The 72,089-nt window shown below is 35.6% G+C and overlaps 4 protein-coding genes across 8 annotated transcripts in view; 1 reads left to right on the top strand and 3 right to left on the bottom strand.

Annotated features, from left to right (window-relative positions):
- LOC121328851 (forkhead box protein P1-like) overlaps positions 1–16,642 on the bottom strand; it is a 169,245-nt gene extending 152,603 nt beyond the window's left edge. For 2 of the 5 annotated variants that reach the window (XM_041273962.1, XM_041273964.1), the window contains exon 1: positions 15,968–16,550. The gene's annotated coding sequence lies outside the window, so the exon portion shown is untranslated. Of the gene's footprint in view, positions 1–15,967 lie in introns of all 5 variants that reach the window. The other 3 variants (XM_041273972.1, XM_041273969.1, XM_041273967.1) reach the window with 3 other exon arrangements.
- Positions 16,643–22,631: 5,989 nt separating this feature from the next.
- On the bottom strand, positions 22,632–34,506 carry LOC121328942 (eukaryotic translation initiation factor 4E type 3). The gene is made up of 7 exons (XM_041274090.1): positions 34,195–34,506; positions 29,331–29,403; positions 27,027–27,121; positions 26,862–26,922; positions 26,280–26,346; positions 25,514–25,669; positions 22,632–24,671 (listed from the first exon to the last, which is right to left on the bottom strand). Exons 1-7 carry the CDS (start codon positions 34,368–34,370, stop codon positions 24,625–24,627), a joined length of 675 nt encoding a protein of 224 aa, XP_041130024.1. The 5' UTR covers positions 34,371–34,506; the 3' UTR covers positions 22,632–24,624.
- A 1,116-nt stretch (positions 34,507–35,622) lies between these two features.
- On the top strand, positions 35,623–38,114 carry LOC121328501 (probable G-protein coupled receptor 173). Its single transcript, XM_041273185.1, has 2 exons — positions 35,623–36,029; positions 36,274–38,114. The coding sequence occupies exon 2, from the start codon at positions 36,650–36,652 to the stop codon at positions 37,763–37,765; it is 1,116 nt and encodes a 371-aa protein (XP_041129119.1). The 5' UTR covers positions 35,623–36,029; positions 36,274–36,649; the 3' UTR covers positions 37,766–38,114.
- A 3,913-nt stretch (positions 38,115–42,027) lies between these two features.
- Positions 42,028–44,391, bottom strand: LOC121329378 (toxin MIT1-like). Its single transcript, XM_041274957.1, has 3 exons — positions 44,109–44,391; positions 42,988–43,113; positions 42,028–42,227 (listed from the first exon to the last, which is right to left on the bottom strand). Exons 1-3 carry the CDS (start codon positions 44,178–44,180, stop codon positions 42,084–42,086), a joined length of 342 nt encoding a protein of 113 aa, XP_041130891.1. The 5' UTR covers positions 44,181–44,391; the 3' UTR covers positions 42,028–42,083.
- Positions 44,392–72,089: the final 27,698 nt, after the last annotated feature.

Genomic DNA, 72,089 nt, shown 5'->3' with positions numbered 1-72,089 from the left:
TTTATAATTAATATTATATTTGATAATAACACACAGTTTACATTAATCCACAATATTACAAAAGGATGCTGTTCTATGGTAAGGACCTCGTGAGTATTCACTATAGTGTAGACAATCTCCCATACTAAGAATGAAATCCATAATATCATTTGATTCAAGTGGTTAACTATTCATAATGCTAAAACCTTGCAGACCACTGAAGCAGGGCACCACACATCCTTTGCAAAAACAATATTTTTGAAGTGGGTTTTTCTTAGTGTCAAGTTGTATTAAAACATGTCTACTCAGGTTACCAACACTTCACCTATCCACTTACAAACAGACTACTATATTGCTTTAGAACCACAGTCTTGTGTGTGGTCCATATGTGAAAGCACATCAAATGAATTGGATTGTCAAATGACTAGATAAAAAAAAGAACAAACATGTCTTCATCTCCTCTAACAGCCTATCTACAGAATTGGTTGATTTTCTTGATTTGAAGTTAATAATATGATCTTAATAGTTGCATATTGAAATACTGACTCCTTAACACACACACACAGCCCCACCCCACCCGTTGATTTATTGACCCACTTACTAACATTACTGAATACAAAAAATACAGTGAAATGAGATCATTGAGGGAAAAAAAAAACAACAAAAAAAACAGGCTTATTCAATTCAGGGTGGCAGTACTTAGATGCACCCCTGTTTAGATCATTAGCATGGACCCCTGAACTCATCTGAAAGATTAACTTGAGAATTTCAAAGCAGGAATTATTTCAACTTTGCCAGAGGCAATAACATTTGGGTAAAACAGTAGCCTATCAAGTTATGCCTGTCATGTAAAATAACAGAGACATACAACAATAAACCAGGCATTAGATAAAAAAAAAAAAACACCTGCCATTAAAGCTTAAAAATAAAAACGGTAAAAATATGTATTAAATGCTTTCACTTTAACAGGGGCAATCAACAATAAAAGCAGATATGTTGAGAGGAGGCTAACTCTACATTACACAGTAGTATTTGCCCGACTCAGACCAACGGTTTATTTCAAGTGTAAAAAGAAAGTGGAGACCGCTATTAATCTTTTCAGCTCACCACAAAACTTGATTTCGATGCCAGCTGTAGTGTGCGATGCACGTGTAACATGAACAATGCACCACATGCCATATTATCAGTAGGTGATAACTGTATAGGGTACCCTGCTTGGCATGGCTTGCATAGTAATCCCTGAGGGCATCTCAAGTTTAATTTCCTTTTACTTACAAAGTGCACCTGCGCATATCTTAAAAAGCAATAAAATACACAACACCCAACCAGAGTACTAAAATAATAAAAGAAGTCAATAGGAGAATTTGCTATTAAGATTGTTTTATAAATGTGAGATAGAATAAAAACAGTGTGTGAAAAGCTGCAATGCTTAAATCAATTCCAGCCCTAATACATTTAATACTAGCTTTACTGAGAACATTCTGGTTTGACAGTGGTCCTGTATACCGTCTTCCTTAATTGGCAAAACCGATACTTGAAAAGCATTAGCAACATGCCCCAAAGGAGTCTGAAAAAGAGCCACGTTGGCCCACTTGCAGAAAGAAAATGCAAGGCATTGTCAAAACGTGATTCTCCAAAGAGAAGCAAAGCAGTCTGATGACTTCTTAAACTTGCATATGACCAACTTTATTACAATTAATCTTTTGGTACAGTGGGTCAAGCAGTTTGCATTCACTACTGAAAACTAGGCTTCCAGAAATGACAGCACCCTGACAGTATCCGAGACATTTCTGCAGTGCTAACTGGCTGTTTTCCTGCTCATCTGATGATTTCACAGCACACTAATGAATAAAGGTGTGCCCTCTCCCATTTGAGGGATATAACTTGGGCCTGGAAAGCACACACAAGTCAACACAGGAATAAGGGTGGGGATAAATAAACAAACAAGAATGATTTATTGCAGCACCCAAGACTATTTTGAGTGCAATATAACAAGGTAGGAGTCGCTTGGATGATCTTCAGGTTTTGTTGGCTGTATTAAATGTCCCTGCCCTCATCCTGTGTTGTGAGGGTATGATAATGGGGAAAGTCCATGCATCATTTCCACAGTGGATCAAGATGGTGTCCTCCTGCAGGAACGATACATCTGACACAAAAATAAGAACAGCATTAATAAAGATACAGAGGTTATTCTGCCTTTTGAATGATTCCACTGGCAGCTCTCATCTTATTATCACTAGCTTGTTTTAATAAATATTATTAATAATAATAATAATAATAATAATAATAAATAATAATAATAGGATCTATAGGGCAAGCACTGTATTGGTACTTTGATCTTGGTCTGTTAATTTCTGTCACTTGGTAGCGACCCCTAGACAGTTTTGTATGTGTGTTCAGGAGATTTTATATAAAAACCTCTCATAACATTTTATTGCCACACTAGACAAAAACAGAACTAGTGTCATTGCCAGTTGTGGATGGCTGTCTTTGTGACATTCTAAAAATCTCTCATTAAGTCCTCAAACAAATCATAAATAATTAAATTAGTAACTCTAAAAATAATCTCGCTATTTGTAGCATCACAGAAACCCCTCTGACTTGAGGACTGACCTCCACAAGTTAATCTGCAGTAAAAGCAGCACACCAAACAGTCGTCAATAATTAAGTGTGCAATGATAATCAGATTTCAGGCTCTGAAGAAAGACATACCATGTAACCACCACTACCGTGTCCAGGTTAATTTGTTTGTGAGTTTATTTAAAATATAACAATAAACTGGAAGCTATGTAAAGTACTGAAATATAGTACAATGACAGCATACCGATTTGCTGAAGTTTCCTCAAATAAGGGGTTCGGTGTAACATACAGAAAGACACACTGTTGAACATTCCAATCATCCAAGATTATTATATAATGAAATATCTTTACTAAAAAAAAAAAAAAAGTGCTTAGCAAGCTTCATCACAGTAGGACGATTGGCCCTCTAGATATAGCCAAGTGTATGCTAAATTCTAGTGACAGGATGACGCTAAGTGGTGACGTCAGTCCAGAAGCAGGAACTTAAAACACACAGGCAATTACTGCAGTTCAAAAAGACATGTGATGTGCCGTTTATTAAAGAACAAAAAATAAATGAAAAGGTTTAAACAAAAATAAACACTTGCTCATAGAGCACAGAAAAGAAAACTGTGAACAACCCTTATGGTCCGGCTGGGCAGTAGCCTTCATGGAACCTCTAAGCTCCCTCTTCCGGGGCTCCCACCACACACTGTCCGGCAGCGAAAATGCTGCGGGGGAGCTGGTCTCCTGACCTCTCCCCCTTTCTTTGTAGCCAGCAGCCCACTTTTCTGAGGCGTCAGCCCCGGTGCTTCCTGTTGTCCTGCAGAACTAGCAGCAACCCCAAGGCCAAGCAGAGCCCGCAACGAGCCCAAGGCCAAGCAGAGCCCGCAACGAGCCCAAGGCCAAGCAGAGCCCGCAACGAGCCCAAGGCCAAGCAGAGCCCGCAACGAGCCCAAGGCCAAGCAGAGCCCGCAACGAGCCCAAGGCCAAGCAGAGCCCGCAACGACCCCAAGGCCAAGCAGCCCGCAGAGGTGGTGGAGATTGAGGCAGCTCCTGCTCTCCCTCTGATGGTGGTGGAGGCAGAGGCAGCTTCTGCTCCTCCCATTCTGGCTGCGAAGGCAGCAGGGGCTCCTCCCCTTCTGGCTGCAGTGGGGGGACCAGCAGGCATGCTAGTGGAGGTGAGAGCGGCAAGCAGTCCTCCCATATTGGCGAAGGCGGAACCAGCAGGTATTCTCCCTCTGCTGGTGGAGGTGGGAGCGGCTCACAGAGCAGAAAAACACTTGTTCACAGAGCACAGAAAAGAAAACGATGAACAAAAATAATCACAAATACAAAACACGAATCAACCCTTACGGTCTGGCTAGGCAGTAGCCTTCACGGAACCTGTACGTATTTTTTTTTTTAACTCCTCTCTCGCTTCTCCCTCCTCTGAACACTCACCTTGAGAGGAGATAGCTGCAGGCTTTTATGCAGGTGACCATCTCCCAAATTAGCAACAAATTAATCATTTAATTAATTTAGGAGATGGCCACCTTCTGCACAAGGTTTTTAATCATTCCTGGCATAACACGTTTCAAAATAAAAACAAAACAATAACAAAACAAAAATGCACCTACGCTGTCATTTAAACAAATACAATACAATACAATGAATCAGAATAGACAAACAGAAAATAACAAAGGGGCGGAGGAGGAGACCCCATAAACATTTAAATAGCAGGGCTTTCCTATCGCCCAGCTACAGTAACATATGTACTGTACACCCACCTTCCCTACACCCTGTAGCGGTGAAATGGATCCCGCTGAGAATGGATAACAAAAAACACATTTGGTGTCCACTGCATTGATTAACTATTATCTAAACCTCCATGCTAGTAAGCATCAATACCCTTTACTTTGAAATCTTAAAGGTTCGCATTTTCTACAATGCCTTCAGGCTAAGGGGCTTTGTACAGGTTTGTACATGTCACAGACCCCCTGCTGTAAAAGTAATTTTACCCACAATAGTTGGGTCAGGACAGCACAGGCATCAAGCTCTATCAACCCCTGTCTTTCCAGAAGCATTGTAAAGATTTGGGGGGCCACCTGTCTACTCATTCCTTCACAGTTTTTCCACTAGACAAAATATAATGTGGTCTATGTAGCAGCAAAAGAGCATTGTGAACATATGGAACAACATCTGTTGGAGGCAGGATTGCTTTTCAGACCAAATTAAATATAGGAAAATGCTGGAATGATTACATTTAGTAAGTAGCTGGAAGAAGATTTACTTAAAATATTCTATAAACTTCATTCTTTGCATTAACTTGTTTTTGAGAAGACAAATTTATCCTTTGTTGCAGTCACCACTTATTTGCTTCTATACTATGTTTGCACGTTTGTAATATAGTTCCCCTGCCACACAAAAGGAGACAGGACAGGTTCCTCCCAATATCCCCAGATTTGCATATTCTAAATATCCTAACAATGTTCCATTTCATTTAGATAAAGTGGTTATCTACCAGATGTAAAACCATGTACTGCATGCAATATATGTACACATGGGCACCGGCTGCATCCCTTTCTGGTTGGGCTATGCAACCCCTGAAGGGGATAGCAATTCTGTTACTACCAGAAGTCAACACTCAGTCTAGAAAGTGGTGCCCCTGCTAAAACACAGGCAGTGAAATACTAAGACTAAGAGATACCACACATCACGTTTCTTTTTTCAGTTCCTGACTGACAGGAGTGTGCAAGTAACCACATCAGCCAACATAATCACATAATCACGTTTCCACCTACCCAAGAAAGACCTCTAGTCTCATCGTCCCTGCTAAATCAAGGTTCATTAGCACCAACATGTTTTTGTGTGTGTGTGTGTGTGTGTGTGTGTGTGTGTGTGTGTGTGTGTGTGTGTGTATATATATATATATATATATATATATATATATATATATATATATATAATCCCACACACACACTTTTAGGTGTAAATGATTAAAATAATTTATTTCATGACTTTTTGGACAAAAGCCCTTTTACTTCTTTGTTTACTTTCTACATAGCTGAAGAAGGTCTTTTTTTTCATTTTTGTACATTGCAGTTTTACCTGTTTTCAAACTTGCTGTGGGTTTCGCTCATGACTTTCTCAGCAAACATTATGAAAAGGTGTTTTCAGTAGAGTAGTTTCAACATACTGGAGATTGCAGCTTCAAAACTTTGTGATTCTATGACCAAATAAAAATGTCCCACATAATCAGCCATATTCGTTTTTATTAGATAATATTAGTTGCCCGGCTGACACCAGATCTCTTTGTGCTTCACCCAGTATATTTCACAAGCTATGAAACTGTAACACACCTACAACTTCCTGCAGTGGTCCACATCACTGGAAAAGCTGCCAATCACACAAAGCACGTTATTATTAGTACAGTACGAAGACCATATTATGCATTTTTGTTTCTGCAAGATAAACAAGTTAAAACGGTTTCTGAGCAAGATATCTCTTTTGATAGAGTCAAACAATTTTGCACTTACTCACTTCCTATGGTAAGAAATGTGCATAGTTTGTATCACAAAACAAATGTTATATTGCAATTGAATCACCGTTTGCCAAGTGACTAATAATGCCTATGAAAATGTTACTTTCATATATGACATTTGTTAAAATCTCAGGTCACAAATGAATAATGCTTAGATGCATGCATAGTAATAATGATACTGTTTTAAAATATAACCTCAAAGTCTTCCCAAAGTAGCTTAGATTTCATACTGGTACTGAACTGTATCAGACAAAACAAAAGAACATCTTCACAACAGAAACATGTAGAGTAATCAATGTTCCTTTCTGCTGAAATCCAGTGTTAAACATTTTCACTCCTGTTCTCTAAAATTCAGAATGTAGTAATAGGTAATGCTGATGATCTTTTTTTGCCCAAGATAGTCACTCACACACACACACAGGTGTATAATTATATATATATCTATAATACTGATATGGACCTCTATATATATCTCCATAATAGTATTATGGAAAGTGCACACCACTTATTTGTAGGCTTGTTATCAATATTTTTGTACCTAATGATTCATCAGTCAGACACTGCAAAATATAAAACATGTGTATACATGGGATGATCATTTTAAAAGACAAGGTTACACCTAGCATCACTCGTCTCTCCGAGGTACACCCATAAAATATAAAGCTCTAGGATATTGCACTGTGGTGAAACTGGTTGATCATCTCGCACAATACTGAACAGTTGGAATGTGCAGAATTAAGAGTACATCACAGTATGCGGTTTCATGATTACCAGCTGAATACACAGCTGCGACACATGGCAGAGCAGAGCCTGTTAACGAAATGCATTTGTTATTACAGGCAAGTGTGCAAATAAAGTAATAAAACAAAGAAACAACAAAAGTAAACAGAGCACAGAAGCGGGGAAGCACTTCGGTTTAAGTGCACAGTCCAAGCCACCATGGGACGAAAATTCCTTAGCCTGAGAAAATGTCATTTGAGAAACAGTATTGATCCGCAGAGCAAAATCATACATCTCTGTCCCGACGACATCTATAATTAGGACCGTCAGCGCTCTTAATGTACTCTTCCCAGAAACCTTAAGTTCATTGGCATCTAATGCAGCCTCATGTATTATCAGTTTACCGCCCTGTGAAAAACACAGGTCTGCGTAGAAGATAAGCAGATATTTTTCTCTTGGTCGCTGTGGACAACTGCAGTATTTCGACTCATTGAAACTCAGGGCTTTCAAATGGGGTCTTATCCTTTGTGCTTTGTGATGCCTGCGCATGAAAGGCACTATTAAATCCAGTTTCTATTGCAATGTTAACCTCTCTCTTCAGTGTGGATTGCTGTACTGTGCCCGTTTTCAGAAGAACATTCATCTCATGCTTACAACGGAATATATATTAACCCCCTTTTCACACTGGGAACACTTGTATTTGTACCAAGTGTGCTCGGCGCTTTTCAGTGGAAACCTCCTTGGATCGTTTCTCTTTCAGACTGGATGTGTGCGGAGTACACTTGGAAATGCACCGAGTTCACTTCCATCTTTTCAAGTGTACCGAGAACACTTCCCTTTCACATTACACATCTGCAGTTGTACTGAGAACACAAAAAAAACCAGCCAACAGCTAATAAATAGCAAATAAAACATAATTCGGTACACTTTGATATATGACACGCAAACACATATGAATTTAACAACTGGCAGCCTTAATTTAATATAATAAAACGTTTTGCACTTACTGTTCATAACCCACTATCGCATGCATTTTTTTTTTTTAAGCATATTCTATTCTGTGGTAGAAAGGTCCTCATGCAGCTGATTTATATGATGCAAAAGCAATATTATGATCTTGGCAAAACCAAACACAACGCAATTGTTTTCTTTATAGCACTGGAACAAATATGCATCTTAATTAAAATGTATTCACATCACAGAATTTACAAATTAAAGTAAAACTACCATTCAAAAGAAACCAGTGCATGAGAGAAGCGTGAATGAAATAAAGCCCTGTATTATTATTTTAGCTTTATTATTATTTTAACTTCGTGTTCAGAATATTTTCTTGTGGGATCTGCTGTTTGCACAAAATCTCACCCGGAGTTTGTAGTCTCTCAGCTAATGGCACTACTACGAAAACAAACCTCAAGTTATCATTTCTTTATTATACAGGCCTGCCTAATATAACATATATGACATAGTTAAATATTCTTAATTCTCGGTTGTTTTAAATGTGGCAGGTTTTTTTTGTTTGTTTTTTTTTTTTTTAAATCTTTTAAAAAAAATAACTTTTAAAGTTACAGTTAGCTAAAGCATAAGTACAATATCAGCTGCAGAAGAGGCAATGAAATGCTTTTCTTCATCTCCATGAAGTGTCGTCTTCAATTTCAAATGCTAACGATGGCAGTAATGCTATTGTATACAAGATTCTTCTGGTTTTAGTTCCAACTGAGTTACATCAGTGAGAACATTTTTCTTTCACACTGAAGCAAAAATAAGCAAACTGTCCCCAGAACGGATACAACCATACTGAGACCACCTCCTTAATGTGGTCTCAGGAAGGTTCATTTTAATCGTTCTAGAGAATGTTTGGAGCTTTCACACTTAAGGGCAAACGTTCCGAACTCAAATGAACCGTACCGGGAAACGGAATATCAGCCAAGTGTGAATTCCCCCTTATTCTACCTAATTGCACACTTGACAATTGCATCTGTTAATAAGACGCATTGTTAAAAGTACCTGATCTTTATAAATCTCCAAATTTCACCCATTCAATTCCTCATTTTAATCTGATGTACATCCTTCTGGGCTAGATTACTAGCGCGATCACGTACTCTTATCTGCTGCCAGCTGTTAGCCACACAGTTGGTGGTAAAGGATCTAAATCTAATCTAATCACCAAATGTCCACTGTGTGTAGTCAAGATCTGGAAAGTGGACCCATCCTACAGTATGAAAACTGAATTGAGACAAATATCCAAAAAAAATAATTGCATTATCTGATAGGAAAGTAACTATTTATTAAATCTTTATATAATACAATAAAAAACCAAATGGTCCATTTCCTACCACGTTCCTACCACATTGTGGTGCCACAAAGCTCATTGTTAATGACGACTGTGCTCCTTTCAGGCAGACGGTGTTAAAGTCAGGTTTAGGTGAAGAAAAAATTTAACAAGGAATCGAAAAATCCAATGGAAAACTATTCGAAGTACTGGAGAAGTTTCAACGTTTACAGTAATTAGTTGAGGCTGTAAAATCATCTAAATACATCAATTTTGAGCAATGCCAACCACCCATCCCTTGCACAGGAGTAGGAGTGCAACAATTAATCAATGCATCAATTACTGATCCTCTGTCCTTAACTCTTTGCAGTCTTTTGTCGGACAAGGTCCGACATTACAATTTTCCCTTTCCAATCCGATGTCCGACATCAAAAAGACGGAAAGCACAGATATCTAGTCGTTTTTTTCTTCTCTACTTTTTCCGAAAACCTTTCAATGGCTGATTGAGACTGACAGGAGTCGAATGAATCCTAAAAAACGGCATATCTCATAGCCCCATGCACCACAGATATTACACGGACATACCAAAGGAGGCAGCTGCTCCTGCATCCAGCGCTCAAAGAATATCACAGACATTTGCACAGCTTTTTGAGATATTGTAGTAATAAAATAATAACCTTGATCGCATTATTGAGGAGTTTGGTGATAAAATGAGCCACCAGGAGAGGATTTATCAGTATGCACGTCTATAAAGAGGTATGTGAAAAATACATCAAACACTGGGTGGGGCTTGGCTGTAGATACAGTACTGAGTGTCCTTTTGTGAGTCAATGCCTTTTAAACCTGTTTTACTCTGAAAAAATTAAAATAAACAGTGCGTGTAAAATAAACAGCGCGTGTGAAAATAAATTGGACCTGACAAGCGCTGAATAAATGGACTGCAAAGAGTTAAATTTCCCACGCTTTGACTGCATATTGGTGAATCGATGCATCAAATTAGAACCCGGGTGTGCATTAAAACCTTGAGTGTGTGAGTGTGCTTCTTTTAGTGCTAGTACGGTAGATTACAGCGTTGCTAGGATACACACTTTAGGCGTCTACATTTGCCTTGGACAAGCCAAATCAGAAGTAGACTTATTGTATTCACATTTTCTTTATTTAGAAATGAAGGCAATATGTGCTTTTTTGTTTTGTTTTGTTTTAAAGTCTATTAAATCTACCGACTGTTTCAAAGCATGCGTTTGGATTATGTGCCAATATTATATGAAAAGAAGCTGAATTTAATATGATTACTTCTATTAAAGTATAGCATTTTTACTATTATTTTAATGTTAAAGGGACATCCCAGTACTGAGATTTATCAGTGGTCTTTGTGGTCAATATGTGATTTAATCCATCTGTTATAATTATCATTGTTCATTATCTCATTTAACCGAAAAACTGACAAACTGGTTAGATAACAAAACAAACAAAAAAAAAACCCTCAAAAAGTTAATATTCCACCACAAGAGTCCTCATTTTAATCTGCTAATATAATCACAATAACACACCCAAAATCAGGAATCTCCTGAATTTCGCACTAGTTTGGCAAGTCATAACTGACAGATATATCCTTTAATTTCCTCTTTTTTTGGCTTTAGTGGTATTGCTTCATTATTAGTGAGTGATGCCCAATGATAACAGTAACGGAAAATCATACTTATCTGAAAACGTTTGCCTAACTGACCTATCAACAATGGCGGTCTTCCTTTTATATTGAGTACTACACATCGGTTTAATCTTCTGGAGTTTTACAATACCGTATTAAACACTAGTGACCACAAGAGGGCATTCAATAGGTTGTATAGAACCTGTGCTATGTCAAAACTTAAAAAAACAAAACAAATATTTAGATGGGCATACTTCACAAAACAAGGAGATATACTTATTTTATATAGAGAGAGAACAAAAAACAACATGGGGAAGGCCTAATATGAGCTTGCACAAATAAGTATTGTAGCAACTTTTAAATTCAGAAATGACCTGGGTTGAGTTTACAGTGGAGGTTTTGACATGTAAAGATTTTAAATGTTAGTTCATCCAGATTAATCTCACCAACCCAAGAAGCATGAATATGCCAACGGTTGCTGAAACACGTCATTAATTAATACCACTTGTCTTGGCAAGGTGTCAGATTTGCTTAAAAAAAATAATAATAATCTATGACACAAAAATCTACAAATATGTTTCAGTGACAAAGACGTTTTGTAATTCACTGGCCAATGCCCAATCAAAACACCACCACAACAGTGACAATATAACGTTTCATAAACATGACGCAATAAAGAAGTAAAAAAGACTCCAGGTTTTTGTGGGAGTATTAAATGAAGACACAGTATTTTTTGTTGGTCACTGGAATTTTTTTTTTCATCCAATAGGCTATGTAATAAAACATGACATGGTTCTCAGGTCAGTTATACATAGCTTTGTACCACTGACAAAAAAATTTAAATAAAGCCTGTATTCATTCGACCAATCAGGAGACAACTCATTAAAATAACTAGATTTTGGAATCCTGACTATTCCACATTTCAGAACAATTGGATAAGATTAGCAAAAAAACTTAAGTGTGGCACACAAAGCACACCCCCTCTATATCCCTGTAACAAGCGAACTGTAAGCCAGGTGCACAAACGCCGAGGAGGCCATTCAGCCCATCTTGCTCGTTTGGTTGTTAGTAGCTTATTGATCCTAGAATCTCATCAAGCAGCTTCTTGAAGAATCCCAGGGTGTCAGCTTCAACAACATTACTGAAGAGTTGGTTCCAGACTCCCACAATTCTCTGTGTAAAAAAAAAAAGTGCCTCCTACACTGTTCTGAATGCCCCTTTATCTAATCTTCATTTGTGACCCCTGGTCCTTGTTTCTTTTTTCAGGTTGAAAAAGTCCCTTGAGTCAACACTGTCAATACCTTTTAGAATTGCTTGAATGCTTGAATCAGATTGCCGCGTAGTCTTCTTTGTTCAAGACTGAATAGATTCAATTCTTTTAGCCTGTCTGCATATGACATGCCTTTTAAACCAAGAATAATTCTGGTCGCTCTTCTTTGCACTCATTCTACAGCAGCAATATCCTTTTTGTAGCGAGGTGACCAGAACTGATGTAATGTTGTGAATCATAATTGATATTTAGGGAACCTGGAAAACATGCAGAAACACGAAATTATAATTGTTACCATTTTTCAATAGCACATGCCTTCAATTCAAAAGGGCTGAGTAGGATTGAAGAATGAATTGCAGGGCAAACTTGGGGCAAGGAGGGAAACAATCCAGCAACTTACTGAAAGCTTTGGTATTTGTCTCAGCAGGTAAAATACCTGAAGATGTGTGTTCTTGAAGTGAAATGCCGCCTCTACACATGCTTTTTAACACAGTCACGCTGTCCTTCAATTGAATAGTTGGCCAATAGCAACCAGAATATTCTGCTTAGAAATATAAATTTACCCTGTGTACCTGCTTTACATTTACACCCCCCATCCCCATAATAAACTACAATTGTCTATCTGGTCTACAGCATGAAATGTAAAGTCAAGCAGACGGATTTATATTATCAGTTTACTGTGAATGCAGAAATGATTGTTTAATGACAGTATGTAAAAATGTAGCCTACACTAATTGAACAAAGTGCATTTGCTCACCAAAGCTTTGTGCTTAAATGCAGCAGCGGCTGATTTAAAGGTGAAAGCTGGAAAGTTTTACACAGAGTTCACCCTTGCTCAATTTTAAACATGGATCAGCATTTGCGAAGGTCCATTTCTGCATAAGTGAGCACACAAACCCACTGCCTGTTCAAATAGTCTCCAGCTTTCAGAAAGACAGCTCATGACAACAGCCCAGCAGCAGCTTTGTTTGATCTCCACTGTTTTCCTTAATCTGAGTTGTCAAGGTTCGCTTGTGGAGGCTGTTTACTTTACTTCTCCTAAAAAAAGTGATTTCTCAGACAATGACTAATCCAAAGGAAAAGGGATTTCTTCCAAGGCAAGATGTTAAAGCTGCAGTTGCTTTTTTTTTTTTTTTTTTTTTTTTTTTTTTTTTTTTTTTTCATTTTAAAACCAGCACTGCTACTATTCTTTTCAGTTGTATTATGTATTTGGTATATTGAAAAATAAAAGTACTTCTTAACTATATTTACTTCATCTGTATTTAAAACTTGCAGAGCTGATATGTTTTAAATACTTGCCACAGCATAATGTAGTGAAAACGCGTTAACATAATTTGATTCTGAATTACATTTTTTTGCTTAAAAGGGGCTGCTGACTTACAGTTCTTGATAACCCTATTTCTAACTGGTGTTTGTAAAGATTAAGATTGCACATCACATTCGCCAGACTGTCAAATTATTGTCACAATTGTAGTATATATTACAATACCTATAGCTTATATATGAAACCCATACATATAAAAAGAACAAGATCTGTTAAAGCCCTTTGAAAAACGTCTTGAGCAGTTTATAAGGTTTAACACAATACGGCTGGATAAACAGTCTATACCAGTCCATACACATTAACCTGGATTTACTTCTTTAAAACAAACAGAGAAAATAACTTTGTGAATAGGGCCTATTAACGGCTAATGTGTCAGTGCCTATCTGAGAAAATAAAAGTGATGCAATTTAGGGGCAAAAAGGTTTGTAAATCTAGTCTTATACATTGCTTTAAAAAACAAAAATGTGTAAAGGTACTAGGGAATTCTTTACAGGCAGTATGCCAACACAGACCCATTGGTTCTATTTATTTTCACAAAACGTAATGCCTTGCCTTGATAATAAAAGCATCAAGGTAGAGCTTGACCTGCACTTTACCGACCAACAGGAGCCACCCTAGAACCTACAGTACTTGCACAAAAGCACCAATAACGTCCCTAATAAAACGTGAGGGTTAGACAACAATGAGCCATTGCTCCTTTTGATTAACAAAGTATTTGCTTTAAAAGATTTGCATCGTTAAGCGTTTCCCACCATGTTATGTGTGCACATTTAAAATCTTACCAATAGAATTGTGGTTGAGTTTTCAACACAATCCACGGTTCAAACCTGTCAGGCAAGAAATCTCACATTTCAAAAATTCAGAGTCCAACGTCATCAATGCAGGACTTGTCAAAATAAAAATGTGCTCTTTCAGTACTCCACCCTGAAGTGTGTTTTTCTCTTAGATGAGCAAAGTTGCCACCCCTGCACTTTTTTTTTTTAAGTTTGCATATTGTACATTTTTTCCAACAATTAATAAGTGTAATATGCAAATGTTAGCATTAATGGCACGACCAATCTCATTATGACAGGCATGCACAAGAAATCAATTATTGGGTTTCCTCATTTTAAGGCTGTGAAAGTCTCTTCTGCTGCAGCACTTGCTATTCTTTAAGTGGTCCTCACTTTTGAAAAGCAAGCTACCGCAAAAGTCTGTCTATAAACACAGATGGAAAAGAACATAGGCGTGGTAGAACTCAAATAATGAATATTTATAATGTTTTATACACACACACCAAAATCTAATAAAATATTCTTCATTCACTTTTGTTTTCACAAAAATATTTATGCCTAAGCGAAAAAGAAAAGGCATCAGTATGTTCTATGTAATGTCTTGTTATTTTTCATCCAAAACACATTTATATTTGTACATTATTATTACTAGCAAAGATCAGAAATAAACTGATATTTTAAAAAAATCTACGCAAATAACGCTCTTTTCATTGGACAGTTTGTCTATATATATATATATATATAACACATACATATATATATATATATATATATATATATATACACACACACACACACACACACACACACAAATAACAATCTTTTCATTGGCCAATTTGCATAGATAAATAAATAGAGAACATGTACATATTATAAATCAATCCATAAATAAATAATGCAGAGGAGTGAGACAGTCCTCTGTTTTTGTCTCTTAGAAGATGTTTTCTCTTCAGTTAAAACAATAACTTGAGAAACAATAATCAAATAAATCAAGCTTGGGTTTATTTTAAAACATTGCTCGTTAAACTGTTACGTTGTATACATTCACCAACAGGGTATATTTTTTTTGTCAAACTATAGCGAAATGTAACGTCTGCAAAATGAATTGCTTATAAACTTTGATACATACAGTGAAACAAAGATCAGACAGTGTTAATAATGTATACTTGCAACTATTTCTGAAGCGCTGCGCTATGAATTAACTGCATAGGGTTACCACAACTGATCTGGATTTCCTCATGCAACCGTATCTTGATACTGAAAAAAACAAACAAAACCTAACCATAATAAATAACTGTTTATAAAGTTACTTTGCGAGATGAAATGTACCCGATTTGCTTTACAAATTGTTATTTATTGATTTAATCATGTTGCATGTGAGGAATAAGTGTGTGAATTCAACTTCGCGTATCACACATACACTGAATCTCGGCACTGCATATTCCCCAGCTCTTTCATGCAAAATGAGCATGCTGTTGATAACAAACACTACGGTAGCCTGTGCAAGGACTCCACAAGTTTAAAAGTTTGAACGCACTCTGCGCCCATAACGTGATTTTTCACAAGTGTCAATTTCATTTTCTTTATGAAGTTTGTTTGCCTGGCTGTTACTGTTTCAGAAGAATCCACGTCTGTTTCAATCTGAAAAAGACATTCCTGAGTGAGAATTTGAAAACTTCGCAAAGTAGTAACCATACCCATATTACCATCATAAGGGCAAACTGAAAAGCTCCTATTGCTGAGCCGGCATCAAGCATATTCTAACAACAACAACAACAACAACAACAAAAAGAAGAAGAAGAAGAAGAAAAACAAAGATACTAACTACATGTGGCTTTCTAAGACAAAGCTGGAGAAGTATGCATAAAATAATGAAACGGAAGGAAATTATTACCAACTTACCGAGTGCGAAAATGGTTGATCAACGCTGAAGATAAATATCTGGGCTTGCTTGTAACAATCAACTCACATGCGATCTTGTGTACCAAGAAAGCATGCAATAACCACACAGTAAATAACAATATATTACTCCGCTTGGGGGACTAACTTCAACTGGCAACAAGGAATCTCCGGCAGGATACACAGAAAGCACTGTTTCTGATCAGGAATCTACATAGTTTCACCCCACCTTCCCTCTCAAATATGAAGCAGAGCTGCTTGCGGTGATTCTACATTTTAATGCGCCTTGAAAGACAAGGGGAATCGCGGATTTGGATGTTGTTATTTTTTGATGTTCCAAGTCCTTGACGTCACATCCACCTGCTGGGTAAACAACATTCATTGCAGTTCTTCATTGAACAACTAGAGAACAAACACAATATAATTTAAATAAGCGCAAAATAATACTTAGAAAGCGAAACCGTTCACTTATTTCTTATATTGGTCATGGAAACGGTATGCTTTTGTGAAAGGGGATTGTTTAAAAATAAGTAAAAGTGTCTTAAAGCCAATTACAACTGAAGCCACACAGAGAAAAAAAACAAAACAAAAACCTTTCATTCCTTTTTTCTGCACTTTGTCCAATGAAAGAAGGCAAGTTTGGGAGGTGAAAGTTCACCAGAAGGGCAAGCCCATATGCAAGGAAGTACAAGGAAATGGTCAATCCTGGGTGTTGTTAAACTGTGGAGAAAGGTAGAAATGCCATTTCTTTCAGCTGAGGTCATTGGTTTCAGAAGAATAAGTTGTGCATGTAGGGTATTTCTAAATGCCTAACCACATTGGTTTCTTTTTAATCAGTTTTCCGGGTCCTCTTCTACTGTATAAAATCTAACCTTCACACGGGCGTCAAAATGTTGAGTTCCAAATGCAAACTACAACTACTAGTAAAATATACTTTTCTAAAGAGAAACAAAAAGCAATGTTTCAGTAAGAACATTTTATTTTAAAAGCACCCCCCCCCCCCACCCCCCCCCCCCCCCCCCAAAAAAAAACAAAAAAAAAAAACAAAAACACAATTAAATAAATGCATTATTACGCAACACTTGAGTAATAACAAAATCCTGCTCGTGTTTATTTAGTATACAGTACCTATGCTGTAAAGCCGATATGGTAGGAAGGTTTTTTTTTAACCACTTGTGATAATGTTGCTGATATTTTACGAAAAATGAGTTTTGTTTTCACTCTTTTTGTAGAACTCACACTTTTTTGTGTAAAATCTCAGCAATTTATATTCACATGACATACCTAAAATGATCATATTATTTTTAATGATCATATTGCATTATCCCTATTAACCAGTGCGTTAATACAATGTAATGGTTTTGCAGCAGAGAAATTGTGTGAGGCTGTAATTAAAACTACACTGTACAGTAAGGCTACACGTTTCAAATCTGCATGATCAACTGGCAAACTAGAAAACAAAATCAAACACAAGAATACGCTTTCTACTTGTAGATCTGTGATAACACATTCATTGTAAATCCACTTAACACATTTGTATCACAAGCAGGGCATGATTGTGGGGCGGTTCAGTAGCCCGGTTAACGCTTGTTAAATGTAGCATTAATCTAAAGCTATTCTAATTCTTACCGTCCTTGAGCAAGGACTGAAAAGCAGAGTTCATTTAATTATACTCGACGGTAAATTTATTATGGGGCTACTTTAGCCTTACGTAGCATCCCCCCCACCCCCATAACTTGCTTTGATAATTAGTTTTTATTTGAAGGGTTTTGAGCGCCACCTTTTGACCACTAGGGGGTAAACATCAGATCATTCAATCATAAGGGATTGTAAAGTACAGTATTAGAATTACATATTTTAATTAAAGAGAAAATGATTACTCCAAATACAGTATAATAATAATAATAGTATCAGTATTGTGGTCTGAAAAGTGTGACGTGAACAACCGAGAAGAGAACGTTGATCCCAGGCTAGCGGAGTCCCTCTAGGACAGCATTCTAGCGTTCCACCATCTCCAGATCTGATTTGTGCTTTTGATTGTTGGAGCCTGGTGTGACTCCTGGAAAACCAGCCGAGCCGCTCAGCAACAGAACGTGTCACCTGGTGTCTGGTGTCTCTCTGTTTGACAGGACCTGCAGATCAGTATTCCATCAAATACAAATCCTAACTGGAGTATTGGGTATAGTGCTTCCGACATACTGTAGACTAGACTGTCTTTTAAGACAAAACAGGTTTTCATTTAGATCAAACAAGCCCATTTAAACCCAGTGTGTAAGTTACTCAATAGTCTTAGTGGGGATCGCTTGCATTGATTAGCACTCGATTTAGTCATGCTTGAACTGCTGGGCCACACCAAGTATTCCAGGTAATCAGACTTTGTTCCAAGCTGGATACCAAAGGAAAATCCCATGGAATTGTACTCTAGTCCTGGTGGTTACTCACAAAATGTAATCTCACACACAAATAGAAGCTTGAAGCAATGTGTGTTACATAATTACAGAGCAAGGTAATTATATTTAAGCTTACCCTACAGTATGGGTGAAAAGTGAATAGTAAACACCACTGTGGCAAACAACAATAAAACTATACAAAGACTCCTTGGCATGTCTCAGCTTGTTCTGCTGTTCATTCTGTTGAGCTGAAGCGTGTTCCTGCATGTTTGTGTTTATTGACTGGCATGAGCATCACCCTAGCTCTTGTCCCATGTGTGGCTGGGGCTGTATCATGCTGTTGTGGTAAACTACACAGCAATGCAATATGTTGTACCTGGCAATCACGACACAATGTACAAGAGATAGTGTGCTCATGTCTTGACTTCATGATGCCTCTCACACTGTTGCACAGCTGTCACATACTAACTTACAATAGCCATCGGCACCACAATTTAAAACTTTGATCTTAAATGCTCAAAAGAAAAATATATATTTTAATACATTATTCATTAAAACTTACAATTTTTACCTGAACAGTATTAAAACTGTCAAATAAATACAATGTCCATTGTTTCAGGTGGTGTATCAATTTCAATAGCTCTCTTCTATCTCATAGGAATATTCATATTTATTTATCATTTGCCCTACATTTCAGAATTACCCTGTGTGACATAAATTCAGCTTAAATCAGCTAAAGATAATGTTTAACTGGTGAATGTTAGGATTGATTGTGTTTACAAAACTGAAAATGTATTATTATATTGCACTCGCTTGGTCCTTTAATCTGGAGTGATACTCCACCTTTATGTGGAGTGATTGAAAATCACCCTCTCAGTAGAGAACTGTAATGAAAAAGAGGCAGCAGCTGTACGCTGAAAATAACACACTACTTTGAAATGAGAAAGAATGCAATTGAATACTACTCTCAATTTAAAGAGGCTTACAAAATAGACAGAAGTACTGATGTATTGTTACATTTTGTTTATGCATTTTTTAAATGGGATAAGGAGAAGATACTTACAGCTAGGGCCAAAAGTTTTGCATCACCCTATAGATAAAAAAAAAAATTGGCATCATAAAGTCTAATGAAACCTGTTGAATAATGTTGTGTTAACATACAGTGCTGAGAAAGATTTTGTGAACCCCTTAGAATTTTCAAGTATTTCAAACCTAAAATGTCTTAATCTAAGTCCTAATAATAGATAAAGATAACCTGATTAAACAAATGATACAAAAACATATTACTTTTTCAACATTTATTTATCCACAATTAATTCAACATTCAATATCCATGTAACTGGTGGCACCCCCTTGAGCAGCAATGACTTCAACTGGCAAGCCGTCCAGGTCCTGAGGTAACAAAGCAGCCCCAAACCATCACACTCCCACTCTCTTGATGGTTGGGATGAGGTTCTTCTGTTCGAACGCAGTGTTTGGTTTTCGCCAAATATAACGCTTCTCATTGAGGCCAAAAATTTCTACCTTTGACTCATCTGTCCAGAGTACACTGTTCCAGAAGTCTTGTGGATCATCTACGTGCTCTTTGATGAACTTCAGACGGGCAGCAATGTTCTTTTTAGAGAGAAGTGGTTTCCCCCTGGCTATCCTTCTATGAACACCATTCTTGTGCAGTCTTTTTCTGATAGTTGAGTCATGAACACTCACATTAGCCAAGGCGAGAGTGGCCTGCAGATCCTTGGATGTTACTCTGGGGTTCTTTGTGACTTCCCTAATGATTTTCCGGTTTGTTCTTGAAGAGATTTTGGTAGGATGACTGCTCCTGGGTAGAGTGACTGTGGTCTTGAACTTTCTCCATTTGTAGACTATCTGTCTGACAGTGGATTGGTGTGACTGGTTTTATAGAGTGCAAAAATCTGTACAAAACTGTGCATTTGAACTGGTCAGAATATGTGCTTTCACTACCTCCAGTATGCAGCAGTAGCTTAGCATTATGGAGAATGAAAACATAAAACCTGTCAAGTGTGTTGTGAACACTAGAACATGTTTGATTGTGCACTTACCAGGACTCCCTTGTAAACGAGGCTTGGTATCAACAAGTACTAAAGAAAAAATGGGAAATTATGATTTTTATAAGTAGAATACTACAGAATATAAATAAATGTGTTTATTCAAATGAATATTTAGGACAGTTTTGGACTTACAGTAAGTCCAAAATGCACTCTTAATATTGGTTTGTACAAACTGCTGCACATTTTTGAATACTGGGATTACAAATCTCCAAAAACATAACTAAGATTTTGCCATCTGGTGCAACTAAGCAGAACTGCAGTTTTATCTCTTGTGTTCACATCATAAAAAAAATTCACGATAAATAGTGCGTGAGGCTTTCTGCCTAGGGGAAAATGCATTAGCACACCGTAACTCCAACTCTGTTGGATTATTATGCGTGCATTTACTGGCGAGATGTGTGTGCATCTGTAATGTCCATTTTATTTATTATAGATTTTATGGTGAGACAATGTTTCTTAGCAACCTTCTCACAATTGTGCTGCAGCGTAAAAGCTTTACAAGAACTTGTCAATATTCAGTGTACTATGTATTATGCTACTATCATGTATTATGTACTTTCCACTGTATATCATGTATTATGCATTTCTCTATTTGAAGTATTGTGGATTTTCTTGATTTATTGCATCTTGTATTTATTGCATCTTGTAAAGCGCTTTGTGATGGTGTTCCACTATGAAAGGCGCTATATAAAATAGATTGATTATTATCATCAGTTAAAACGTTCTAAATAAAAACATCCTAAAAACATTTTAGTATTTCTTTGTCGTCTTATTCTTACAGGTTATATATTTGGGTAGAGTGTATTGATTTTAAAAAATAAAATCAAACCATTTATATTGCTGTATATTTATTCCCAAACAGATTTATATAACACAAAAAATACAATTTTCATTGAATTCTACCATACCAAATTACTGCCATTTGCTCAGACTCATCTTGACAGCAGTTTCCTTACATATCATTACTGGTTTGGATACACATTGGTTAAACTGTGGCACCCCAATCAAATATGCTTCCTTTTAAAGAAAACTAATTGAGGATTATGTAACCCCCTCTTATGCATTCATGCACACAACAAAGTAATTAGCTCTCTGTTAATTAGGTAATTAAGCAAACGAAGGGAATCAACCCTGGAATTCCAATGGGATAGATTTCAGTCCACCACTGCAGCTTCAGGCATACCAAAGTATGTTAGTACAATGCAAATATATTCCTTGTATTTACTCAGTAAAATGACCTTGCTATTGCAAAGGTTCTACACATAAACACGTAGTAAATGAGAGGTGAAAAGAGAATATATAGTAATGTGGTATTCATTAAAAGTAAAAATGACTATCAACAAACATACTTACAACTCAGAAATCCATATTAATTTCTTAATATACAGGACCAGGTTTACATTCCATACACTTCACTAGTCTAAATATTGGTGTTTTTTTAAAGATATAAAAACTACTGCATTTGCAAACTGCAAAACTAAAGAGGGGGAAATGTAGTCTAATATTTTATTGAGACAACATTAGATATACAGCTGAACCAAGCCAAAGCATGTAACTACTTACTGTGCAGTATTCCCTCCCTCCAATGTATATTCCCCAAAGTGTCCACTAGGGGGGAAACTTTTACAAAAGTAAAATATCAATGTTCTAAAATTGTTCACCTTCATAGGGAGTAGCATCAATTCTCATATGTAATGTCTATTTATTGCCTGTAAAAGCGATGCATCGATTCTGACAATTGTACAACAGCCAGTGTTAGTAATATTTACTATTCATCCTCAAACTTTTTTTTTTTTTTTTTAGGAATTCAACCCACGATGTAGATTTAAGTGAAATAACATTCTTTGTTAACATTGAAATACACGTATCTAAACAAATACTAGAAGTTAAGTAACTTTTTAAAAATAACATTTAACAACTTATACAAACACAATAACAACCTGTAAAACCTGAACTTGTAATGTGAACACTTGTGTATATATTGCTTCCAACAATTTGTTTGCTGAGAGGACCCTTTTATTACTTAGATTTCAATTTTGCAGTTTAATATACTGTTTTGCTTCATTTCAGGAGTCAATAAAAAGTGAATCAGTCATGGTCTTGAAGGGCAGTCACCCTACCATGGTAATAGTGTAAAAAAAAAAGTTTTTCCTAAAAAATAACCAACCCCGTAATAAAACAAACTAAATACGTTTGTACATTTTATTTGAATTGTTTTTTTTCAACCTAGAAGCAAAAAAATATTTCATATACAGAAGAACTATTAAAAAGAAGTTCAAATAAACATCACATTCTATAAATGTTTAAACCCTGGGAGAACACAAGGCACATTCTGTAAATTATGAACATTATTAGCTTTCACAAGGTCTCATATCTGACAACTATCTTTACATATTTATATATACTTATTAAAAAACATCTAATTCTATACTTTAAAGGATGCTTCATACAACTGCTGTATTAAAAAAAAGAAATCTGGATTACATTGATGTGCCTAATGTATGTTTACTAAAATATAACTTTAAACTCAAAGTTTAACATTTTTGTGCTTTAGTGCATTTTCACATTGATAGACCCAAGTGATAAAAAAGCTGGCCACCCATAACTCACCTTAATCTATGTTGACAATGTATTTGAAACACTTATGGGCATTTTAATATTTTTGAAGATTCAAAGTTTATAAAACGAAATCTAAAATAATGAATGTCTTGAACTCCTTGGTGTTTTAGCAACTCTATAGCAAAAAATTCCAAACTAGATGTTATCTGGGAATAATGATGGTAGGGCAAGTGTACATTCATAGCTTTTCAGTGTTGTACTCTACACCATGTAACAATTTAAAATATTAATTTTTGGGTTACATAGCAATGATATGTACAAACAGCTCCCAATCCAAGGTGACAATACAGGCATTTGGATGTACACCACTGTTCAATATAAACTTGTACTGTGACAGTATAAATCTGGCCAATTGTTTTTCCCCCAATACAAGCAAGGCCCATTCAAACTGTTTTAATTTGGTGACAAAACAAAGAGAGCTACAATCTTGACATGGTATTATTACATAAAATACAGTACACATAATATACTGACTCTTTGTGCTAAGGATTTTCACATCAAACCTACTTTGTCTACTCTGAAACATTTGACATTTCATGCAGGGGAATACAGTGCACCTTGTATTGAGATGTTACATTGCACAGTGGAATCTGTGAAAGTCACTGTTTTAAATCAGTCAATTTATGTGAAATGACTGGCACAAGTGTGAAAGTATGTATATCTGCAATTTAAAAAAGTGACTATCACACTAAGTAATATGTATTAAAGAAAGTTGCTGTAAAACAGGTTACATGGAGACCACACTTATAACCTTTGTCTAATAGTCATTTAAATCAAATCATAGATTCCACTGCACAATAGACAGACACACTGGGGTTATATTTAAGCACTGGCAATGTTATTACTGTATCTTCAAAAAATACTGTGCAGATGCCAGTTGAAATACTTAAATTGTTTGGCACACACAAAGAATAAACTAAATCACCATATTGTAAACACAGCAGAGAAACAAGAGCAAACCAGCAACTACCACTACAGTATTTATGTGCTACTGATATTGTGAAAAATCAGTGCAATACTTTTACAAAAAAACTTAAAATTTATACACCTGTGAGCTAAAAAAAAACTGCAGTGCATTACTTCTTCCCATGGGACAAAGACAGTATTCGTTTACCACTAGGAATGGATCAAGATTATGATTTAAAACAGCCGTCATTTAAAAGTTATACAAGCGAGTATGCACACTTGTACAAAAACATTAGAATGAGCTGCTTGTTACCCATGTGCTCTACTTAAAGTTGTTTACAAAATCAACGTATTTGAACAAAACCACTTGGAAGAGCAGGAACGACCCCAAAAAGTTCATGGTTAGGAAAAATGGCAAACATGAGGGAATGGTTAAAAGAAAAAAAAAAAATCTCTTTAGCACTTAAAATATAACATACACAGCAATTTATAAATTGTAACATTATGCCAAACTTTACAAATTGAGATGGTTGCTTTTGATGTTTTACCACAAATTATGTAGAGTTTCAATTTAAGAAACCAATTTAAGTACTGTTTCAGCAAGGGTGAAATCCAGTACACTATGTTCAACTGAAGAGACACAACAGAAGTGTAAATTTTGGACAAGGTACGGCTAGTGTCTTGAACGGCCTCCTTCAAAAGCATGATGTTCCTCGTGAGCTGGAAAGGGAAAAATAAAAAATATATATGTTATAATTGACATATGCTGAACATAAATAAAGCATCACCAGAAGGAACACTACAAGTGGGGTGGTGCCTCTGATCGAGTGGTTTGTAAGCACAAGGAAAAATAAATGTGAAAAGAGATCTGCTATTGAACACCTGTATAGAAAGGTAATTGAGAATTAAGAATTCAGCTGTGTACCCATTGTGAAACCACTTGAAGTGGTTTGCATCATTGACATTGCCAAATGTGGCAGTGAAATGCTTATTCTACTAGACAACATTGGTCGTGGAACATTAAGAAAAATAAATACACCAATTTATAAGACATTAATTCAAAGTGTATTAAACAGTCACATGACCTCATTCTAGCAGCCATATTAGGTCAAAGTCAAAAACATTTACATGCAGGGTTTACTGAACCCAGATCAGTACCCCAATAATAATGAGCCTTCTAACATTGCTGCCAGAAAATGGTCAATTTGAGATTCATAGAATACATTTGTGTACTGTATTACAGCAATCACATTACCATAATATGGCAGCCATATTAGGACACGGGTCAAAGGGAAATGTACTGTAGGATTATGCCGGAGCAGTTATAATAACATTGGACACCTGAAAATGTCACCTAAAATAGTTTTTGATATTAGCCTTTGAAAATCAAACTTACAAAACCATATAAAATCAACCCCCCCCCCCCCCCCCCCAAAAAAAAAAATAACCCCTACAACTGCAAGGTTGAGTGTGTTTACAGGGAGGATTGTGCAGAAACATTTACAAATCCTACAGGAATAGTTTAGAAAAAACAGGCAAAACGACACACTTTAAATACTTACGTTTATAAAATACTGCCTTAAAAGATATGTGTGGGAGAAGCTCATAGATCTTTCCTAAAATAGTTGCTTCACTTGCAAATGATGCATTAACGTTCCAGACTTGAACAACATCTTCTCGATCTCGGACACTAACACTGACACCAACGACTTCATCTTCTAAAAGAAATAATAAGAAAATGATTTTCTTTTCTCGATTACCAGCTTTCATATATACTGCAACTGTTAAACATATGTCCTCCAGCACGTACATACGGATAGAAGTTGATGTACCATCCGTTTAGTACCGGAAGTAACCAAGACCATCTACATCATAGACAGCATAATCTTATAACAAATACATTTGTAACAGTCACAGAAAGTAGACTGGAAAAATGTCAAATTTTAGGGAAATAGTTTCAAAGTTATAAGTTAAGGTATTTGACAGCGAGTTGCGGTGTGACATCAAAAGGCACTACTGACCACTTTACTAAAGTCTGACCGATACATTGTTTCCCTGACAGTACTGGGCAATATCTGTTTTTTCTAAAAATACTGGCGATGGTAAAATAGCCATCTAAATATGGACAGTTAGTACATGCATTTCAGATACAGCGGTTAATAATGAATATTCTTCAAGCAAATACTACAGATATCACCCTCAACAGTCCAACAAATCAGAATCATTGCAATTGGAGATTTTCAAGATAGATAGAAATCCAAGTGTCATACATAAGAACATCCACCTTCATTATAAACTTGTTTTTGTAAAGTTAAAGGCAATCTTTACCTGATGCACAGTAGTCTGCAAACTGTTCTCCAATAGTAGCAAGTAATAATTCTTTCCAAACTACAGTCTGCCATTACAAAACAGAAGGATAGAGAGTTACCCAACATTTTACTGTTTAATTAACAGAAACAATAAAAAAAAAAGACCACAGCAAACATAATTCATAAAATTACCTTATAACAGACATATCCCAGTTTAATTAAAACTGGAAATATGAGACTACTAGACAATTTTTTTAGGTTGTGTGAACCCTGTGCAATTTATCATTCCAAAATTTCCATTAATTACACATGGTGCCAACAAACTTTCAAACAGTACCAAACAGTTAATGCACAAGTTCATTACAGTATAAATAAAATGCAATACATCTGAATGGCCTGCGTTATATGGCAAACATTTTGTTGTGTATATAGTTAAGTCAAAGTATTGTTCCTGTTGACTACTGAAATTCATATTTCTATACATAAATGGAATTATGTGATTAAGAGATGAACCAGCAAGTAACACAAACATGCAACAGGGCTCCACAATTTAAGGGCCAAAATCATGTCATTAATAAGCAGATGTCTTTTGAACACATACCGTACTTTCTTTAGGTACTTTCATCTTCCATACTCCTCCTTTTGAATTGCTTTCTTCTTCCCTGTAAAAATAATAACAGATGCAGTGGGGGAGGGCAGGAGGGTCTGTATGTTGGTTTACTGCCTTATGCAAACCAAATTTAAACAAATAAATAAATAGACTTACCATAGTGGCCGCCTTTCTCCTCGCATTAAGTGGTAACTGCACCTCAGAGGCAGATAAGAAACTTGAGGAATATTATTATAAACACCCCAGAAACTCTGGAAATTGAAAAAGAAAAAATGTGTGCTTATGCTGTACAGAGGAATCATAATGAACTCCTGGTCTAAAGGACTGGATGTCTCAGTGCAATGTAAATGAAGGAAACACTGAAGTCTTTCATCGCTACATTGCAATTCAAAATTTGTTTTTATGAAATAAAAGATTAAAAAGCAAGGATCTGGACAGCAATGGCAGTATCCTGTAGATTTCTACATTATTCAATAGCCGAGTACTTGCTGTAACATTGTTCTGTCATGTGGTTAAAAGGTGTGAGCAAGGGCAAAATGCATAAATGTTAGATATTGACAACACAGTGATATGCCTAAACTGGCTTGATTCAGATCCCATTACAAAAAAAACCCAACACACACACACACACAACTGTGCATATCTACTGGTTGTTTGTATAGCTGTGCTATACTGGATAAAGGCAGTGTACTTTGTGTAGGAGTAACAACGCTATATAATAGTTTATTATTGAGCTACCAAGGAATAGTTTTGCAGGAGTATCTAACAACTCTCCTAATCGTTAAATGCTGCACAATAACATGTCAAAGTACTATCAAAAAGGCACTGACACTAATGTTCTGCTTGCTTCCTATTGTATTTATTCAGGCATCCTACTTACACAGACACTTTAAAAGCACACGCCACACAACATATTGAAATGTCTGTAATTTATCTGTAATTATCTGTGTTTAAACCAAACTCCACTAGAGTGAACAACCAACATCAATGCCCTTTTGTAAACGTACCCAGCAATATTCCCATTGTAAATATAACTTCTGTTACATTGTTTGCCATCGACACAGTTGTATTCATACTATTTTTTAGTGTACACTTTGCAATAAACTTTTTGGCAAGCAAAAAAAAGAAAAAAGCGACCTTTACATTTGCATAGATAAGTTTTAAATATGCTGCTTTTTACCTTGCAGGTGCACCTTTTACTTGGCGTTATTTTAAATGAAAACCTTATCTTGAAGTTCCAATATGGTATTGTCGAACATATCATTATAACCCGCCCCCCAAAGCAAAATCTTAGCATTCAGTCATGGTAATGCTCAATACAAATGACCATGTGCATTACCATTCAAAATCCAGCAGATGGCACACATTTAAGTGGTCTTAATGACACTTCAAAATAAAGTCTCTTCTTGTTTGTCACATGTACATCCATATGTTTTGTACACCACGGTATATATTAAAAAAAAAAAAAAAAAGAACAATTTCATCTCAAATTGATAAGTGCCTTCTATAGAGCAAGTACAAGTGGGACGCACATACGTAAAGAGAAGGACAGGGATGTACTTATGCCTCCAGTTATATAATCATAGACAGTACAGACACCTTCATTATACTTAACCGTCTAGGGTATATGCTCCACAGCAGGAGAACGGTGAACAAAATGCAATAATAAAATACTAAAACGAGTTGCATCGAAGTCTCATCAGTTTCTCAATTTAACATTGCATATTTTGTATTTTCTTAGCACCAATATAACATACTATTATCCCGTTTGAGAAAAGGCAACATAGATTAATTTGCAGTCTCGTCATTTCGATAACAAAAGCTGTTATTCATTGATAGTTTTACGATTTACAAGCACTGCCATAACTAGGTCAGCAATCAAGCAAATACCATTACAGCAATCAGCCCTTCAAACAGCATCTGTAAACCTCACAGCTCTCCACTATACTGGACTATATGGCACCCAACTGTAGTACTTGAATTAGCTTGTACTTGCACTGAACTGCTCCATAGCTTGCCGTATTGGACTACTGCTCTTAATTACAACTACTTCCTGTATCTTGAATTTGTGTCTTATAGGTATCTGTATTCATATTTTTTGTAGTTGCTCTTATTTGAAATCTCTCACCCATTCATCATACTTATGTGCTCATACTGGACTTCTCATATAAGCAAACAGTTAATATAAGTTAACTGCTCTTAGTCCAACCCGCTCTTACATGTAATTATGTACTGTACTCTTTTTTTGCTCGTATTTGAATTTGACCTTTTGCTACTGATCTTATTGTACTTTACAAATGCTCTTATCTGTAATATGATATTCTGAAATGTGACACTAACTGACACTTTGTACTGTGACATTTTGTAACAATTCTAAGTCACCCGGGATAAGGGTGCCTGCAAACAACCACAACCTGGTAACCCAATTCAAGCCTGTCCCATTTACAATCTAAATCTTACCTGTACTGTTTGAACTGTGTAGATCTTTTTTAAGTTAGATACACACTCAGCTGCTGTAGCTCCAGGTAATGACCTACAAACACATCACAAAACAAAAACACATAATTAGACATTTCCAAATGTTAAACTGTATACGCTTCCAAATTATTGCCTTTGGAGAACTGAAATTGTTTCTACTGCTGTGGTTACATTAATGTTGGACATTACAATAAACTCATACATTTTCAATAAGCTAGAGAGCAAGCCACACTTCTAAGTTAGTTCTCTTTGCCAAAATAAATAAGTTAAAAAAAAAAAGAATCTGACATTTAGAACAGACTTGAAAATAAAAAAAGAAACTGCAAAGCAGTGTGTATATATAGGCAGTCAACCCTGGAGACTTATCCTCATTCACTGGGTGCTCCCACATCCCTGCAGGGTATGAGAAAGAATCATTGTGCTCTTTTTTTTTATTTTTTTATTAATAACACAAATGCTGTAGTTTATCTTCACATACACTAGGTGGCAGAAAAATACCTACTAAAATGTTACTATAGCAGTAGCCATAGAGAGCAACAGCATCCTCAGAGAGAGAGTTCAGTGAGTTACAGGAAAATAATTCCATCTAGGGTTTCTGTGACGTCATAAATTATGAGACTTGAGCTTTATTTGGATGATTGCCTTTACTTACCTTGTTTTAATTTCCCATTCCTCCGAGATATGAATGTATCAGATTTACATTTTTTTTTTTTTTTTTTTTTTTTTCCCATTTTAATGAATTTTAATGAACATTTCTGTACTGTGGGTGTTGTCAAGTGATTGAAAACATGACATTTTGCGTATGAATTGAAAGTTATGGTCTTGAGGAGTCGAATGGGTCAAAGTTCAAGTATATTTTCCTTTAGAGGAATTATCACTTTTTGATGTCACTACTGTGCCATTATGCCTTTTTGTATTTAATGTGAGGGAATACTTCAGTTAGCATGTACATTTTTTTATTAATTATTTCAAAAAGCTTCTGGTAGATAGGTCAACAATAATTTCAATAATGTACTTATTGGCTGTCATCAGAATAATTATGTTATCAGCTATATCATGTTAAAAGCAACAATCACGTATCAGAACGGAGACAGCACAAGACAGTGCGCCTGTTTTTTACTATTGTTTCTTCAATCTATGCATGATAATCATTTACACAAAAAAAAAAAAAAGGTTTTCTAAATAATTTGTCACAGTTTGTATCTTGATTTTGTGATTTGTCAGGAATTAAGAACAAGGATACAATATTTGAATATTGGTTTTCTCTCATAGAAGGCGTTTTTCTGGTGGTCTTGCCTCTTGAAGCCTACAGTGCAGTCACATGAAAGCACCCTCACCCCACCCCACAGCAAAGTGGTTATTCTAGACCTTCCGCTGCTGTGAGCTAAACCAATTAAAGACCTACAGACTCAAATTTGCCAAGCCACGCTAAAGTAAAGTGCACAATGCAAGAATGCTATATGGAACCTTCTGTATGTCAGGGGGCTCAACTTTCTACAAATTTTTCATCATGTTTTTTTCAAATCTGGCTAAAATCAACATCAGGGCTCACAGTTAACGTGCAATACATTAAGGAGATATTGCATACATCTGCTATCTATATGGCAGACTGCCATGAAATACCTGCTACAGCAAGTTACATTTGTGTAGACTGTATACAACAATCCCCATAAACAAGGAAAAAAAAAAAAAAAAAAAGAATTAACAGGTATACACCACAAGGGGGAGCTAAATGTACAAGAAAGATGAACGACGAAGAGGGGACGAGTCCTCATTGGACTTTTGAAATACTTGGCAACAACATTTCAAACAATTCAGAGATGCATCTTTTTGGTCAGTGTTTGGTGGCGTAACATTTATAATATAAAAGGTAATATAGTGATTTAGTGGGAAACTGGGAGATAATCACCATACAAGGCAAATGACTAGACTCAAACAGGTTTACAGAAACAATTATATATTACATTCATTGAAAACGCTAAAGCAGCATACTATCCATTGACCACCTTCTAGATGAATCAAGCAGTCAATTGTTTTGGTGCATTTACCATTAATACATATCTTCACTTAAAATCACATGGGGTTAAAATCTAGTTACTCTGAATTGTCATTAGCATAAATTTTTCAAGGAGAAACGAATCCAATAAAGTTACCAAACCAGATATAAACAACTATGACTTAACTTAAGAACGTGTTAGTAGTCCTAAGTGGTTTCTTATTTTTTTTTAGAATTGTAATGGTGGTGGGTTTTTTCCCCCCAGATAATTGGTTTAGACAATTTGGAGTAAATAGCTTTGAGAATCCAGCGTATAGAGTTGTGATGTGTCCGAGACACACTTTTTGTGTGGGTGATGCTGCCTGTAAACAGCATATGCCATGAATTAAAGAGTCAGTTTCCCAGCCAAAATAAAGATAGGTGCTTTTGTTAATAAAAGGTGATTGATCAAAAATGCATCAAACTAGCATACTCCACTTAATCCATTTTATGTACGCTACATACTAGTGCATATTTCTTTTACGTTAAATACCAATTATTTTCAATAATCCTGATTTAAAAAAACATAAGTATTGATTTGATTTTTTATATAGATGCATATTATAAAAATATAGGTATTTACTTTGTATAGTAAGCTGTAGAGTTTCTTCCAGGATGACAGCATCACCAGCTTGAAATTGCACGGTTTCATTTCAGGGAACCCCTACCAGCCGATGACAAGCTGTCAAATATACCTGACATGAATCCCCTGGATAAGTTTATAGTCATTGATTTATGACAGAACACAAATTAATTTTTACACAGTGAATATAATTAATTAGATGGCACCTTAAAATTAACACTTAAAAGCAGACATGTCTCTAGAAAAAATGATGTACAGTATATGAGCTCTCCCTTTCCGACAAGCTAAATGGGTTTGTGTTATCCTTTTTGTAGTGAAATACAGGGTGTAACCTCACATGGCCAAAGTAAGATTTTAGTCAATCCCAGTTTATCTTCACAACCTGTGGACAACATATGAACCCCCATTTCATCATCTTGGCTTCTGCTATCCTCTTCAATGGCCAATGTATTCTAGGAATGTACCATATGACCATTAAGAAATGCTGTCAAGCTGTAGTGATTTAGGAGTAAAGCATACTTTTAACTAATCAGGTAACTTGGGTGAACGTGTTTCTTACCAGATTAAATGTCACACATCCTCAGTAAAAATCTATTTTCAATTTGGAAAACAGTCTTTTGCAACTTTATACATTAGAGTTAATCTGGTTTCACATTGCACTTTTGCAAGCATACTGGTGCTGTTATGCACCAATCAGCATAAGTTTCTATTGCTGTAAATGCCAATGGATAGTTTACAAGGCTAGTTTTACCAGAGACAGATGTTGCAGAAATAAGTGTAAATATTGTGTGTGACGTTGTCAATTTGTCCACACTGCCTTCCATCATTCCTCACATATTGCAAGATGCTTGTGACTTGGTTCAATGTGACCAAGTGAAATGCTTGGTATCTCGGTGTAAACGTTCCTGCTCCAAATTAACCGGGATCACCAATTCATGGGAATTTGGGATTTTACATTTACCAACTCATAACTGCGTAGTACTTTTTCACAGAAGCTTAAAGCCTAACATTTAAACTACTTGATTTTTGGTTTGCAAAACTATATTAGTACATGTCTCCATCTCTGTGTATCTTTTGATATTAGACTTTCCTTTTCTGTTCCCTACACTCTGACTGACCCTTTTCTCCATGGCCTGTAAAATTAAAGCAATAATCCTTTAGGAATTTTACTACAAGCACCAGCAAATTAAAGAACAGAGGTAGATCTTCACATACCCTAATATTCTATTTCTCTCAATAACGCGAGCTAAAGAATTAACACAAATTAATTTAGGTTGCAGTGTAATGTTGGTCATAGACTTTAAATAAACATGTAGGCCTACTTATTAAAAAGACTGACTGACGTTATTCAACTATAGAAGTGGCACTAAAAGCTTACACACAAAAATAGTCACATGCCTCTTGACTCAAGAAATAAACAAAAAAAAAACCTCCCTACTAGATGATATAGTTTAACGCGATCCTTTATTTATGATGAAAATATAATTAAAGGGCACAAACCATTGCCATCTTCAGAAACTAAAATTGGCAGGATCTGTTCTCTGTTGTATCAACTTAAGCTGGCAACATCGGTGACTAGCAAACTCTGCTACTGCAGTTGCAAGCCTATTCGCAAACCTAATGACCAATTTCAAGTCACAACACTGCACTGATGCACTCTCTTTGAACTGTTGCAGCTGAATATAGAGCACTTACGCAAACTGTTGGTTGTTTACAGAACGAAGGTATCACAGAGGTCATCGCTATATTTTCTAACTGACAGTGGTAGCCGTAGGCCTACTGTCTATGCGTAATTTAACCTTGTTTTTATATATATTCCAGTTCCATATCATACTTAAATTAAGTTGTCCGTTTTACTTTCGTAGGTTTAAATAGTTAAGTACAGGCCTGTCTAGTAGTTATGCTTTTTGGTTTATATAAAGCAGTACCCATACCACTGGCGTTGTTTACAAATATGTACATTTAGGTTTTCCAGTCACAAATCTTTACACTTATTAGCTTATCTGTTTCAAGAATGGTGTTTATTATTAGGCAGCTTGTACAATGACTCGGCCATTAGGCCGACACAAAACAAACGCTCACAATTTACTATTTGTGTTCGTTACTTTTCGTTTGGCCCTTTTCACTCATACATTTTCCAAATGAACAGTGGTTGTTTAAAGTTAAAAACACAGAGCAGAGCTGCCGTTTGTGTTAACACTACACAGTACAATTAAATCCAGACTCACCTATCAAGCCAAAATGTCCATGGAGAATGGAGAGGGAGGGCTGTACCGTCTTGATCATTGCTGGTTAGATTTTCCAGTTCTTTCTCATCGATGTGAATGTTATTTTCAGCGTCATTCATCGGGCTGCTTTGTGTTTCTGAGTTTAACTGCAGATTGGGAGCTGCAGGAAGCGCCATTTTTCTATAAAAGCAGTAGTTAGGTGGAATAATTTATATTAACACCAACAGCACTTCCAGACCCGGAGGTACTACTACTGCCGCTGACTCACCGCCTGCCTGCCGCGTCACCAGCACAACATCAACACACTGACGTCATTAAGCTTTTCACTGTTTCTCCGGACTTTATGCACGACGCCCTGAACCGTCGACTTCCGCATTAAGCCATGACATCACTTGCTATAATAACCAACTGCGTTTAATTGACACAGGAAAATAACATTCTTCTTCTCGGAAACTATTCCCCCACAAGCGCCGCAGAGTAATCTTATATGCAAGCTTGTGATGAAAGAATGGGGACTGATTAAAGACATTACATGAGGCAGATTCACGTTAGAGACCTGATGCACAGCACAAACTGAACTGTATTAACATTACGATTTTCAGCTTTCTTTTCAGCTTTTAAGATGCATTTAAAACTTAAATGTTTAACCCTACATACACAACGTGGATCAGTCTGTAACACCTGATTGGCTGTGCGCTTGAGTTCGCACTTGGTTGATTTATTGCATTAGTGAGATCAAAGTTGCATTGTGTCTGTTAGAGGTAATTAAACAGAGCCTGTGGTAAAAATAAATAAATAAATAAACAAACAAAAATAAAACCACAACAACAACAATAACATTTAATTAGGTGGCTAAAAATACAAGAATTTCACTTTGATCTTTCTGTTTCTTGTCTAGCTTAAGGCTACAATTAGAACATAATTTCTACAGCAATCGATGGTAGCCAGGGGCTTTTGCGCTATTGATTAGATTATATGCAATATTCCATGGCCAGACTGGCTACAGGGAAACTAAACAAAGAGCATACAGCGCAGCTGTGAGTAAAGGTTCTTCTTCGAATGATTAACTGGTTTGGCAAATTGAATTCTTGACTCCTTGTACTGTATTATATAATATAAGAAAATGTCATCTCCCTGAAGCAAGTATTTTTCAGAAACTGTGGACAACACCTACCTTTGGTTTTAAAATACATAGATGGTCCCTTCCTGAAAATATATGAATATATATGAACTTAACACAGTTATATTGATTGATAAGTATATTTTAAAATACTTATTAAGTGTACCTATGTATGCAATGTACAATACATTTAGAATTGATTTATTCTGAATAATTCTTTTTTTTTTTTTTTTTTTTTTTTTTAGAAATACATTGTGTATTGTAAATACATTATATACATTTTTTTTTTCTTTTTTTGTTTTGCGGGGTATCATGGATTTCAAATTCAAACTCATCTGTACAGCCCACTGCACATACACGGCTGCTCGACTGTGTAAAATTAGAACTGTAGCTTTAAAAATGTAGTTGCGTGATAATCTCGAGGTGGTGTCTGTGCGATCACGCTGAAACGAATGCATTAAAGCTTAACAAAAGATGAACGCTTTGTTTGCATTTTGTAAGGTCCAGTGGTTTCCCGGCGACATGCATTAAAAGTAGAAAAAAGCTTCAGATCTTAAAGTCGCTGAGAGTTAGTTCAATTGTGTCTCTATCTGTATCATATTTGATGCTGTCTCTTCTATCTTCGCGCAGCCTCAATCTTACCTAGAAGTCCTCCTATACATTGCAAGGGCCAGTCACCGGAAGTTGAGCTGTGTGACAGCTGCAAAAATAAAAGGTACATGTAAACATTTTTTTCTTTTTTCTTTTTTTTACTCTTCCTGGCGTGTTTGACACTGTATAACTACTGTCTAATGTTACTTTAAAGATGCAGCACGCGTTGGCTTATGCTCTACAGAGCTATGCCCTCTTGCTTCTGAGCAATTTATTTCACAGGACTGAGTGAATGAAAATGCGAGGCAGAAAATAAACAAAATGTTGTGGTTTTTTGTTGTTGATTTTTTTTTTTTTTTTTTTGCAAGAGTAACGGACAATAGAAGCGCGTGAGGACTGCCAGTATTTTAAAACGAGGTACGGCGTGGTCAACCAATTTCAATTTTTCCATGGACTTAATTTCATAATGGAGAAGACTGAAAAGACGTATGCAATGTTCATTTGGGGTTTTGTGCGAGGAAGATAAGGGGGGCAGTTCTTTTGTGAGCTGTATTTGTAACAATGCGTTGGACTCCGGTTTGTAATGGAAGAGAACCTAAATATTATGGAGAATATTAATGTTTAGACAGCCTCAACAAAGACGAAACATGTTACATAGACTGGCTATACATTTGATTAAAACGGCGTTCTTGTTATAACTGGGATGATACAGGCTGTGCGATTAATAATTGTTTGGCTGCATAGATGGCGAACGCAAGTGAGGTTGGAGAAAGGAACACTTCGCTTCAAAATTATGCCTTTACATCTTCTGCTGTGAAGCTGGCATCCCTCGGGTTGATTATCTGTATTAGTCTGGCAGGGAATCTGGTTCTTTGTTTCCTCATAGTAAGAGACCGAAGCTTGCATCGGGCTCCTTACTACTTTCTCCTGGATCTCTGTCTGGCTGATATAATAAGGTCTTTTGTATGCTTTCCTTTTGTGATGATATCCATCAACAGTGGTTCAAGCTGGAGCTATAGCATAATTAGCTGCAAGATCATAGCATTTGTGGCTGTTCTTTTCTGTTTCCACGCTGCATTTATGCACTTTTGCATCAGTGTAACCAGATACATGGCTATTGCACATCATAGGTTTTATTCCAAAAGGATGACTCTCTGGACTTGTGTGGCTGTCATCTGTATGGTTTGGACCCTCTCTGTAGCAATGGCATTCCCTCCTGTGTTTGATGTGGGCACTTACAAATTTATCCGGGAGGAAGAGCAGTGCATTTTCGAGCATCGCTATGTTAAAGCCAACGACACCCTGGGGTTCATGCTGATGCTGGCAGTCATAATAGGTACCACGCACGTGGTCTATCTTAAAATGCTCTTCTTTGTTTATGACCATCGTAAAATGAAACCTGCTCAGTTAATTCCTGCAATAAGCCAAAACTGGACCTTCCACGGTCCGGGGGCCACTGGGCAAGCAGCTGCCAACTGGATAGCGGGTTTCGGACGAGGTCCGACACCGCCAACATTGGTGGGCATCAGACAGGCTACCCACAATCAAAACAAGAGGCTTTTGGTCCTGGAGGAATTCAAGATGGAAAAAAGAATCGGCAGGATGTTCTATATGATTACCCTTATTTTCCTACTGCTTTGGTCTCCATATATCATAGCCTGCTACCTTAGAGTGTTTGTTAAAACGAATAGCATACCACAGGTCTATCTCACAGCCGCTGTGTGGATGACATTTGCACAGGCAGGTATTAATCCCATTCTGTGTTTTATACTTAACAAAGAGTTAAGACTTTGTTTCAGAACCCATTTCCCCTGCTGTCTGAGCGTACAAACAACAATGGAGCCATATTATGTTATATAACTCCTTTTTTTTTCTTCTCACATTACATGAACGACCAGTCAGTGGGATGCAAGAGATATATATCTTTGGGGCAACTAGACTTTACAGTAAATGTTGCCATTGACAGGTAGACAAAGGGCAAAGTCTTATTAGAATTTTTTTTTAAAGAACATTTGTTTTACAATTAATTATCAGTTTGCGAAAATATTATAAAAAGTGGACTCCTAACACAACATGTTTTCCACTTACTGCATACTGTTGACAAGGTTATTTATTGTATAGATGTAAATGTTGTACAGTTAGTTTAACTTGTACTATCTTTCTTATTATTAGCTTTTATTGATGTATTATCTTTGGTAAGATTTCTTAGCATTCTTTGTGTGGGCAAGTTATTAAACAAAAAATCAGATTCATGTTTTACATTGATGTTTTAAAACGGAAACATTTAAATTGTTTTTTTTTTCATAAATGTGTTGAATGCTTCCTTTGATATTCCTTTCAAAATTACACAGTCATTTGGGGTTTTTTAGATACAAAAAATGACTGCACAACTTGCCTCAGAACTGTGGAAAGGTGTATGTTTGCAATGTTTTGACAATTAAAGGAATAAAATTAAGAAAATGCTTGCTTAATAATGTAGGAAAGACCACGGATAAAGCCTGAGAAAACATATCCATTGCACAGTAAATGTGGTTTGATTTGTATTGAAATGCCAATTCACGTAATTACTATTATTCATATATTCAAGCAAATATGTCTCATGATTATGTTCAGTTGTGTAGTAAAATACTATTCCTAAAATTCCTCAGTGCTTTTACCTGATTCTTCCATCATGCCTATAATAATATAAAAAAGGGTTCAGCTGTACACACCCAAACACTTCCCCTAATGAGCCTGCTTTTCACTTATGTACTAAACTACCTGGAGCGAGAATATGGTCTTTAAAATATTATCTTCAAACTTTTTAAAGGTGAATTTGTCTTCTTTTTTTCCTCCAGTTGGAGTTTTGGACAACATCAACATGATCTGTGCAACACAGCAGAGTGCTTTTGTTACTGGTTAATGTTCAATTTTTTTTTTTTTTTTTTTTTTTTTAAGTAAACACACTGCCATCTGTTGGTTAAAGTGGAACTTCACCTGCTAATGCTACCTGACGTAATGCACTTTTTAGACATGCTGCTCAGACATGCTTATTATAGTCAGGGCATTTTCACTCTAACTTTGGACTCCCAGCAGTTGGACAGTAAATGCAAATTTTGAAACAACTTCCCAACTCCCCTTAGCAGGTTTGATGCAAAGTGTTCATGTAACTCGATTGAAGCTGACAGTCAAATGCATTTAAAACAGAAAAAAAAAGTAATATGCTTCTGAATAATCAGGTATACAGGCAAAGCAATCATAATTTAAAAACAAACCCAACTAGCATCCTTTCAAAAGAAATTACTGAAAAACATAGCCATGTACTGTACGGTATGTATCTCCTAATTGGAGTCCTGCACCTTTACTGTTGAAAGGACTCTCAGGGACCGTAAGGGCCCTTTGGAAACAAGTGAAGCTAAAGACTGTGTATTGCTTATCTCAAATTCATTTTTGTTATTTATTTACATTAAACATTAAGAGTATCTATTACTATACATGATATCATGTCACCCTTTATTGCTTGTTGTACACAACCTTACATATTTATCGCAATCTAACAATTGAGATGGAGTTTAATCTACACAAACACATCAAGGCAAGAACTTCTGTTGACTCGCATGAGCATCAAACATTACTGCTCCGTCTAGTGGTGTGTACACTTTGATTTGAAACCAGCCCCCTTATGATGAAGAGGTGGGTCAGAGCAGGTTCTTAACCTGCCACATTGGCTTTGTTTATTGTAAAAACGATTCATTTTCTACTACTTTGGGATTCAATTTAAAATGCCTCTCTAAAGGACTCAAATTTGAACCTAACATTTAAAATGAATGAGCAGGCATTTCTAATTATTGCTGACTTAGCATCGGCTTTAATTTGATGATTTAAAAGTACACTTCCATTTTATTCCTAATGGGTTGACATGGCCTACACTAGTAAACATAATTAGAGATGACAGAGATCTCTTGTAACAATGTGGGGACATGAAACCTGTGAGCCGAATATCTACGTGATGGAGCCTAATTATAGCCTGGCACTTAGTGACCTTAATAGCGCCCAACTGCTTCTGATACTCCTCCAGGGCTTGATTTGTTTTACTTAACAGGTTTTATCTGATAGAGATGCTCTTGAAAGTCTTTTAATGCTCAAAACGCGTTCATTACAGCATAAGAGCTTCCAGAACATGTTTTCTCAAAACAAGCAATATTTTTAATAGTGTCATAACAATTCCTGTTGTTGTTAGTAGCCTATGTTAAGTGTGTGTGTGTGTGTATATATATATATATATATATATATATATATATATATATATATATATATATAAGGAAGATTAATACTGTGCTAGTATTTGCCCCCCAAAAATTTATTATAATAAATTGATTCATAACAAATCTATAGCTGGTCAACAGTTCATGAATAAAGACACAGTGTTCATATTATACCACAACAAGCTACCTAATTGTGTTGTTTTCCCCAGTCATATTGGATTGTTTTATTGATTATTATATGGAATTCTCTTTTTTTTTTTTTTAATGAAAAGCCTTTCTGTTTTGAATAACTCACAGTTCAGAATTGTGGCACCACAACTCCCCACTGTGTAAAAAACAGGCTTCTACTATAGAGAAAAGCTAATTATAGCTATGAGCAAAATCCATGCAAATGATGGTCTTAAAATAAAACCTGGTGACAGTGATGGATTTTCAACAGTCCTCCTACTCAAGGTGCTCTTCATACTGTGAACCACAGTGACGTATTTTATCTTCTCAGTGTTGGATTAAACCCTTGCGATGATATGATGGACCAGTGGGATATTTTAGCCTTAATACAATCAGAAAAATGTCTTGCAAAACAACTAAGCCCATTTATCACACCCACACCTGTTAACACCACGACTTACACTAAGTTTGCAATGGAACAAAAAACGTGTGAAGTGTCATGATCACGATTCACGTAAAGATTCTGAAGGGCTGCTCTGTATGATCAGTAGAGAGATATTATTAGCTCATCATTATTGATGGACTGTTGTGGTAAAAGTATGAGGGTTAGCTTAAGTGTTCATACAATCAATCATTTCACTCTTCCCGATGTGGAATAGTTTCCTATAAAACATCTGCTTACAGTTGAATATTCCAGCACTATGTTCCAATTACCTTCAAACACCATGCAGTAATTATATCTTGCTTCAGTTCCATTTTATTTTACTGATAAAATGTAAGAACTCATTTGAATGACATCCAAGAAGGCTGCAATGGTCTTATCTACACTGTAATGTACATAATAAAGACAATCAAGGGAGAGAAAAATTATAGCAATGTAATGATACAAAAAATAACCAACATTACTTGAAAACGGGGAAACTCAAAGGGAATATTCTGCATCTAAAAAAGCAGAAACATTTTCCAAGTGGATTGTGAAACTGCACTGCAAGATGTGCATTGCTTACTGAGTATACAGATTTAGCATAATTCTTAATTCATAAATAACATCAAATTCATGAGGAATAGCAATAAAACAATACAAATGAAGCACACTACTGCTGCTACTCTGATAGAGAAAGTTACCACAACGGCATAAAAACATAAATGACAGAAAAATGCAAAACAGCATATTATAAGCTTATTTTTGCATAAAGATTTACATTTTAATTTACAATATTCTCATGTATTGTTGTATTTTTTATTTTTTTTCTCTATGTAATGCGTTTACCTGACAAATGTTCTCATTTGTGCTAATTTGGAAAGTCTAAAATGTTTCTCATAAGTTGCAGAAATCTTTGATTCCAACAGAAGTAACTGGTAGCTGAAGAGCTCAGCTCATTGGTCAGGCTTTGTCACTTGTATTCAAGTGCAGACAGCTTTTTATTAGAAGTAAGAATAAGAAAATAAAATGTATAAAAAACAGGTGTTCTTATTTGATACTTGAGACACTCAGGCGTAGAACAAGTTACACATTTATGAACACATCTGTTATATTTTATTGTATCACCTATACAGATATTTTATAGATGAAGAATTAAAAAAACAAAAAAAAAAACAAGGCATCTATCTGAATATCTGAGAAAATGACAAGTCATTTGTAAATAACAATTATAACAAATAAACAAATAAATAAATACATACATAAATAATACATACATAGTGCTGATTGAAATATATTGCCATGAACTAATTTGATGCGCAATGTTAAAAATAAAGATTTACATTTAAAAAAAGGAGTTTCCATTAAAAAAAAAATCTTGGTTTTTAAACTGTGGCAAACACTTGTATCTCCCTTCTGTAGTCCTTATGCATGCCAAATCTGGGATACAGGGACACGTGTGGTGCAGCCTCTTGCCAAAGTATGGAACCTAGAAACCAAAAAAAAGGAATATGAAACAGTATATGTAATATGCGTTCATAAATCACTTTCTACAAGGTTTAATAGAGTGGAACTTCAAAACCATGCTCGAAGCTCTAGATACAGGGTAAAACAGCAGTTTGCAAATGTTTAAGAATTAAAAGTAAATCACAGTGTTTTAAAAAGATGCAGGTAGTCTGACAATGGTCCTGGTAATTCCTTTTATACCATGTAGGTTTTCTATTTAGTTAGTTTAGTTGCTGTGTTCTCATCTGATTTTTCAAGGATTTTGCCTTGATGAGGTCTCATGCAGGTTACAACTGTTTTCAAGTCATTGTGAAGATAATTGCTGTACTATTAAAATAATTTAGATTTTAGTGTAAAAATCCCTTTGTGTCATTCAAATGCAATTACTGCAAAGCCACTGAATCTGTGTGCCAGTACAATGCATTTCTGTATGATTAGGAATGTAAAAGCACACCTAGGCCAGCATGTAAGAGATCTTGTATTTCATTTTTCTTAATTGTGCATATAATATATAATGTATAATGTTGGTCCAATTGTATATGCATTGGATAATTCAAAACTCTCTATATATTTCAATGGATCTCAGTAAAATAGTACTGTTTCTTATAGATTTCTTATGTTCCTCATACAGTACAAACATATGGTTTTCTGCCAGTGCTCATGCAGCAACTGATTGTAACCCTGTGGAAATCAACATATATAAAACATATTTAAAAAAATAAACAGTAAAACCGAATACTAACTTTGTGGCTGAGAGGATGACAATAGTCTCCCTCAGTGCCCATGGGTGCACACATTCGGAGAGTCTTTATCCACAGACTCACTGCACAGCACATCCCCCCTCCACATTGAGGGTCCCTGTCACAAGCCTAGAGTTTCACAAATACAGTACATAAGCAACACAATGAAAAACAATCTGGGTCATACAGTTTATATTACACAGACTGTCCCTCGTGTTTTAAAATGTGCAGTTTGTGTAACGAGAGGCATTATTTTTTCATCTCCTTCATTTGTGTCCTGTTATTTAAAAAAATTATATTTGCAATTACTATCTTTTCGTATCAGCTACTTTGGTTTGTGCCAAATGGTCCCAGATATGCACTATTAATCACTTACTCTTATGCTGTGGTTCTGGCGTTTAATATATTTGGTCTCTTGAAATTTGTAATTTCTTGCTATTTTTTGAGTAATGCTTGAAATCAAAAGCAACACCTTTTTACACAATAAAGCAGATGCAGAACCAGATGGTACATAGCCTTGGAAATAAATATTGAACCATCTAACGTGCATTTTCATTATTGTATGATGAAAGTTTTTATGTACCCAACTAGCATCTGAAAAACTGAGAAAGGGGTTTATATCAGTCGTTGATTTTGTTAATTTGTAAGTGATAACATATGCCTTGGAAAGCAATGGTTTCTAAAGATCACTTGTTTCCCATACAAACACAACTTTTTAAATCTATCAGTTGCTAATTTTCAGTAATGTGTGTAATCATTGTAAACTATTTGTATTTGTCAAAACAAAACACGTGTTTTACACAGTAAAAGTTTTGATACAGTTGCAATAAACAAACTACCGTACTGAAAATTGAAACTCATATTTTTGTTTTGTTTTGTTTAAAGCAATTACATTACTGTTAATAGAACAATAAATGAACATATGATTTTTTTTTTTTCTTTTTTAATGTAATTGATTTACAAAAACCCAAAACAAACGTTACTTTATGTTCTTATCAAATTTGACTAGTTTCTAAACAAATTCTCAGGGATTTAAAAAAACAAAACAAACACACACACACACACAACATCTAGCCTGGGAACGCTGTAGAAAGTTCAAATGAGAAACACTTGCAGCCACTCACCCCAGTAATAACTGCAACAAATCCATCGCTGACAAGAATGAAACCGATGAGCAGTGAGAAGATGGTCTTCATGACTAGAAATGTTTCTTTTTTCCCCCCTCCGTGTTGAAATCAGTTGTGAAGGTATGTTGGTGTAAGTGAGAATGGCCTCTAAGTTCTATCTCAGAATGCGGAATTGTCAGCCGTTATAAAGCTGGAGCTGCCATTCAACCACTCGGTGAGTCACCAGTAGCATTGAAGAAAAACATTTCCAAGGTAAACTTCAACACGCACCACACCAGGTGCCTCTGTTGACTGTAAAAGCACTTCTTAGAATACAGTAGTTTGTTTGCTTTCTTTTTGTTCTCTATGCAGTGGTTTGTTATTAGTAGCACCAACAGGAAAGCTGCTCATCTTAAAACGTCTTGTGTGTCAAGATTAAAGTCAGAGCCACTATAGAGTCAACTCGAGCATCTAAAAAGTGTGTACTCTTCCACAGAGCTAATTTTACAAATTTATGTTAAATACAGTTATACACTATTATAAATATATATATATATATATATATATATATATAGATATATATATATATCGAGATATTAATAATATATATATATTATATTCGATATATCAACCCTTTAAAAACTGAAATGTACATACATCAATGACACATAACCCTAAATGTATCCACTGAATGTAATTATATACACAGTATTACCAAACCATATGCTGGTATTCCATTTTTGACTCTGAATCAGACCTGCCTATTGGTCTGCTTTTGGATATATTTTTACATCCTTTAAAGAGAGATGTAGATATAGAAATATACCCTTTTGGACCAGTGAAATTAAGAATTTTATGATTTAATATAAATTAATAATTTGACTGCCCTTCTCAGCTTTTATCTTGGCAAATTGATTGGATTTACCTGTACAGTACCATTTATGGAGACCACGGTTTTCTGAGAACGAATAGGTTTGACCTATACAGTTAAACTTGGTGATGTCCTACCATTCGTAAGAAGAAGGTTGTTGTTTATGTGAAACCACTTCAATCATCTGTCATAACTGCTGTCCATTTGTGCAAGTACTTTGTATCCCTGTAGAAGTGTACAGGGGGTCACCCCCAGTGTGCTATGTGACAAAATGAATGGGATTTCCTCTGATTGACTGTGCACAGCAACTCGGATTCCTTGGGTAGTATGTGTCCCTGCTAACCTTTACATGCCAAGAAATCATATACCTATACTGTATGGTAACCAGAATACCTGTTATATGTACATTTGTATGTACATCCAATATGTTTGTCCATAGTTCATATCACCCCCACCCAGTCCTCGATCTATCCGAGAACCTGGCAGCAATTATGCCAGTTTATGACAACTTTGATGACGATACTGTGATATTGACAGCCCCTCAAAATTGTGTCCCCAGCATTTATGTCCGTGGTTTCATTTTTTTCACAACAGCAATAAAGTTACCATTTACAACAAATTAATGCATTCTGCATTTAATACAGTATATTACATCTGTACAATGATGTGGCATAACCTTTTTTTATTTTGTACTTACTGACAGATAGCAGCATGGATTCATGGATGTTAAGGTTGCTATCTAGATTTTCCCTGCTGGGGTTTCATAATGTAGATACGTTTCTGTAGATAAGTTCAGTACATTGTTGACTTAAATGCCAACGTTCCAGCTGAGACACTGCTGGTAGTCACAGGTTGTCTTTTGTGTCAGACATTTTGGAATTTCAAAGTTACAGTCTGCCTACTCGCATTCACATTAACCCTATCTGCCATCAGAGTAAACCAGTGCTCAAACCATGACTTTTGCACCTTTAATAGCAATAATGGCAAGAGGACATATTTTTTATTTATACTTTTTTTATTGTGCCGTATATACTCTTTACAATATAATTTATAAACACTTTTGGTTTCATTATACACATTTCGCTTCATTTTTTACCTTTGTTTTTTGCTAAGATTTATGGAGTACGGTATCTTTTTGTTTGGTTTAACGCTTGGTGGAAGTAACTGTAGCTAACAAAATAGTTCCATAAAATGTATCTGCAAAGCAGATTTATTAATTTGATGTCTCAAATGTGCAGTTTTGAAAGAAGCACATGTATTTTCAATTTCAAAAGTTGATATCTGGTACTACAGCTATGGCCAAAAGTCTTGCAATATTTAGAATTTTAGTATTGAAATGTCATTTAAAAAAAATAAAAAATAAATAAATAAAAAACTATAGGAACATAATTGAGATATTGTACTTAACATCACGTAATCAAAGGAACTGAAAAATGATAAATCGCAACAGTCTACCCAAAGCCATAATAGTGGAACAGTATTTCACGTTAGATTTCGAAATATCAAATTTTTCATTTTTTCTTTAACAAGCCCAGCTGTGTGCATTTCGCCAACATTTTGACAATCACCACGAAGCATCAGTATGCTACATCTATTGTTCTTTTGTAGCGAAATCTGTCAATTGCATTACAGAGTTGCCTTTAAATGGGATTTTCTTCCCATCAAGGTTGTTTGAATGACTTCTGACGTCAACGTGATGAATACATTTGGATAGAACTGATTAAAATAATGCCAGTGTCGCTGACTCAAAGGGACAGTTTTGATGGCCGTTAACAATGAGGTGCACACAAAGCAATTAGAAAAAGGAAATCGTGGTATGCAAGCAAGAAATACTCAGAAGCTGTATAAGCTAAAATATAAACCTTATAGTATATAACCCTATAGTAGCATATTTTAAAAGATAGCATTGTATTCATTTGTGGAGTAAACTGTTTAATTACTCAACTGTGTAAATAGTAAACCTGAAATTGTGGGGTTTATAAAGTTGTCTAGTTACAGTTTTTTACACTATTTAATTCCATTGGTCTATGATCCTCCAGCTCATCCCACCAATGTTCAAATGGATTCTGGGATTGGACTGTGCAGGCCATGGCAGGTGTGTACCTTCTGGTTTTGCAGGGAATAAATATCATTTTAGCAGCTTTTATAAATATATTTAAAAACTTTAATAAAAAAAAGGTGTTTCTGTGGCATTTTGTGTAGTACCAGTATTAAACAGTGCAATGATATCTCATCGCTTTTGTTATAAATGACAGCTGCAACTGGCACCTTTAAAACACACCAGATCAGTTGCAACAAACTGGAGAATACAAATCTGTAGTAAGTAACAACTGACTATTTTAGTACAGTACTATCTTAGTACCAATTGCATATATATATATATATATATATATATATATATATATATATATATATATATATATATATATATATATTTAAAAACTAATAATCAGCTCATCCCCAACTTTAGTCTAGTTCATAATTCATTTTTCATGTATTGGAAAATGCCAGTGAGTGGGGAAAGGAACAGGAGAACAATGCAAAAAGGAGTGAAAAAAAAACCAATATGCTGAAAATACACAAGGTTCTATTCCTATAAGTTACAAGTACATACATCACTTGGACTAAAGAATCACTGGACTAACTTAATACTTTGTTTTCTAATCTAGGGTGGAAGACAACTGATACACTGAATTTGTTGCCTTTTAGAGCATCTTAAAACTTACCTGCCACCTTATCTGGAGGAGCTTGATTCATTGCAATTGAAACACAAACCACTAGATCATCCACAGTTAGTATTTAGTTTGTTGCAATTGACCAACCTTGTCTATGCAAATATGTATCATCAAGTCAATAGCGATTGTGAATGAAGTGAATCTTGTGGGTCCTCTCATACTTTAAACAAATTTAACGGATGCTCTTACAATCCACTACAGATGTTGCGTCTCTCTAATGGTTAAGAGGGCCTTCCAACAAACCAGAGTTGACACTCCTTGAATATTGTAATTTGCAATATAAATGTTCTGAGTTCACTGTGATCTTTGATGTGCAAGTCACTTTGTTAAAGACGGGACAGAGCAATGATTCAAATCATTAAAAAAAAAAAGAAAGGTACAGTAATTCTCAGAGGTGAGAGAACAAAGACTTGAGAGGTTTACGCTGAAAAATCCAGGACACCTTTGAGTCTTTTTAAGCGGTTTGAATTTCTTTCAAAGCTCCTCCTGTTTCAGATGATCCTGTGAAGGCATGTAGCCAGAGCCCAAATGTGATATGAATAGCAGCACATATGTAGGGCAGAAAGTGGTAGAAAGTTCCCTAGGTTTTGGGGAGTTCAGTCTTCAATCAGAAGTCAGAATCAAATGTTACCAATAACTTCTTGGATAATGCAAAGGACCAAGCAGATGTTGAAAAACATTATTCTCTTGACATTTAGACTTTAAGTAGCCCTTCGCAAATAGTCTTAAAAATAAAACAGCCAGACTGCATTCTGTATGACGCAGGGACCCTCATTTTTAGGTCAGCAGCTGGATTGGAAGGAGAATATATATTCAGCAGTGGCAACAGAGTAAAAGTGTAGGGTGCAATGGGATAAATCAATTCATTTAGGATATACAAGTGTTGACCTTCAGATGGCTTACAGTGTATGCGCATTTCTCATTTGTGTTGTTTATATAATACTTATATCAAATATAAATGCCTGTCGACATACAATAAACATTATAATGCTGTTTGGTTGTAATAAATGCAGTTGACAGATTTATATTTATTTTGGATTCAAAATAAAATTCCTTCAAAAGCAATATGTTAAACAGTGCAACAATATCAATTGACTAGGCTGACTACATTTGTGTGTGAAATTTCCTTGGGGAAAATATCTATGCAACATTTGTACCTTTTATTTTTTTTTTATAAAATGGTATTGCATTGCCAAAATCATCAATCACTCAAGGCCAGCAGGCAGTCATAGAGCAGAAAATGTATCAGTGAGCTGATTTATCATTCAAAGTGACCACTGGTCTACAAAGAAAAAGTTATTTACATCACACTAGATTTATCACAATATATACTTCAGATATGCCTAAACATTACTTTACCCTAAGAGAAGCTTTGTTAGCCCTTGCAAATGGTTTATTCATAAAATTCTAGTGTATATATTGCTTTTATTTATATATATATATATATATATATATATATATATATATATATATATATATATATATATATATATATATATATATAGAGAGAGAGAGAGAGAGAGAGAGAGAGAGAGAGAGAGAGAGAGAGAGAGAGAGAGAGAGAGAGAGAGAGAGAGAGAGAGAGAGAGAGAGAGAGAGAGGACAAAATGAGGTCTAGGGAAATCTACAATTCTCCTTTGGCAATTCAGAATTCTATTTTCATCTTCTGTTTCAGAAGAAAAACAAATGCAAGAACCAAATGGTATCTGCTTTAAACTGAGCACAGGGATATTATCCAAGCTAGATTAATTTTGCACAGCTCACAGTTCTATGCCCAAATTACCTAGCATTTTGGATAACTGTTCAAAGCGCATTTTCACAAGCCCAGCTTATGTGCTAGAGATCAACATAAGTGTCAATCTTATTTTAGTAAAAACAAAGGGTGTGCTGTTGAAACTTCAAATATGCCTAAACATTACTTTACCCTAAGAGAAGCTTTGTTATCCCTTGCAAATGGTTTATTCATAAAATTCTAGTATACATTCTGCTTCCACACTTGTGGGAAGAACTGAATTCAAAGCATTTCCAGACCTACTGCTGTGACACTAATAGTATCTGTATGGATCATATGGTAAACTGCTGATCCAATTCTAACATGACATGCATCTCATTTAAAATATCAAAATATAATATACTGATATATATATATATATATATATATATATATATATATATAATATATATATATATATATATATATATAAAAAAAAAAAAAAGTGGTCCAGGATTTTAGATAGATAAAGCTGGCTCATTCTACCGAAATCTTGCAAATGTAAAGCAATGGCAAAAACAAATCATAATGAACATACAGCGAATGGATGGCGGGTAGTTTATTATAATGCTGTATAATTTAATTGGGGTAATCGTATGATTATGACTCCCATTAAATCCCTGAGATGGAATTAGGGTTAAACACTGTCATTTATTATTTTTTGTAATATATAGAGTTTACCATTGAATAAATATACTTTGTTATGTAGTAGAGCCAGCAATTCCAGTTCTGTACATAGTAGAGATGCATGTTTTATACAGTGATAATACTGCTTGCTAAATATATTGTTATCCCTGAATAGATATCCGTCTGTTCTTCAAAGAAATGCTAATTACTTTAGTGTACAAGCCATCTCACAACAGAAATGGCACCCCAGTGTGTTATGAATTTTCTAGGAATGACGAATAACAAGGGGTGGTCCATTTATTGCCCATTTAACCCAAAATCTGAATCTTTGTAGTATTCTTGAATAGATAAATCGTCTCCTTTTCAAAAATTGGCAAATGATTTTAACAAGCAACACATCTTACAAATGCACCTGCACCCCAAATATTAACTACCAATGACTGGGTGGGCTATGCTTTGAGTAGCATTGCATTGCAGAATCCAGACTAGTCTCCAAGTAATTTTTTTTTTTTTGGGGGGGTGCTGGCATGCTAGTTCACACTCTTGACATCACCACATCTGATTAGCTCAGTACCTTTGTCCTTTAATGAGCTGATATCCTTTGACCACTGATTCACTCCAATCAACTGACACTAGAGCTTTCTGAAAATATACCCTTGTATGGAGTGGAACTCCCGAGTGAAATCAGGCATATTCCTGTTCAGTCAGGCACATGAAGTGAATCTTTGCATCTTCATTATCTAATGTAATGTAGCACTTTGGGTGGTCTGGGTTGTCTGGAAATAACACCCCCCATTAAACATCAGTTGATGAATCAGTTGATGTATTGATTAACCGGTCTGTGAAGGGACTGTAAATTACTCCCTGCATTATGTCAGTCGAATGCTCTTTTTCCATTTCCCAGAATTGGCAGCTACATTTGACTACCGGGTCCAATCATCACAAAGTATCATTAAAATCCTATTTGATTACAACGTATATAGCAATACATACACTTATACAAAGCTCATACACTCAATTTTTGCTGAAATGCCATGAACGGATACTGTAAACAATACTAACTTATAAGATATGGTAAAAGGTAGCTGCCAAGCACCACTTTATTGTTTCAGTAACAATGCTTGGCAAATTAGTGAACTTAATTACTTTAAAAGATTAATTGTCTTTACAATCTTTTTTTTTTTTTTTTGCTACCACCCTACAGATGGGTAAAGGAACAGCTATTGAGGTTTGCCGTTTTTAACAGGGTGTTATTAATGGTGATGTCTTTCTTGAGTTTAGTATTGCTGTTCCAGTAAATGTTTGGTTGATGCTAATCAAGTCTTCAGTTTCAGTTTTTAATATTCAGAGAGTTTTGCTCCAGAACTTTGTGATACCATTGCAGTAGTTTATGAGCAGTCCTTTTTATGAGGCAACACAGCCTGGCTGAGCAGACCAGCATAAAAGGCCTGAGAATTTAATATAATGAACACTTCGATAAAATGTATAAATATATTGGATAGAGGAATGCCTTGTCATACACCAGTTCATTACACTAGAAAGAAACATAAATTGCATTTCAATAAAAAATTAATAGGCTCCAGCCCATGTCCTGCCAGCCATTTAACTTATAAATGGTATTTTAATTAAGCATATCTCTAAATAATGGCTTCACTATAACTTATTTATACATGAGTGAAAATAAACGAGTCACGAATGTATCACTGTAAGGACGTTTTTCAAACTCGAGATTCTCGGATTGCTTACATAACTGCCTTGCTGAAAGCACTAAGTAGAACGTTCAATAATTTATACTGGGTGGAAAAGTGGTTTGTAGCCGATTAGTTCTTGCGGTCTACAGCTGAAAAGGGGCTACTTGATTTAAAGCATGGCATTCGTAATCTGTTTCTACATTAATGCTGACAATCAGATTTTGTGTCAGTTGGATTTATGTCTCCATTTTCATTTGACATGTCCAATGAAATGTTGCATAGATTTCATATATTGGCTGAACTATTAAACTAAGTTAAAAATGTAATATAATAAAACTACTAAAAAGCTCAATTAACACGCTCTGTAAACTTGTTTATCATCGTGGCTTTACAGTTTACAATGCATATCAATTCATATTACATATACATTGTTTGGGTTAACAGTGCATAACAATACATATAACATACATTGTATGGACACACATTTAAGGCATCAACGGTACTTCTGTGTAGGAGTTTCATAGATGAGCTCTAAATTCACCCATAATGATTTTCAAATTGTGAAATCACCTCTCTCCATTAAGTGCAAGGAGTTTAAATATATATATATATATATATATATATATATATATATATATATATATATATATATATACCATATACATGTACAGTCATTTAATGTAGTCAGTCAAGCTACTAACTTGCTTGTTTTCAAGCTTACTCAGATGTAGGTCAGGCAAGGATATTTTTAGCAATATTACATAGAGCATATTTAAAACAGATGGTCATACTGAAATATGTATTTGGCATTTACTGTAATTAAGCAATAATGCTAGATAACTGGCTGTGATAATAGTTAAGTATCCTAAGGTGAAGGTGGCGTGGTGGTCCAGTGATTAAAGCAAGGGGCTTGATACCAAGAGTTTCTTGGTTCAAATCCCAGCTCAGCCACTGACTCACTGTGTGTGTGACCCTGAGCAAGTCACTTAACCCCCTTGTGCGCCGTCCTTTGGATGAGATGTAAAACTGAGGTCCTATTGTAAGTAACTCTGCAGCAGCTGTTGTTATACATAGTTCACCCCCTCTGTAATTCGCTTTGGATAAAAACATCTGCTAAATAACCAATTAATAAAGATGAAAGACAGTCAACAGACTATGTGTAGGGTTCCTAAAACAAGCTGAGTTTCAACATCCCAATAATAACTGAACAAAGAAATTGGCTAAAACAATCCACTATAAGAATTATTTAGTATGACTCCTCTAAGCAATTTTTAACCACTCTTTTTTCTTCTAGATGCAGAGGATATTTAACATTATGATACATTGGGTTATAAGCATTCCAATACCGCATACCCCAGGAAAAAAATTAGGTTGACATATCATAGCTCAAATACACTCTGTTTTAAGCGTAATAATAAGAAGTGGGTGGTCTATTTGCATACACACAGGGGGCAATTTCTTTTCAAACATTTAACTCTGATTCCCTTGTGGAAAAACTATTTCCTCAGTGATGTATTTAACCTAGGGATTTGTTCTGCTTGACCTAAGCATGACAGAAAAATCAGCTGTAATGCCGGTTGTATCAATCTCTTCCCTGAATAAAGGCACGTCTGACTGCATTCATCATTCAACAAAATCAGAGAACCTGCACAGTGAAGCTGGGCTACGAAAACCCTTCCAACATGAATCTGCTGAGCCAAAGAAGGAGCACTAATCACTCCTGAACGGTGACATTACATAGTTATGAAGTACGGAATCGAACTGGGGAAAAGAAAAAGTCCCTGTCTATATTATAGAATAAGGCAGTTACTCAAGCACTTCATTAATTTTTTTACTCTTCAATAATATTATACATTTTGTTGAAGGCGCAGTGTCCACTGTGGTTTTAAAAATACAGCTACTGTCTATGGATTACCAACTAGATGTCGATGTATCAAATGTCTACACTTTTCCTGTAAAAGGTGATTTAAAAAAAAAAAAAAAAAAAAAAAAAAACCTTGAAGGTAAAACAGCTACCGCTTTATTAAATGTATGCGTGTCCACAGCTATAACATAACTTGTAGATATCATTCATAACCTAGCACTGCTTGTAGTGTGAAGCGAGAAGGTTTCAAAAAGGGGTATGGGAAGCGTGTCAACCCGTTTAGATTTAAATATACTACATCCCATGAGGGAGACAACCCTTGTAAGCTATGAAAGTGTTTTATTAACAGCTGTTAGACCGCAGTTGCATTCCAGCCAATAAACACTTTTCAAATAAGGCTGTCAATAAGGCCTGGATTTTGGCCTTGAAACACTGATGAAAAACAAAGTTTAAATATTCCACGACAAACTATAAAACATGTGTACGAAGTAAAGTCTGAGATACTACCGTTATGTTTTTCACAAAAACTCCACAGACATCTAAGATTGCTGGGGGGCTAGTGATTAATTAGATGCCCCATGCCTGTCAAAGGTTCACAGGCCAGTTCTACAGCCTGCAGCCAGGTAATATCCAGTCTCTATAAGTAGCAAGAGGTTTTAGTCACGACTGAGATATCATAGAAGCTGCAAAGCAATAGTTTGCTCTTAGTTCGAAGTCCAATTGTTGATTGTATTGCAATACAGCAGACTCAGAAGATTCTCGCTAATCTAAACGGGTTAAGACTAGACTCTCTTTAGATTCATGTGTTTGTTGTCATTTGTTCAGGGATAATGATCCTAATCTACCTGTTATTTTTTTATACTTGTTGTACAGTTACAAGTAATAAAATCAATCAGTACAGAAATAACCCTGTTAATACATGCTTTACATACTTATTGTATCATGCAATTGATAGTTTGGCTTCTGCAGCACTTTTTTATTATGATGCCATGGTTAATTTTTAATTATATTACCCTAATAAAAATTAAGGCTAGTCCTTTATACCCGTTTAATTTGCAGCCTTAAAAAGAGGTGTACGTAAGAAGTCTCTCAACTGCTTAGTCACAGCACTGCAAATGAATGTTCTCCATCATGCTTGCCCAGCAGGCAGAAAAAGATCAGAGATATCTACCCACTGACAGCAAGTGATTACATCTGATCCACCAAGTCCCCTGCTGTTTCCCAATGAAACGATCCTGTTAAAACAGATTGATGTTCAAGCAGAAGCCTTTGCTCATTCTAAAACAATCCTACAGAGATCAAGCTCTCTATGTTCAGATTATTTTCAGATCACTTGGAGTTGGCTCCTGGCAGTATTTAAGTAAGACTTCAAATTAATTTAAAGACATTCTGCTCTATAAAAATCTAGCAAGATAGCAAATAACGAGGAAGCGCGGTAATATAAAAAATGATTATGAATAAAACCATTTTTTGCACCTTTCTCCTTGCATGGGAAGAGAGAAAAAGAAGCACCTCTAATTTCTTTGAGATTCTTTTCAATACGCATCAGGTATGTTTTCCAGACCTCAATACATTTTAGGCCTTTAAAAATGTAGACTACTTTTTTTTTTTTATATTGCAATGTTATTCTTTCGTATGAATTCACACAAAGTTGAACACACAGACAGTCTTGCGGTTTTAACAGTCTAAGCTGGCCTCTCTCTAACCAGCAATGGTTATTATACAGTATAGCATGACAATGCTTCTATTACATTAAGAATTCTAGTTTTAGTTTTTCCCCTGTTGCAAGGGAACATTTTTCTTTTCAAATTCTGCAAGGATCTATGGAAGTCCTCTAAACAGGTCAATAAATCATTTATGAATAAACCACATAAGAAATTCAACATCTGTGACGCAAAATAACATCCGCTCTAAATAATGTATACTTTCAAAGACAATCAAGCGATAAAGCATTGTGAATTTATATTTGAAAAACATTCTCTGTGTGGCTTCTTGCAACTGAGAAAGAAAGCGTGGAAATAGTATTGATAAAAATGTAAGCTTTAACCCTTTAGAATATGAAGCACATGATTACAGTATGCGCTGTTACATTTGTGTCCTCAAATTAACAATAAAATGCTTTGTACCTCTCCCATAACATTGTAAGCTTTAATTTCCTTTCATCCTTTCACCATGAAAATGGCTCTTTGGATTAAAGAGTTTGTGAAACTTTGGCCCCTTGGTAACCTCAATAATTATTATCCTAAAAAAAAACAAGAACAGTTGTTATAGGAGTCGCTTCTTGTGGTAAATGTAGTAAAAAGGAAGCAATGCTATTCCAGATCCTGACTTGCTACCTATTAGGACTAGCATTGCATTGTTAACGGACAATGCATCCTCCGGAATTAACCGTCACCATTGTGTTTCATATAGTGTAGTTCCCTTCTGATGAATTCATCCAGTGTCAAGCCCTAAATTGGATTTTTTAAATGTTATTACTGTGACTGTGCAGGGACCCAGTCCTTTTCAAGCGATATTCTGTACTATGGCCGTTGCTATTATCACATCTCACAACAGCAGGGCTATAGACGGAATTCAACCCGACTCATCTAGTTTAACACCCTTCTCTTGAGCTTGGCTGGTGAGAGGTTCTGATTTGCACATTTAAAAGGTGAACTCTCAACCACGGCACTATTGTGGAAAGGGTGCAAGCAGCTCAATATGGTCGATGCCAATGTTTAAGCAAATGGAAAGATAGAAAATAAATGAACAGTGACAATGGCACCCGGGGATGGGGGGTGTGGGTGGGGTGGGGGGGTAGTACTCCGTAGGCCGTTTTTCCTTAACCTCTGCTCCAAGGTTTAAATTGTATGAGCTTGATTTATTTGGTATGGTGTCATCCAGGTAAGAGGACATCAGGAATCTAAGAGTGAACAAAGTGCATATTAAAAAAAAAAACTGCACTTGCACTGTGTGGAAAATGATACAATTATAGCCTTACTTAAATCTCTCCCCAAAGATCGCCTTGCAGGAATTAAACATTCACATTATCACAGTCTGTATTTATAATCTCATATTTGATATCAATTACACTGTCCCATGAGTGAGAGTGAAAATAAATCAGCTCAGCATTAGTGCGAGTTCCTTCAACTGTGATTGTACAGCAAAAATGATTAGCAAAGACTAAGAGATAAAGTGCATCCACCGTCCCCCAATGCTTATCCTGATCAGCAGTAGGGTTTCCTGCACTTGCATGTAATTTCTTGATTAGTTATTCAACTGTTTTTCAGTAAAAGCAACAATTGGTCCATAGAAAAGCAGCTGTCGATACACAATCACTAAAAGGTGGAAATGCATTAGTGCATGTATGCAGCTGCTAATACAGCCCAAGGACACTAGCTCTTTCATAGCTTAAACATACCAAGCTAAACCTACTTAATTAAACTGAGCAAGCTGTCACTATATTATATATACAGTATATAGGCTTGAGATTTATTACACCTTCTTAATAAATCCCTTTGCATCCAACTGAGCCTTGTAAGAAACTACACGCAAAAAACATGCAAACATGCAGAAGGTTACAATTGTGAAATAAATCTGGTTTAAATGTATTCACTTGGGCCTGGATCAATAACCATCCTTGGGATGATAATGACTTAACAGACTTAATCTTAACTAAACAGAATGGAATCAGTCAACCCATGGTCTTAAAGTCATCGTCAAGTAAAGGGTTCTGAAAGATAGGCACTACTTCTCATATTATCCAAACCTTATCTAAACTTTTGGGGCAGTAAATCTCACAGTCAATCAACAACGGGAACCAAAAAGACCTACTCCTCTTGACTTCTCTTTGTTTGACAGTCCTAGCTAGCAGGGGTTCTTGAATTAGAAACATAAAATCAGATCTGTTTTGACAGTTCAGAACTGGCTTAAATTTTCCGTCATTCGTGTTTTTTTGGGTTTTTTTTTTGACATTTGAAGAAAAATAATCCTTCCCAAGAGAAACCTCAAAACAAAAAGGTCAATGCAAATCAATTTACACAAGAACTAAATGTATTGCAAACAGGACGAGGAGCCCTGTACATGTGTTTGTTTATTTTAGAAGGGGGTACCTCCCCTGTGCAATTTATTATTTTGTATTCATTTTTGTATTATTATTATTATTATTATTATTATTATTATTATTATTATTATATGTCAGCGTAGCCGTGCGTTTGTTTTGTTTTTATTTAAATATGTTCTGGCAGAGGCGAGGTCAGCACCACTCAACCTATCCTGTCACAGCTTGTTTTAAATAAAATTTGGCTCGTGAAAACTGCATGGTTTTAAAATAAACCTTATTGGTATGTTTATAATAATTACCTCTATTATAATAATTAGCTCATTTTTTTTTTTTTTTTTTTTTTTTTTTAATAAGCGTTCACCGAACCATGAAATCCAACTGATACAGCATGTTTTAATTAAAATCTATAGCATGCAGGATACAACATTCCTGTCTAACGTCATATACAGAATGTATTAATAAATAAATAAAAAGGCTATGGACGAACAAGTGTATTGTATTGTATTGTATTGTATGACAACGTAATAGGAACATAATAGTGAGGTTTCAATAGATGGCATTTGCTTGGGTGATGCAACAGTATAGGGTAGCGTAGCCAAAGGTGACCACATCAGATTAACATGATGCATCCACATTTCAACAGGACTAATTTTTCAAGCTGTAAATGCAAACTATAGTTATCTAACATTTGTAAAGGTATGCATTTTTTAAAATTATGTTACAGTTGATAAATAGGAAAGGCTAGTTTCCTGGTTTGTTCAACCTGTTTTCTTTAAACACAACACTTCTAAACAGGAAAGACAATTGGCACATCCAATTCTCAATGCAGTGTGACATGCAATTAGGTACTTGAATGGAACAGATGTCAAGCAGTTAACGATGCAGTGCTGATTACTTTAGAATCATACTGGTTTAGTATTGCTTTTCTCTCTCACATGCTTGCGTTTCTGTCAGATAGCTTGTTGAAGCGAGCAACATGGAAATGCCTGAAGGTCTTTGCATAGGTTACTTGGGATGAAAACATTCACATGGTGTTATTGACCTGCTTAATCATTCAACTTTTGCTGTTTAAAGTTGAAAATCTCATCCAATTCTAATATTTTCTTTCTATTGAGGTTTCATTGTTTGGCACCAGTACCCATTTCAAATTCTCACATATATTGATAACACATGTTCTGATTTGACAACCAGTAAAACACAATTTCTACCTTTTAATAAGAGAGGTAATATCTGTAATTTGAGGAAACATTAGTAATGGCATTATTTTTACAAGATGTGTGTCTGTTTTTGTTATTTTTTTTATACACACACACACAAAGCATTTACAACACTAATTTAAGACACATTTTCTCAATTTCGCATGAGCATTGTTTTCTCTGCTGAAGTGATCAGAGATGTCTGGTCTTGGTCTGCAAAGCTGTTATTAATACGGTTAATATTTTCACCAACCCTTAACTATCCAAGAGAAGTTAGTTAAACATGTTGAAGATATTGATGTAGAGACACTAATATTTTATTATAATATACATTTTATTATTAAAATATATTATTATTAATATATATGTGCAGAATATGCAATGCAGTTAAACCTCCATGAATGCTCACTGGTTTGTAAATAATTCTACAGAATGGTTAAAGAGTTTAAATTGATAACCCTATACAGGCACGATGAACTGGAATGTGTTATAATTTAACCTTCTCAGACTGACCTTGAAGGCTGTATTTTAAACAGGGAAGTTTTGCAATAGATGTATTCACAACCATTGACGTACTGTATACATCCTTCTTCTATATCCTTAAGACATTTTCAATTGAAATACCAAGAGATAGATATTTTTCAGATTTAAATTCACTAATCTGTAATGATCATTCAAAGAATGTGGGAAGTACATCATTGAGTTTTCATATTGTTTGATGTTATTTTTTCCATCTGAAAATTCTTCTTTATGTGCTCTCCTTTAATTTAAAGGTAATTATAAATGTTCAAGTGCTGGATGGTTATGTATGTGTTCTTACCCTTGATTAAGCCTGTAATGATTTAAAGCAAAGAAAAGCAGTTTTGCACCATAGGATATTCTCTCTCCTCAGGGCTTAATAAGAGTGTTTGTCCCACCCACTCACATAAGCTCTTGTCAGGCTGGTAAACTGGATCATTTTGAGGTTTAACCTTTTCTCTTCTAGAAAATAGAAACATTATAAGACCACAGTGATGAGTTAGTTAATCTGGGTAAAGGCTAACATATTTAGAAAAGAACTTTACATGTTGGTATGGCGTGTAGGAAATTCCTCTTTTACATGTTGGTATAGTGACTGTCTAAACCCAGTCAACGGCAATGAAAGGAGAAACGGGAACAATATAATACCTCTCCTGAATCGAATGTGAATGTAACCTTGAAAACAAAAAAGTTCAGGTAGTGAGGAATGTTCCAGCCCAGACTCTGGTAAGTAACATTCGCAGCAGTATATACAACAAATATTTTCTAAAACTATGGCATCTATTCAATTTGAACTCATTTTGTTTACTTCATAGGCAATCCTTCAAGATTGAGGTTTATTGACATCCAAATGATACCTGTCCTGTTAATACAGTTAGTTATTATTTCACAGAATCCTTCATTCCAGTTTGCTGGTATTGCCTGTTCTTTAGAAAATGTCTTTCAGATTCTGTAGAATATACATGTGCTGCCTACTGCATTGCCATTTTCCAACTGGCTACTAATAATAAATCCTGTACCTGCCTAAATCTGTCTGCACTTGGGTTTTCAATATGTCAGCTGTGTATGGTAGACGTCCCCCTTGAGCAGCTCATCTCCTCTACTTTGGGCTCATTGCTTGTAAGGAAGGATTTGCCATTGGTTTCCATTTAAAAGTCCTCCTGTATGCTTTCTTTTCATCCTGTTGACCGAGTTCACCTTCCTTAGCTTCTAAAGCAAGGCTTCCACAGGAGAGCTTATTATGACCAGCCCTTCTTTAACCTTGTACCCTCTATACGTTTCATTTTCCTCACAACTTTTCCTTCATGGGTATATTTTAATACTGTATATATTATATTGCTTGTGGCGGATGGTCTTAAATGTTTCAATCTAGATAAAAAAATCCATAAAGTTTGACTGGAAGTGTAAGTTAAAAGCACAAACCAAGGTGAGGGAATATTATATTTTGGGAATCGCACACATTTCTAAATGAATGACACCACTGGTTTTCATGTATTCCATTACAATCAATGGTGATTAGTCTTACTGAAAGCAGGCCTTTTTACACACTTAATCTTACTTACTGTTCAATCACGGAATGCTTATTTCATGATGAGCAGATAACAAGAAGTATTATGTGGCAAACACGACTGTTTAATTTCTGAATATACCCTCAAGTAACCTACATTAAATGGTTTGACTGAAAGTTACATACAATTGCATTATACACAACCACATTCACTAAAAGCCTCAGGCATGAAAAACAGTTTGTCAACACATGTTGTATTCTACCATGCAAGCATTTCCTTGTGCACCACCATTGGGTATTTTGAAAATATGTCTAAAAGCAAGATGTAAAATCGATTGTAGATGCTTATTTTTTTACTAGGATATTGACTAAGAAATCTTTGTATATCCATGTTTTAGGATTGATAATGTAACACTGACAGTTTCTTCACCTGCTATCACTGGAAAATGTTGTTCTTGAGAAGTAAATTTCTTGACTACAAATCTACAGTTTAGTATTCATAATCTTTGAAAGGCAGATACTGAAGTTTGCTACTCAATTAACATTACCTTGAATCATGACAATATACCATTTCTTTCTTTGAGTGGGTTTGTGCATTTTATTTCACAAGGACATTTGAAATGCCCCATTTAGTTTGATCTTTATTCAATAAACTTGCTCAACCTTTTACTACTTACATCAATATTTCATGATTTATTGCCCAGAAACAAGAACCCAGAAACTAGAGCATTACATGGTTTAGGGGTTCTAAAAGAAAAAACCCTCCCTCCCATATTGATTTTATTGACCCTGGGAACAAGGAGCAGCCCCGCTTCGTGTGATCTAAGAGTGCGATTTGGGAGATAAGCGGTGAGTAGCTCCTGCAAATAGCTAGGTGCTGCTCCATTCAAGGCTTTATAGGTCAATAATAAGATTTTAAAATCAATTCTACATTGTACAATGAGCCGGTGTCAAGGAGGCTAAAACAGGGGTGATATGCTCATTAGGGACTGATAGAAGCTGTATGTAATATTTATATTGTTTTGAATCTATTATTTATTTAGCTGATATTACTTTGGAAAAGTTCTGTGCAATAGTTTACAGTATGCCCTTCTCTGCCTTCCATTTGAGTGATGTTGAGATAAATTAATTCTGCAAGATAAAAAAAAAAAAAAAAAAAAAAAAAACTAGCCTCTTGCTAGATACAATAATGACATTTCTCAATAATGTGATTTAGCACAGTAGAGCATTATTTTGTAAAATGGTAATGCAAAGAAGAGGCAGTCACACAGGTTTTTGTTTATGTATTCATTCATGCCTAGATATCTAGTGATGGCATGGCATTTTATTAAGTCCTTTTGGTAACTGTAAGAGATAAATGACATTGATATGACGTGTATACAATTTCTAGAATCATAAATAAGTTACATGCTGTAGAAAGCTATTTCAACAGAAATACTGTCCCACCTTGTCAAGGGAAAGTGCATGTCTTATTAAGCTACACTGAAAAAAGCTGCGCTCCATGCTCTTGGATTCTTTATCATCTTGTAAAGAAGTGGCTGAAGTATTGAAGATCTCAGAGCAATATTTATTTCATGTAGGCAGAACTAGAACCCGCTCTAACAAACACCTCTTTCCATTGTTCTGTTCAGTGTTGGGTAACACTGAAAAGTTCAATAAATTACTTGTTTGAAAAAACATCAGCAGGACTAATGCATAGTTAAAGAGTGGTGGTGTTTGTTTAATGCATATTTTTATTTGAATCACACAGTACAGGGGGCGCCCTGGAAACTGACTTTACATTCTTACAAACTTAATCAGTGTGGTGGGTAATGATGCAGGTACCCTTATCAGAGAAACAGCATCGCAAACAGATTAATATCATCCAAAAGTCAAAACATAAAACAAGATCAATTCCACACACACATTTTATAAAGACAACCATTTTATAAAGACTCCAATCACTGAACTGGCCACTATCCTTCTAAAAGAATTGGCATAGTGATGACCAAGCAGCGGTTCTCAAGTCCTTCAATAAAACAAGCACAGCATAATAAAAAAGATGGAGAGATATCAATGAAAAACAGAATCAGAAAATGATGGTGGGGTGGCTTGGGTGATGTTTAAGCCAACATCCTGCTTCCACAAGATCATATGTGAGAATGGTTTACAAGTCTAAGTTAGTTAGTTAGTTAGAGCAGAGCTTTATATGGCTTCTCCACCTACCTTGATTTCAGGAATATATGCAAACATGGTAGTTTACTGTTACACTTATTGCAAAAATGAAAAATTAATAGCATATAAGAAAAACATTATTGCAATATAATGCATTACTGCTGACAAGTAAACTGCATTGCAGTGGTGTTCACCGAAGTGTATTATTTTGACAGTAATGCAGACAGACAGTCCAGACTAGGATTGCCTTAAGCATGGCAGGGCTGTCAGGATAGACAAAATGTAAGACATCATGCGGGTCCCTGAGTGAGCTGCCAAACCCAATTAAATCTGAGGCTGCCTGTGTAGTCATCAATGCCTTGTTATTCTGCACAGACCATCACTGGAACTTCTACAGGCATGTAACTGTCAATCATTCCGAATCTCAAAGAATTTGCATAATGTTCTAACTCACTGCATTCTTGTTAATTTATATTTACCTTTGAATATATATATATATATATATATATATATATATATATATATATATATATATATATATATATAATTTTATTTAAACTAGGACTGTCAAGCGAAAAAAAATCGTGATTAAAAAAAAAAAGTATAATCTCAGTTAATCTTGGTTTTAATCACATATATCTACGATGTGATAGAAAAGAATCTGGTAGAACTGCATTCTTATTACCTCTGTCTAACTCCATGTCTAACTGTTAGAGGTAGAAGGTTTGGATGGTCTTCCCTGTGCCTAGGACTCACTGTTTCTCCTCTCTCAGTCAGAACCATTACAAGTCATTATGCAGATTCTGGATCAGTGCAGGGCAGGTTAGAGCAGAGGTGGGATTAAGCTTCACAGCCTGAGCTCACAGGGGCAATACATTGGTTTCCTCCTGTGGTAAACCCCAGTGCCAGCGGTCAAGTGAAGTTGATTCTCAGCTATAGCTGCATCTCTCCATTCCAGTAATGCTCCATCAACCAAATCTCTGCAATGACCTCACTGATTAGTCACAAAATGTGTGTCAAAAAGTGAAACCTGTTCTAATTGTGTTTAAAAAAGACTGCAAATATCACAAGGCAGTCTACTGATCAAATACAAATGTAACCTTTAACTTTAAGATTTTAAGAATTAAAACTAACATATTTAGGAGTAGGGGATGTGTTCATATAACAAAAGTGTGGAACGGCATCACAAACATCTTTCTTGAATTCAGCAACAAACAGATTTTGAAAGAAACATCTTAGATTACCACAGGAGTTAAAGTTTTGTGACTAGAGCCCATTGGGTCCAAATCTGAATGACTTTGGCAGCAGCAGAACTGGTACATACAATCAGTGCCTGGGCATATAGATATGCTGGGTTATGAATCTATTGCATTGCTACTTGCTTGGCAGAGACAAAGCTGTGATAGAGAGCCAGCATAGTGAAGGTACTGCTGTTTTCTCTGCAAATGCCACAGGCACATTTACAACAAGCAATTTGGGCCACTTCTGGCATTAGTAAATCTGCTGCATCCAGATGCCTCACAGAGGCTGCATTTGACAAGATAACATTATTCACTGTATCTGTGTCTCTTGGATCTAAAATTATGACAAACACACCTGTTAATATGAATCTGTTTTTAACTTTTGTCCTTGAAACCACTGACAATGTGGTCTAAGTTATACATGCACATTAATACAAAGGAAACTGAAATGCAATGCCCGGGTTTCATATTAGCACACTTGTCTGTCTCTTGGTGTCACAACAGTTTGACGATGCAAAAGTTAACCGTTGCTGGCATTGCATTCTCCACTTTGTTTGCAACACTTTCATCAAGACAGCACTGCCATCAAACAGATTACCATCACATACACACACACAAAAAAGAAAGACAACTAACAAAACAGTGTAACAGTGTAAGTCACTTTGGATTTCTGAGAAGCTGTTCAGAATCTCAGCACCAGCATTTCAAAGCTAGCTAATCCTTACTGAAATGAGCATCTCAGATTTTTTGCCAATCTACTTATTTGTCTTCCAAACCCATTTTCAACCGATATGCAGTATGCAGTATGCAGTGTGAGACAAGAAGACCTCTGTGAGTTTACTGTGCAAAGGGGTCACCCAACATTCCATCGTGTAGAGCCTCAGAAGATTCTAAGAGGTATTGGTCATGATCACCTCAGTCCGATATTATCTTGTTAAATATTTCTCTACTCATCACATTCCTCATTCCTTTTTATAGCTCTGTTACTGTATAACGGGTCAAACCAGACATCACCAGTAAGCTGCATGAATTTATAAAAATAAGTCATGTCTAACGACATCAAAGGTGACAGGAGTAGAGAAAGAAAACCAGTGAAGAGAGAGCTGTGAATCTTATGGGATTCAAGACACAGCTGAGGTGCATTCAGTCAGATAAAACAATGCAGTTTATTGTTATTTCTGTGTTAATTGGCGATATGCAGTCGAAATTCCAGACACAGGATACACGTTTGTATCAACAATCTAAGTTAACATTCCAAGGGCTGTTTAACATACAGCATACCGGATGTTTGATACTGGTGAAGTTTCAGCTAATAACTTCATCAGTTTGGGCAGGAGGACCGCGAAAAATATTTACATTATTTCTAACTTTTTTTTATTTTTTTATCCACCCTCCCCCTCTCCTCCTGTGTCCTGGTGGGTCGAATTATTAAAAAACAAAGGTTCGGCTGGAGAAACTTGTGCCTGTAGCATTAAGGAGTCAATAGTGTTGCATTCATCAAGACTCACTCAACGCTCTTTACAAACTGCGGTATCTAAAAGAGGAAACATTGGTGCGAGTCAAGCAGTACATTTACATGACTAAGCGTTTTCTGAAAACAATCATAAAACTTTTTTTTAAAACGTCACTTTTACATGATTAACGATAGAAAATCCAATTAGTATTCAACTGTATACATGGATTGAAGTTTTTGGAAAACGCAGGATATTTTCGCATGCAAAGTACTGTAGTAGCGCAAGTACGATTTGAACAGACCGGACATTTCTGAGATAGAACAGAGTCCAATCCAATATAGTGCTTTATCGAAGTGTCAGGTCTAGAATTGAAAGATTACTGTCCTATACCTTTATTCAAATTTCTAGGTGCTGTTTTCCGAAAACTGACTTTCGGAATATCCCGATACATTTTCCGAAAACTGTGTTTACATGACTTTTGATATCGGAATTTGTTTTCCAAAAAATATCAGAATTCTTATGCTCATGTAAACGCACTGCTTGTCTTTTACCTTGTTCAGATGTAGCAATTTCACTTCTTGATCCTGTGTAATTTCGAAAATATTTGTTTTGTTTTGAATATTGGAATTTGGTGTGGTGTTCAATGCACGGGGCGACATCTATAAACAGGATAAGAAGCACTGTACTGTAATTTTGGCAAATACTGCACTGTGATGTAAGTTGTAAGGCGAAATACAATACTGGAATACCTGGCATTACTACATTGTATAACTATTATTAATCACATATCAGAAATCAACCAATCACAGTGCAGTATTGGCAAAAATTCATAGAACACCACAACTAATTCAAATATTCACAAAAAAAAGCAAAAAGCCAGTAACAGATTTCTTAAAAATAAGTGAATTGAGTTTACGTTAATTGGAAATGTTTTCCGAGAATCTTAACAAGAGACAGATGAAAAGAAAGCCATTTCCAAGGATATTTGTAGTGTTAGAAACAGAACTCAAGGATACAGATTCTGTTCTTGCCTTCGGTCTTCTTTGACTGTTAAAGCCACACTTAACATGTTCAGTTCGGTAGAAAGTGAAATATGATATATTTTTTAATCTAGTGTAAGGGAAGGTTTCTTTATTGTGCTTTTCTAAAATTAATTTATTTGAACTAAAATTAAAACATACCTAGCAATGTTGGAATATGTCAAGAGAATTACTTAAACGAAATCCATCACATTTCATTTGTTTTGTGAGGTTTTCTACCGGTGGTATATATTGCTGTCTAGGACAAAATGCATCCTCACAACACACGATAATTGGTTAAGATATCTATTTTCAGTATGGGCTATCTTTAATATCATCTATTATAGGCTATTCAATCACAAGCAGTATAAAACTACTACAATTTTCTAATTACACATTTAGATATCTTATGTGTCTTCTGATATTCCTTTTAAAGCATTATTCAATAATTATAATTGCTTAATTTTCTTTTAATGAATGGAGAGAATGGCTTGTAATTATTCTCAAAGCTTTTATTTTAACTTGTGTATTTATTTTTTTGCCTCTGCCGATATACTTATAGGAGTACAGCAAGCCCTCAGAAAAGCAGCTCTGCATCTATCATGTCTAATCTATCATTCAATCCTAAGTGAAGGTACCCTTACAATAGTGGGGAGTCCTACCATCCATAAAATGTTAACCAAAACCTGAAAATCTAAAGAGAAATCTGTCTACAAAAATGCAGAACTATAGAAGCTAGGTATTTTTCTTCCCTAAAACAAATCTAGAAAATTAAAAGTTGCACTTAACTGTTAATCCATTAAGTACCAAAAAATCACAAGCTGTATTTATGTAATTTCATGCATTACATTTAGACTTAACTTTTGTAGTTAGCAAAATTAGAGTAAGTTATTCTAACAATATTAAAATAACAGGTAGATGCCAGTTAACGATGCTCCAAAAATGACAACAGCAGCCTGTTCTCACATCACGTGCCATGGTTTTATTTATGCAAAAACCAGCTGTGTCTCAGATTTGGGCAGTCTTTGGAAATACCCTACCGGTACTTGAAACTGATCTCAAAGGCTAAATTACAGAAACAAAGGATGCAACCCTCTAAAATAATCAGACTGGCCCTCAACTTAATTCTGTACCTAACTGTATCTTCAGTGGAACCTTATTGCAATATTTAATGATTCTGTCACTCCTTTCTTGTCAAGAGGCTATAACTTTTTTTTTTTTTTTTAAATCTAATATAACAGAAAAATGAAATGTGCCCTTTTAAAAACAAGTTGTCTTAATTAAAATCAATGCCTTCTGCAAACTCCACACCTTAGTTTAATCAGCCTAATTACACTGAAAAATGAAACATCTCGTGGGCAAAATTTAACTAAAAGACTAATCCATTTTTATTTAGTATCAAAACGCCATTTTACATAATTATAGTTCTAAACAGATTGTACTTCTAACATTTATTTTAAACAGACAATGGAGACATGCAATAATTAAGGAAGAAGTCCCAATGAAATACAGGCATCTTTTTGTACTGAACATTAAGCCATGGATTTGGTCAGTTGATGACTGGTAAAAGACAGACATGTTGTGATACAAAGGGGGTGATGTAAGTATAGGTGCAGTGCAAACAATGTCTGATGCAAAATTCAAATTGCATTGTTATTACAGTTATTTTGCACTGAGCCCTATGCAAGCTTAAGAGAAATGCAAATTACTAAACACGTACAAATAATGATGATTATGATAATGAGGGTATCAATGAGCACTTCGGTCTATTTAGCGACTGCACTTGCAGAGTTAGGAGTACAGAGAAACAGTAGTCACCTTTCTTTACATATGCTGCATTCTTAGTAACCGGTAAAAATCAGACTTCACACCTGCTAAATACAATTTACGTCAGCATTATGGGGGTTTTGCCCCCGCAAATCACTTTGCGTGTATCTTTCTCTCTACCCCAAAGGTGTACTCAAAATAAGCAGAAGAACCCAGTAATGAACTTTTTAATGTGGTACAGCAATAAAAAAAAAAAAAAATTAAAGACAGGAGAACTGACAATAAATGAAACCCTGGCATGTTAACTAGTTCTGGAGTGTTGCCAGCTGGGGGAGAAGAGAAGTTCTGAAGTATTGATTAATGGACTGAAAAATGCAAGAATGACGGTGATGAAAATACAGGAAGCACAAAGAATTGGAAACCTGTTGGAACCAATAACAATTCCCTGAATCTTGTGAAAAATGAGGGGTGACAAGCACCTGTGGCGATGACAAAGCGATTTAATCATCTTGAATAGCAATTGAATCGTGTGTGGACTGCACATTTCACTGTATTACTATATTAAAAGACCAGTATGCTGGGTGATTTATGAACAATGTGCCATATTAAAAAATAAATAAATGTTTAAATTGAGTACAGCCATAGTCCTGATGCATTCAACGATCAGTAAAAATCTGCCACAGTTTTACAGAATATGGCCTGAGCTGTGAGATTTGCATGTGCTTCGTTGCAATGTAATTTTTTTTAAATTCTTTTCCCTCCTACACACAAAACGAATCAGAACTGTGCGCAGCCCACTCCCCTTTGACAGATCGAGCTTTTAAACAGTACCACAGTAGGCACATCCTGTCCCCGGTATTTCACTATGCACTGTGGTTTTAGTTCTATAGTCAACATCCCATTATACTGGTGCTGTTTCCATCCACTTGTGTTAGCATACAGAGTAGCGAACAATGAAAAAAGCATGATACATTTGATGGAGATTTCATTTGATAGTGACGGGAAAAAATCTAAAAGTGTGCATCAACATGATCAAAACTTTTTTTTTTTTTTTTTTTTTCTGTAAATTGAATCATGTTTGAATTGAATCACAGGATATGGAAACTCACAAAAGACCAGAATAAAGTCTTTCTAATGCACAGAAATCAGCAAAGTGCAAACTGCAGTGTCAACATGATATTCATAAAGCATACATAGATTACATTAATAAACAACATTAATGTCAAATTAACATACAGTATTATGAATAGAAAATTACAATGAAATTGCAGGCTATGGCATGCATTACATGCAAGCTGATACATCAAACCTGGTCTAGAAATAGTCAAGAAGAGTCATTTACATGTATGTTTTTACATGTTATGTTTTTACATGTTATGTTTAAAGTACTGCTTCACTCCCTTGTTTAGTTTATCAATATCAAATTCCACAGAATACAAGGTGAATGCACATGATTTTAATCTGCTCTTAATTGCATAGGTAATTGCTGTCTCTGCCAATTAAATATTGCTGATGACAGAATTTCATTTTAATTAACCTTCCAAGGTCAAGGCAGTCATTTTTAGAAATGGGAAATCAGGCACAGAAAAGGTGTAAGTGACAATTGCAATATGCAAAGGAGAAATAATGAGGTTCAACTGTAACCTTGAATTCTCAATGTGCACATCCTTTCAGAACATTTAAACATCTTCTTAATTTGAAAATTCTCCGAAAGAAAGGACCTTCTACATGCAGCTTCTACAGTGTTGTGACCCATTAAACTTTAGAATTTCTTAAAAGAAAACATCCATGCTTGTGAATTTATTGTATAAAGATGTTCAGTTAAGTTGTTGGCATCATTAACCTCAATATTTTATCCAGTTGTTTTCAGGTCTAGTCTCCACCAGTGCGCTGGGTTGCCCTATCAATCCCCGTCTCACATGTTTCCAGCTAATAGTTTCCTTTTTTCACCATCATCAGGTACAAGGCAAGCAATCCCAATTTTTCCATTACCTCACTCGAACGTCTATATACTCTACTCATCAGATCTGATTGAATGCTAGATTGATCATTTCTTCCTTTCCCAAACAGGCATAGTTGGGCACACACAAAACAGAGTTTCCATTCACATCCACTGTTACAAAAACACCATAATCCGATTTATGAAAAGAGAGACCCACATACTCCCCGGCCAGGGGCGTGTTCATTTGCTGAACTAAAACATTAGAAAATGTATTCAATAAAAATATTTAATGATTCTTAAAAGGCCTTTAAAAGGCACGGTGTAAATCAAATTAGTTTAAAATAAATCATGGGATATCAATTCCAAAGGAAAGCTTTAATAAATATAAAAAAATCTCTCATCATCTGCATTATTTTAATCAAACTATAGTCTCCCCAACACACTCATGTGTTAGCAAAAACACAAACAGTGGTGATGTATTAGTTAACTGAATCTCCCCACAGAGGGAAAGCCAGAGTCTTTCAGGCATGCACATTCTAGGACAGATTCCTTGGTGGCTTACTGTTGAATTCCATAAACTACCTACACTGTGATCATCAGACCCCAGTTCTACCTAAGCTCAGCAATGAAGAAAAGAGAATTGATTCCAAAGTACCTGTGCCAACATGCTTGCCTACTTGAATTACTTCAAGCATGCCTGACACATATCATGTAGATAATTGACCACAGTAACAGATAACCTGGCTATGAAGACATTTTGAAATGGGTTTTCATGTTACATCTTGCACTGGACCACTGTAGGCTACTTGGATTTGGAGTTGCTGTTTAAAGCTATATTGAAGATTCTGCTCAGTGTAGGGATGGAAATAAGACCCTCAATCCATAGCCTTTTGATGCATTTCTGGTTTAATTAAGGGTTTAATAAGACACACCAGAGCTTGTTCACTGTGGCTATCTTGGCTAATTTTAAAACCTGGAATGGGGGAAACTGTTATACAATAAGAGTCTTATTTTCATCCCTGTAGTGTTTGGTTTATATTGGTGGGTGTCTACCTGTTTGGCTGAAATGATTTGAGCAATTAATTATTGTATTCATACTTTAATTTTGTATAGTTTTAAACCAGCCTATTCTCACACGACTTGTTTTGTACTTCACTAAATACACAATGTATCAAACTTATTAGGATTGCAACCTTACACAAGGAGGACAAACTGAAAAGGAGACGACTCAAACCATCTCTCATTTTAAAGATATGAAAGTCTAGGTAAAAACAGTTCTCTCACCTCACAACGATGCAAGCTGGGAATTGAAATTCTTCCCTCCTCTCCGATGCTTTCTTTCTCATCATAAACAAACCGCTGCTTTCCATCATGACTGACTTGTAGTTAGTAAACTGGGTGAACTTGGTTTTCTGTACATTTTGATGCAAACGTAAGGAGAAGTGCTATTTTATGCAATGCCGTAATAGGCGAATGCTGGCGAGACAAGGTTAACATATTTCTACCTGCCTGTGTAAACCCTAGCGGTTTTATTCAGTGGTTGCTGGTTCATGTCTATATGTTAGATGTTAATGTTTAACTTGTCAATTTTTAAAACAC

Source organism: Polyodon spathula, chromosome 16 (genome assembly GCF_017654505.1).
Source record: "Polyodon spathula isolate WHYD16114869_AA chromosome 16, ASM1765450v1, whole genome shotgun sequence".
In the NCBI taxonomy this organism is placed as follows: domain Eukaryota; kingdom Metazoa; phylum Chordata; class Actinopteri; order Acipenseriformes; family Polyodontidae; genus Polyodon; species Polyodon spathula.
This window is presented reverse-complemented; position numbering and strand designations above follow the sequence as displayed.

Excerpts from the sequence above, each read along its gene's own strand:
- LOC121328942 (XM_041274090.1), bottom strand. The coding sequence starts at position 34,370 with ATGGCGCTTCCTGCAGCTCCCAATCTGCAGTTAAACTCAGAAACACAA. Across the intron at positions 25,670-26,279 it reads TGCAGACTACTGTGCATCAG|AAGATGAAGTCGTTGGTGTC; the intron begins GTAAAGATTGCC and ends TATTTCTTTTAG. Across the intron at positions 24,672-25,513 it reads TAAGGCAGTATTTTATAAAC|CTCACGAGGAACATCATGCT; the intron begins GTAAGTATTTAA and ends TTCCCTTTCCAG.
- LOC121329378 (XM_041274957.1), bottom strand. The coding sequence starts at position 44,180 with ATGAAGACCATCTTCTCACTGCTCATCGGTTTCATTCTTGTCAGCGAT. Across the intron at positions 43,114-44,108 it reads TTGTTGCAGTTATTACTGGG|GCTTGTGACAGGGACCCTCA; the intron begins GTGAGTGGCTGC and ends GTGAAACTCTAG. Across the intron at positions 42,228-42,987 it reads GTCATCCTCTCAGCCACAAA|GTTCCATACTTTGGCAAGAG; the intron begins GTTAGTATTCGG and ends TTTGGTTTCTAG.
- LOC121328501 (XM_041273185.1), top strand. The coding sequence starts at position 36,650 with ATGGCGAACGCAAGTGAGGTTGGAGAAAGGAACACTTCGCTTCAAAAT.